The sequence below is a fragment of the Streptopelia decaocto genome (genome assembly GCF_964273445.1).
Source record: "Streptopelia decaocto genome assembly, chromosome: 16".
Classification (NCBI taxonomy): Eukaryota; Metazoa; Chordata; class Aves; order Columbiformes; family Columbidae; genus Streptopelia; species Streptopelia decaocto.
The window spans coordinates 1,744,463-1,816,551 of NC_138671.1; positions in this window are offsets into that span (position 1 = coordinate 1,744,463).

The following is a 72,089-nucleotide window of genomic DNA, read 5'->3' on the forward strand; positions in this document are numbered from 1 at the left end:
GTACCTCTTGCTATGCAACCAGAGTGTTGATAGTTCTCTTTGTTGTCCCTTTTCAGCCCCCCCACAAGTGACATCTGAAGAACTAACCAATGACTCATGTTGGCAATGGTCCCTCTCTCCTGGAGTATTGCAGCAACAAGGTACTGGAGATTCAGGTGGCTTTAACATTATTCAGTCGAGTTTCTTCTGATAGCTATTACCCCTAACAAGTTTCCCCCCAATAACAAGTTGCTTTTGACCTCAACACACCTGGAGATTTCACCCTTATATTTCACCTCTGACCTAGTCCAATATAGTTGACATTTTGCAATTATCAGCAATTTGTTAGCTTTATTTTTGTTAGCACCCAATTATGCAAATACTAGACTTCTAATAGAACTGCTCTTCTTGGGCTGCAAATGTGTAGGAAAGTGTTTCATGCAGGAATGACTGTGATAGCCCAGCTCTGTTTGGCAGAAGCAGGAAATGAGAATTCAGAGAATACTTATCCCATGCGATCTCTGTTGGGGTGGTAGGACATTTAATACTGTTTTCATTAACTCTGATGAGAACCCAGAGCCCAGATGGAGCTGGCTTTCATGAGGCAGGACTTCTTCACATTTAACTTCCCTGTACTCATAAGCTTCCTGCCCTGGCTATAGACCCTGAGCACCTCTGCAGTAACAAAGGAAGCTCAGGATCTGAGATAATGTCAAGTATCAACTAAGAAAACGCATTTTCTAAAAACAAAGAGAATGAACTTGATCTGGAGCAGGTTCACCGTGTAAAAGGAGAAATCCCAAATTTCTGAATGCAGACCGCGAGCTGTCCCAGGAGCTGAGCAGAGCTGCACCCTGGACACGGCTCTATTGGCTTTTGTGCTTGAATACGCCATTTTGTCTTTTTTCTTTATCAGGTCCTTGCAGCTTACTACACTGAAAATAGAACAGCTGATCCTGTCGCATCCTGCCGTCTATATATCAAAAGGGTTTTTAACCCTCAACATTTCACATGCACCAAAGAGGGATACAAAAAGCGCTGGAAAAAGGGCACGCTGGGACCCGTTTCCCTGCCTTTCCTCACCCACGGCAGCGCTCAGCTCTGTTTGACGTGTCAAGTTCAGGGTTCTCCTGACAGCAACCGAGTCCCTTCCCAGTCTCGTGACATCATCCACTTCCCCGTCAAAAGATTAAGGCACATTTTCAACTGCTTCGGGCTATTTTTAGACAGCACTAGAGCCGTGTGGGGAGGAAAGCAGCTCGTGTACTTTCTTCATCGTGTAATCATCTCTGTGTCTAGAGAAACCACTCAGCTTTGAATGTCACTTCACAGAATCACCCGGGGTGAAGCTGGATTAGCCGCATCAGTCGCAGATGTCCAAATCACCTCCCTGCTGTGGTTGTTGTGGGAGCAAACGCAGAGCCACAGGACGCGGGAAGACGCAGGACATGGGCTCTTATCTTGGCCATTCGGAGACGCTCACTTTCAAGTGTCCTGAAAACAGGAAGAAAAGCATCGGGGTCAGAAAACAGATGCAACTGCTTTGCTGAAATGGGCTGAGGCCAAGAGCAGCGTGCGGAGGGCTGGGAGCCTGGCCTGAGCTCTGAAGGGTGCAGGGGATGAGGGAATGCACATGCTTGTCTTCCTCTCTGAATGTCACTGTACGAATAGCTTCTCGAAAAATAGGGTCCTAAATAGGCTAAGTCTTTAAATATGGTGTCTTACAATATGATGGACACAGGAACAGCACAAATGACTTTCCCAGCCCTCAGCTGGACACTGAAATTGGGTACGCTGTCTTGTTCTCTCCTTAGTCTCCAGGAACACAATAGAATTTGTATTTTCACCAGGTTGCATCTGAAAGCTCAACACTAGTCACCAGGCAACAAGGGGAAAGAAGAGCATTAAAACAAAGCACAAACCCAGACAAAACAAAGCACAGAATGCCAAACTAACACAATAAAGACATCACTTTTTTTTTTTTTCCCTCTTATAGAATGAAGCACTAGAATATGTAAAGACCAAAAAGGCAACTCGAGCCAGCCCCTCCCAGGATCACCCTTGATGATCTGCCCCCTTTGCCAAATGTTGAATTTGCTTCCAGCCACGCTTGGCAACCCTCCGCCCCTGCATATGGCCATTTGGAGGCATAATGGTTCTAGCATGTCACGCTCATGGGCATTTGGCCCACGGAGCACTCTGGTTCCCAACCTATAAGTACATGAAATATAAGACTAAGTAAAATCTGAGACATTGTGGAAACCGATGAGGGCTTGAATGAGCTCCCGGAATAAAACTGGAGCCCCTCCCCACCCAGAGCAGTATTTTTAGGAAGTCGATTGAGAAATGTTTTCCTTGCTCCATTTCCATGTTTACTGGGATACAACATTGTTACACTCGATTGCATCAGAAAACATGGGAACAGCTCTACAAATTGATCCGACCACAAGATCTCAGAGGCGTTCGCCCCTTGTCTCCAAGGAGTTTATCCAGCATAAACAATGTCACATAACTACACGGCAGCCCTGGGACAGTTAGTGTTTCTCCAATAAGCTTCATAAATATCAGAATATAGATACATCTGTTCGGTAATTTTGGATGGGTTTTATGATGGCATAATTCTCATAAGACATTGGACAAAGCCATTCATAAAATTATAGAATATATTGGACATTAAAGTGAAATTTGCTATATTTTAGGTGGATGTCCTACAACTGAGATAATGATGGGATCAAAAGAAGGGTAAAATACACTGTTCCCCTCCCAGGGCTTGAAGTGTCTGAGCCACTTCAGGAGATGAAACACTAGTTTAGTGTTTCCTAATGGTTATTAAGAACTTAAATTCTTCTGAGGTTCCTAGCTCAGATATTTGTGCCAGAATAGAATTCAAGGTAATTGATGAGCATGATGATGGGAAAGATGGCCCAGATTGTTTTAGTTTGAAATATGCAACTCTTCAATAATAGAAACTATAAAAATGTACAGCATTGATTTGCAGACATTTGAGTTGCCTTTGCATGTAATCAATTAGAAACCATTTCAGTTTCCTGGGAAAATGGTTCTGTCTTTGCCAAAAGATCATTTTTGACATATAGGTAAACTACCCCTATAATAAAATATCCTCCAACTCCCACCCCACTCTCTCTGTTTCTTATCTCGTTTTCCCCTTAGTTTCTATTCCTCAGTACAAAACCTGGCTGAAAAGGGAATTCTCTTTCTAGAGAAAAGCCAGCTTCATTATAAAATAACGATGGTGATTATTCTGACATGGGCAAACAATGAATAAAATGGCAACAACAAACCTAATAGAAATTAATTTGTATGCAGGGATTTCCAAGCACTGTTAAGGCTTTTTTTTTTTGTTTTAAAGATTTATTTGATTTCAGTTTTTGTCTTCAATAGAGAGCAAGAAAACCCTTGTGAGGCTCAGCGTGGGCAGCCAGGCAGCTGTCACGTCCATTTCCCCATTGGTGAATTGCATTTTTTTGGCAAAACTGCAGTATTCTCCAGGACAAATTTTGATTTTCCAAAGAGCCTTTTTCTATCAGAAAATTATTCTGATGGAAGATTGCCCAGCAGACCTATTCAGCGTGTGCGGTAACATTAAATAGGCAGTTAGAGTCTTTCAGGTAGGCTTGTTGTAAGGCTGCTTTTGCCATTAGAGTGAGCGAGCCTTCCCCATCGTGCCCAAGTAAAGCTGAGAATCAAGAGGCTTAGGAATAGAAATTCATTGCCTACTAAAAGAGGAAATTTGGTCCTCATTGTGAAGTCCATTAGATTTAAAACTGCAAAAAAAAGGTGGTTCATTCAAAACTAGGATGGACCACACAGTAAAAAACGGGATCATAGCATCTGTTTGTTTCTGCTTTGTAACCCAGGACCCGAAATCACTTGATGCATACGCTCCTTGTAGCTGAGTCAATATTCTTATCAGCATCCTCCGCATTTTAGGGCTGAGGAAACCGAGCCAGAGATGAAGTGTCGGGGCCAAAGCTGCAGTGGATCAGCCCCAACATTGTGACCAGAACCCCCAAATCCCGCCCCCTCCTCCCTGCTGACCCCCCCCCGGCCTGGGAGCCGCTGGCTCATCTGGGGCAGCCGGACCCTCCCCAGAGTGTCTCCACCAGACCCATGGCTGAGCAGCCACAGGCTCTGGCAGCAGCTTTCAACTGTTCCTAGAGGCTGGCGCACAGGGATAATTAGAGAATATAACACATATATTAAAAGAACTTGTTCCCTCCTCCACCCTGTACGTGGCAGAGTGTCTGTATAGAGATTAACTTTTTCACCTGAACTAGAACAAAGTGTTTTGCTATCCTCTTGCTCTCTTCTCTTTCCCTCCCCCTAGCTGTCCTCCGCCCCTTTTGCTTGCCCTTATTTTAATCTACAAAGCAGTAATGGGTCTGCAGGCATCCTGCCAGGGTACAGCTCGCATCCACCTGGCAAATGTCGGGATTCTTCTCCTGGCTCCAATTAAAAACCAAGATGAAAATGAGGAGCCAGGTCAGTTTGGAGCCAAGGCATCCGCCCAGGGTGTCCAGACTTTAAAGGAACTAAATTTATGGGAACTAAACACTTCCATCACCCTCTTTCTCCAGAAGATGTTTTCATCACCCTTGACATCAGAGTAAAAATGTTCTGAAAGGCTGAAATTGTGAATATAGATAGTATTATTTTATTTTGCTTAATAAATAAAATGGAAATTGTATGAGGAAATACACTGAGGCCAAGTGCATTTTAATGCATTAACAATTTTTCCTTCTGGTCTAACAGCTATGTGGGAAGTGTTAAGAGGGGCTTCAGAACACAAAGTCTCTGGGGCTCTCCAGTGAAGCAGCAAACCATCCATCAGTTCCTCCCTGCTAATTGTCTTCCCCTCAATATACCAATTATAATTTAATTGTCCACTTTGCAAGTTTCACCAAGTAACCTGGTAGTTGTTATTCACATACTAAATGCTTCTTCAAATCCAACATAAATCCCCCAGCAAGTGCTCAGAGCAGCGGGTGTGTGAGGAACACTTTTACACTTTTTCCAGTCATTTGTGCAGCTCTAATTTTAATCCGCAGAGCCGAGCGTGCGATCAGCTCTGCCTGGAGGCACCGCTGCCCCTCCAAACCGGCTTCTCCCCCGGACTGGTCCAGCGCTGGTCCCCACTCTGGCATTGTGCCTTCTGATCTCAGTGCTGCCATTTGGCAGCCTCCCTCATCCTCCTCTCTTCTTCCCCTCTCAGCCCCCCAAACCAGGGTGAGAGATGGAAGAACAGAGCCGTGAACACATCTCAGTGACCTGGCACGCTCTGGTAAATGAAACTTTACTCACGCAGGTTAGGTAAAGTCCTGACAAACTTCATTTACATTTCAATAAAAGTAAGATGGGAATTCATCCCACTGACTGACATGGGAACAGCTATAAAAGCAGTATGAATAAAGCAGCACTTCTTCAAATTGCAAACTCCTTGGGGCAGGGAAACATGCCAAATTCTGCCATTGCTGAGTGACTTGGATCCCTTGGCAGGGATGTGAACGGGGGCAACCCAGATCTTCTATCTACCACATGCAATTCTGGTCCAGCCTGAGGTAGGTGCCTCATTACCATCTCAATTCGAACCCTGGGTAATCATATCTAGCAGCAGAATACCAATGCGTGAATTACTGATTAATGATGATAGGGTTCTTGGAAACAATTTTTTTTAGCCAAGCATCACACTTGCAAATGACTCACTGGAAGTCAGTAAACACTGGTCATCAGCCAGTAGTTACAATGCAAAGGAAGCGGCGACTGACTGCAGCGGGTTGTTCTCTCCACTCTGGGGGAATTAGAGATACCCCTTGGAATGCAATTACAAAACCCAGGCTGCCCGTGGGACCAGCTCGTGGGATGTCAAAGCTACTGGTGAGCAACACAAGGCACGACTCCGGCAGCCGGGACCGAGCGGTTGCTGGGTGCAGATCACTTTGCTTTGTGCGATGTTTGAGACCAGCAAGTGGAGAGGAAGGTGAGTGTGGCACCGTGTCCAGGGCTGAGCAAACCACCACCAGAAATCACACCTGAGCAGATAAATACAGATGGATTCACAGGATTTCTGTCCTCCCCCTTGTCACAGCTCTTTGCCAAGTATTTGGAGTTGTAACCTTGTTCCGCAGTGTCATGCATTCTAGAGTGCGTGTTTTTGCTACAAACCCACCCTTCCAACACAGAATCACCATTCCAGCAATTTGAAAACATCTCCTGCGTATTCCCTATGTCCAAAGCTACATTATCAGACTTCATTCCCTCCTGAAGAATTAGTGACAATACCTTCTAGCAATGACAGTTTTATCTTAACCACTTGTCTCTATGTGGCTGTGCCCTTCATTTTAACAGAATAATGTAACCTTATGAATTCACTGTCATTATGCCAGTTCCCTCAAGCCAGAATCCAACTGCTGGGATTGGTTAGAGATGCTGATAAAGAATCTGAATAAAAAAATCATACAGGCATAATTATTTAATTGTTTCACTGTTAGAGTGATCGAATACTACAGATTTTTGTTGCAAGTGAAAGCTGTCCTCTTGTACATCTTATGGCTCTGAGTGCTTACGAACTGAATTTTAGAATTCAGTTCAAAATTTAGGGACATTTTTATGTGTTTATCCTCTCTGTGGGGTTTGCTGCCTGTAGTATTCACAGCGAAGAACTAATGTCACCCACCTTCTGAAATTCTCTTCAATGCTTTTTTCCTATCTCACACTGCAAACGGCTCCACCCTCAATGTGGGGATGAGGGAGGTGGGAGGATGTAGGGGGAGAGTGACTCACTGTGTGTCCAGACTGCCAGATCTGAGCAACGAAGGTGTCAGACATCACCTAATGGTGGAAATCAGGGAACCTAGATAAGATAAGCACAAAGGGACTTGGTAACTATGAAGGTTGCAACAGCCTAGAAGTCAAAAATTAAGATGATATAAGGACCCAAAATTAAAAAAAAACAAAACAAAACTTGACCATGTTGAGCAAACTAGCAAAACACGACAGAGCTACCAGGTGATACCCTGGAAATTCTGCATTGCTCACTTAATTCTGCTCATGGAACCTTTCCCAGTTCCTTTCCTTACTGGCTTGGAGCAATTGTTCCTTATCTGGTTGGCACTTTGTTTTATCCATTTTGTAAAAGAATTACAGAATAGGTGAAAAAAATGTCGGCTATTTAGAGCCTCCCCAAGTCACAGGCATCACAGGCAGCTGCCGCTGAGAGAGGAAGACAGGACAGGACTGCGAGGGGATGACTGTTGACGTCATGAAGCAAATATCCCAATATAGGATGCCAAAACCAAGCTCCTGACCACTTGTGGTCATTCGAGATCCCAGGGCGCATTTTGCAAGAGTATGGGTGTTAGCTCTGGTACACTGTCCAAATCCAATCTTGGCTATTTATATGCAGCCTCCCTAAAATACTGCTTGGAGTTGCAACTGGAAAAGTTAATTTTTGCTTTTCTGTCTGGAACCGCGCGATGATTCAGGTCCAATGGTGGCACGCGGAATGCCAGCGGAACCGTGTCCCCATGGCTGGTAAGCCCTGGGAAGACAGTTTCCTTTATTGTCTTGCATCAGCACTTCAACACCCCCAGACTGAAAGATACTTAAAAAGAAATCAAGAAGAGACTGATTTCAATTCCAGCCTGTTTTCAGGAAGCACAAATGTATTAACCATGCTTAATAGCCATGGCTCACTAACTTCATATGGGTTGTTTTTCCCCACAATGCTCCAAATTAGACATCACCCCTAGACACCGGGGGTTCTAGATTCAAACTCTGCAGCTCTGTGTTCCTCTACTGCAGGTCTGACCACCTGGTTTGCATGACCAGGAATCGAAGCACAAGCAATATCCTGGACATCTGTTAATGAATTTGCTCTCTCCTCGTCACCTGTCATTAATTTTGAGCAGAAACAACAGTCTGGTTAGGGGTAACGTTAAAGAGGGTTTTGATAGAGGAGATGAACAATTGTCAAAATTAAAGGTGAACTCCAGCGTCCACCAACATCTCTTGTGCCAAGGCTTTCAGCTTCTAGGATTTTCCACTGGTTTTAGCACAGCAAAAGGAGCCCTCAGCATTGTGCTTTTTGCCATCATTAACTCTAAGATTTTCCATGGTGCAGAATTTAATACTGCATCACATAGATGCGATTCTTAGGGACATGGTTTAGAGGTGGACTTGGCAGTGCTTGGTTAATGGTTGGACTCAATGATCTTAAAGGTCTTTTCCAACCAAAATGATTTTATGATTCTATCACAGGAAGCAGAATCATGGGAAAAATCATACTTTCTTTATCTTTCAGAAACAATCAACAGATAAAAGTTAAAAATGGGAGCTATTCAAATAACCAAAGGCTATAGTTTAATATAGCCAAGCCAGCTTACTGTGAGACATGATACAATTCTGCTCAGATCTGGAAAAGAGATACAAGGAGAAATGTGTATCAGCCAAAGTTAATATTTGCACAAAATTGTGAGTCACATAAACTGGGATTTCCTCTTCTAGCCACTTATGGCGTATCAACTGAGTCTCAATCAGATCTGATGCAATAACTTTCATCTGATAGTGAAAAATGTTCAGCTCAGGTAAGAGAGACTTGATTTTGGGCCTGGATTCTTCCTCTGTATCTGGCTTGTGAAATGTGGAAGAAATAATCTTGTCATCCAGGATTCCATCACATGCTATTGCTCAACTGTTTTCATGATGTACCCACTTCCTTCCTGATCCTCAGTTATCCTCCAGGCACTTCAGAGCAATTTCAATTTCCTCCATGCTTAATTTTGCCAAGTTAGTCAACAGCTTCTAGCTGTCATAGAGGTGAAGAAATGCATCAGAGGATCCATCTAACGATGTTGTGGAAACTGCCTGGAGATGTTAAAAACGTTTAAGAATAGGGCAGGCAAAAATCAAAGTCCAGGTGTCGTTCATCCCGGCTCAGTGCGGGAAGTCCAGCTACACGATCTATTTAGTTTCCTTCTGGCTCCAAACTTATTTGATTTCATTATCACTGAATGTGTTCTATTCAGATTCCAGCAGCCCACCACAAGTCACTGAGCTTCCCCTGTTCCTCAGGCAGTTAATGGGATGCTTCAAAATAAAAGGGCTTTTTATTCAGCCACATATGTAGAAGGGGATAATAAATAAACAATTAACATTCAAAGAAAATCACTGCTGTAAGAGAAGAACACGTTTCAAATAAAAACACAACAGCTCCACTTTACTGGGGATGTTAGCTGCAAGACAGCTGCATGAAATGAAAATAAGCTGAATCACTTTTTATTTTCTTCTCGATAGACTGGAAGACATGCTTCACTAGGCGGAGCTGATTTCCCCTGCGAGGAAGCCAGGCCTTCATGGGAAAGTGCTGGGCACGGTTCAATTTGCCTGCCGCCCCCTCCGAGCCGCTCGCCAGAGCCCGTGCCAAGCAGTAGTACAGGGCTCTCCAGAAACAACACGCAGCAGGAACACCGGGAAGGACCACACGACAACACCCTGTGCGGCTCTGGAAAAACTGATGGGCAACAAGGTGACTGATGAGCGTCAGCGATGAGCAGGAAAAGAAACAGGTCATGGCAGCGGAGAAATTCATCCTTTTCTACCTCTGTCCTCTGTGAGAGGGTGGAATGTAAGAAGTGCCTTTTCCAGCGGATCGCTCAGTCACTTTCTCACACTTTGTGGGATGAAAGTCACAAGGCAACACCTGTTGTTATCAGGACATTGATAAGAAATTAGCTTCGGTCAACACAAGGGATGCAAATCTGGCCTCCACAGTTCTGAAATTTAGGGTCTAAAGATAAGTATCACCATAAAATAAGATTAAAAGCCTGCGTGTGAGACACTGAGGAAGCAGCTTCATTTCTCCGTCTCGAGTCTGACTGCATGCTCCCCTGTTCATTAATATTTTAGATCTCCAGGGTAGGCGCTATTCTCCAGAAACACGGAGTATTTTAGTGCTCAGATTGCTGCTCTTGGCACTGTATAAACAGTAGGTCAGATTTTATAAAAGCATATTATGCATTTAAACATGTCAATATGGAGAGAGTGGGATTTATTACAAGCACCTAGAGAAGTTCCAGGCCTGACTCCCATTAGCTCCCAGTGGTGACTCACAACCTGGTTTTATGAACTGTCTCCAAAAATCCCGTTGGGATCTTATCTGCATCTTTAAGTACATTTTATTGATGTGACCTGCTGTTCCTGTACAACCCTTAGAACAATGGGGCAATTCCTCTGGGGGTTTTTAGGATCAACACTAATAATAAAGGGACAGCCTTACCATGGCACTCGGTGCCCAGACACAGACCTTGCGATCTGTATTCAAACATACACCGACTTCTGGTGTTGTGTTCACATTCTTGTAAAAATCCACTGGGCTCTTACTATTTCATTAGCTGTCTAGACTGTCCAGCAGGTAAATACAGAGGACTTTAAAATGGGAATGAATACACAGAGCAAAAAGAAAAAAAAAATAGCCAGAGGAAAATACCTAAGATACTGCTTCTGCTGCCCTGACCCTCTAAAGCATTTGGTCAGATATTTAAAGGCATGACATGGTTTTGTTCGGTGTGAGAAAGTGCGGGATGCTTTGAAGGGCTGGTTAGGGATGAAGTTACTGAAACAGCTCCATAAAAACCAATGAGCTAGAGAGCTCGCAGCTACGAACAGAAGCGGCAGCCGCACAGAGCCACAGCGCTGGTTCTCCTCCCGGCGGCCGCCTCCCGCCCGGTTCTCCCTCAGGAGCCCTGGGGCCGCCACTACCCCGGCGCCGCCATTAACGGGGCCGCGGCGCCTCTCCTGAGGGAAGCGAAACCCCGGAAGCTCATTGGCTGATGCGTCACGTCGCGGAGCAAGGACCAATGGGAGGCCGGCTCCCTGTTGCCGCGGCAACGGCGGGGCCTGCGGCGGCCTGGGCTGCGGGGCCTGCGCTGCATCGTTCCCTTCCACAGCATTTAAATTGCTCGCTCTTTAACAAATTCAGCAGTTCGCACACAAAAAAAAAATCTAGGGGGAGCTTCTGGCTGAAAGCTGTAGAGAAGCACAGTCATAAATATGTATATGTGTTTATGCATATATACATTTACACATATGAATATCCATATGACTACAGCAGCTACTGGGGCAACTTCTCCTTTAATAAATAAAATGTTATGAAGGGAGGGTGGTCAGCTTGTTTGGAAGAACAACACTGAACGGGTGCGACTCAGCTTTCCCTGGCTTTTTAACAGCTATGAACTGCTTGGTATTTTTGGCTCAGCTCTATTATTATAATTTTTTTTTTTTCCTTTTAAAAAACATGAGGCAGTAGGCTTCCTCCCAAGACACACTCAGGTGGGGCCGCTTCTGACTGCTGACTTTCCCCTGGGGCACCTCATTTTGTTAAAAAAGAAGAAGGACGACTGTCCCATGAGACACTCTCAAGCTCAGGTCTCCCCTGTCTCCCTGCCCGTGGCGTAGCACCTCAAAATGTTTTAAAAAGGCTGCAGATGGAAAGGCACTGACATTTATCACTTGTAAATGAGGGCCCTACCATCATCTCAAAGAGTTCCCTCTGTAATCCTATTCCAGGGCACTTTTCTGCTTGCTTTATACCAGGAGTCTCGGTGAAAATGAACTGCATTCGGTTGTATTGCCGCAGGATTCGAGTGACTCCCTGAGTGTGGCTGTTAAGCCCAGGACATTTTGATGTGATTGTTTTAATTAGCACATGTTGTCCAAAGCTCTTTGTGTCACCACAAGGAATTGTTTTACTGATGCTGGGCATTTTTCATACAAGAGTTTTGTTTTATGACTTGTTCCATCTAAAAGCTACACTGGGGCAGCCTGTCAGGTTTTAGCTTGCTTTGGAATCAGACAAAACAGTTTTGCCTGAATAAAAATGATAAGACCATTTGAGGTCAGTGCATCATCAGTGAGTGGGCCCAGTTTCTGCTGCAGTCGGTGCTTTTTCATTGAGAACTAGTGCTGACAGCGTACTAAAACATAGATACCCCAATAGACTTTTTGGATCCACTTTCTCCCTTTTGATTACACAGAAACTGTGTAGCCTGAAAAGCTGCTTTCTCAAAGTACCTTCCTAACTGAGGTGTTTAAATATAGAGTCCCCCCGTCCCCTTGAATGGTTGCCCAAGGCTGCCCAACAGGCCGCTGCTGGAAACAAGCTCAGGTCCTCAGTTCCCAGTTACTTCAAAATGAAAATAACTTGTCCTGCCATTGGGCTGAGGGGAGAGAGAGAGAATAAGAGTGAGGAGGAGAGAAAGCACCAGCAGCTTCTCATTCATGGGGGGGATGCAGGTGCTGCCAAGTATCATTATGAAAATTCTTCCTTTTCATACGATATTAAACTCTCCTCTTGGCAGGTCCCCTGATGCAGTCAGTGTTTTTAGTGAAAATACATGAGGTACTGAATTCTTTAACCTCAGTTCATTTCTCATTATATTATTCTGTTAATAGTCCTGGGAAATACACAAAAACTCCCAAGCTGTGTGTGTGCCCCAGCAGGGATCTCTGACTTGGTGTGTAGGGTGGCTCTTGGAAGTCAGTCTGCTGGGGAAGAGGAAAAAACATCTTTCAAAGGGAAAAGGGATCAGGAAGAGCTGATTTTTCTATATTGAATTAGGCACTGAAGTCAAGGCCGGGATTTGGACCTCCTGTTCCTAAATATGTCTCCCATGCAACTACCTCTTTACATTTCAGGGATTTGAGGTTTGAAACTTTACAGGAGTGCTCGTTATCTGCTCTGGATTTGATTCAGTTCCTCCTCAAATGCAAGATTTTCTTTACTCCTTGTAGTTGGCAAGGAGGTTGACATGGCTTAAGTTTGGAGTTTGCTCCTAAGAAGTTACTGCCCATTAGGTGGGACCACGAGAAGTGAGAAAGTAGGTGTTTCTGGTCTGTCACAAATATAAATTAAAGTGACGTGAAAGGAGGCGTGGAAATCTAACAGACTTCCAAAACCCTCCATATGGGGGTGAACAAAACTAACGTGAAGGTGTTTCAAATATACCTGCTTTACCGTGCTGTTGCACTGGCCCAGGCTCACAGTCAACTATTGTGTCTGAAGTCATCAATGAAAACTGTTCAACTGCAATAAATTTCTTGCTTATGATCATGAGCATGGCTGCAAGAGTCTGGATGGTGATTTATGGTGTTGCAGCTATAAATTTTATTCCTATCTCCTGGCCTGGGTGTATTTCATCTAGAAAGCAATATTTGATTAATAAAGTATCATTTTTTTTTTCAAAAAGCCAGTTATCATAACTGTTCTACTACATGAGCCAAAGGAGTAGAAAAAATCATGTAAATCTCATGCTGAATACTGTAGTGCTTGCAGGTGAATGGTCTGTAAGACAAAACTTTCGATGAGAAATTCTTAGTCCATAATTTCAATTGACAAATAACAATAAAAATATTATGATGGCCAATGCCCAGAAAGACAGAGAATGAAATTCTGTTCAATCAATAACGTGCCAGACATTCTGTGCCTGTTTTCAAGCAGCCGTGTCCTTGGCGAACGAATGTCTCTGCTCATGTAGACCATGATGTATGGTGATCAGAGTACCTGATTTATCGTGCAGTGACACATACCCAAGTGAGAATGAAGCGTCTGTTGAGTTGGAACTCTGCTGGGTGGACTGAAAAGTTCATATTGTAAATGCATCAGACAGATAAAGGTTGAGAGAGTTGCCCATTGCTCAGAAGTGTAAAAGATGAAGAAAATATGCAAAATGATTTGCTAAGTGTTAGGCAAGCATGTGGCAGAGATGGGAAATGATCCCTGGTGTTACATGTTTGGTCTCCATGTCTTCATCACCGCTCTATCTTCTCAAACCTCTGCTAAATTTGCATGTTGTTTTCAGATTGTCACCCAGCTGTGTCCTAATCCTGCAAGGCTTCAAGTGTTCCCATGCATCCAAGCTAAAAAAGCCAGTCTCGCACAGAAGTGCCTTGGGGCATTGCTGAGGAACACGTTACCTGGGTCCTGACTCCGACAGAATCAATAATACAGGAGCGTCTCTCCCGATTTCTGCTCCCACTGCCTCTTGCGAATAGTTGATTTGAACCACTACAAACCCAACAGAAGTTTTAAGGCTCGCTCTTTCTGCTTTTTGTGTCTCCTCATTTTCCTTTTAGTTTAGAGCATGACGTCTGTAGGTTGGGATTTAAGGCCATTCATGCCTGTACTCGCAGCACTTCAAGGCCACCTCTATTTGTCTGTATCTACAGAAGAAGAAAAAAGTTCAATTTTCCAAAAATTCCTCCCACTTCCTTTTCCCTGCCTGTGCCTCTAACCACTGCTGTATATGCAGTTAATTGAAATGGTGTTTGTTTTATCTTGAATAACCTTGTAATTGATTGAGGTGGTGGACAGCAAGACTCCAGAGTCATTTACATACCTGTGCATGGAGCAGTAATTTCTAGGACGCTTTCCACTGCTTTTTTTTTCGTTTTTCCCCTAAAGAACTATACTCCCCTGTATGTGTGCGTCTGCATGTATCTAAAGCTCTCTCTCTAGATATTCACATTCATGTAGATCTCCCCACAGTCCATTCACTCTGGCTGCAACTGTCCATTTGCTGCTGGTTGGGATCTTATGTTACCTGGGGTGGTAAGAGTCCTGGCACTCGTCCCTCCGAAAGAAAAACAGCCCGATTGGGGAGTGCTTGCTTCGTACAAGGCCTCGATTGTGTGCGAGTGCCGAAAAAGTAACAAATGCAGTTTAATTACGTTGGATGTTTGGTGGCTGGTTTGCAAATCTTTTATTTGTTTTGAGAAGTGCCCCAGCAGCAGCACTAAATTTTGTGTGCATTTGGGGAGCCTAATATACCGCTAATGCTGTGGGAGGGAAGACGGTCTAATTAACTGGGCTGCTGTCAGGCTAATAAACTAATGGAGACCTTAAACAAATAAAAAAATAAAGGAAGTAGACATGATGGGGGAAAAATAAAGTGACTAGACATGAAGTCTTACGACGTGCATTTCCACCTTCCATGAAAAGATGTCCTTGGGCACCCAGAATTTTGTGGATGAAGTTTTATGTATCGTAATTCAAGTCCCCCTTTTCGGAGGCAAAGGTTTAGCAGATCTATCCAGGAATGAGTAACGAGAGAGGAGCTTTTCCCATCCTGCCCAGAAACCAATTCCAGCTCATCAGAGTTGTTCATTTTGGAAAAGAGTCAGATTCACATTCATGGGACGGAGGGGAGTGGAAAGCAATCCATGTTTAAATCTTCTCTTTGCCAGCCCGAGATGTTACATAAGGTTGAGGAAAATGTTTTATTATCCCAACTAAGCCTGAAGTGTCAGATACTGACAGCATTTCAGAGACAGGATACTGGGCTTGATGGTCCAATAGTCTGACTCAGGCTGACAGATTTTCTATTCCGCCCTCTCGGATTATTAGTTGTTCTTTTTTGGTCCATTAGGTATGAGGTGATTTTAAACTAAAAAGGTTAAAGAAGCACACACATTACTCTGGGACTGGGCTGAAAGAAACCTCCCAGTTCTGGTTATTACAGAGCACTAGACAAATATAAATCTTTTCTCAGCTGATTTCTCTAAGTGTCAAGCTGCCACGGTCTCGTCAGCTGAGATGTCACCCTGCTAATTGGCAGTACCTGTGGTCAAGCTCATTTATTCCGCCTTGTCTTGTCCAAGTCCTTTGCACATGTTTCAGATGCTGCCATGTTCTTACATGAAACTTTATGGTAGCATGTGCCCATGTTTTACTGAAGTTTTCTACTCTTGTATTCCCCGAGGTGGTTAGTGGCTGCTCTACCTGCCTTTTCCAAGGCTTATCTCAACTGTAGAGTTTTCAAGGGGCTTTCAAATGTTTCTGAACAGTCAATTATCTGATCCAGTGGTTAACGAAATACACGGTGCTCCCTGTTCTTCTTCAGGAAAATATTTACAAATCAATATCTGTGTCACTTGGCCACCTTCCATATCAGACACAGAGAAGTTCACGGTAACTAAGTTGAGGGAGCTATTGCCAGATCAGGAGCTGAAAAACCCTAAAGAAAACCCTAAAGAAAAGAAGATTTGTGTTTGGAGATCTACAGAAAGCAGTGGGTGGTCCCGGCCCGCGTGGGACACGTGTGACAGGGATGATGTGATGCCTCAGCTCTGGAGCGGAGCCACACTCAGCTCCGCTCTTCTACATCTGCTTCCAGGAGCATTCAAACATTTGGAGGATGAAATACCAGCCCAGAGGCCAGTGAGGTTTCTTCATTGGGTTTGACGGCATCTCATGAGCGTGACTGCAAATCAAAGAAGCAGAAAGATTTCATGATCTCAGAACAAATAAAATAAAACCACATTTTAAGTACTTATTTTCTTTTTGGAGATCTCTGCATTGACCAGTAGTTCCCTTTAAACTTGGAAAGTTTTGAAAGAGCATGAGGTTGTTGGTTACATTCTTATAGCCCTGCTCATACATTCTCCAGGGTGTTGCAGACAGATTTTGTAGCACGTTACAGTCGTGGCCACACTCTGCCCTAAATTACATCCCCTGCAACCTTCCTGGAGCCCAGATTCCCGCAGCAGCGGGGGCTCCCGGCCTCTCCTGCCGTCTGGCCTGGGGGGCAGTGGCCGTGCAGAGAGCTACCCAAAAGATTTTGGAGGAAGTATTTTCTGAAGAGAAATCAAAATCAATATTTTCCAGGAAGAAGGTTGATCTTGTGTGTTTATTGTCATTCCTATGGCACTTCAGGCTATTTTTTGATTAATAAGTCTGAATTAATTATTTTGGCTGTGGTTGCTTTTAGTTAATGCTGTGCTATAAGATGCTAAAATACTGCACGGATGACTGAGGCAAAGACGTCTCTAGAACAGAGGAGAAGCAAAACTTTCCATGTCACTCAAAACAAAAGCTTTAATCTTTCTCAAACGCAACCTCTGAATATTTTCTTCCCTCAAAAGCTGAGCTGTTCCAACCTCACATCCCACCATGAGAGACCGGCAAGAGCTGGGTCTGTGTGCACCACTCATTGCACAGTGTCCTTTGCCATAATTACGTTATTGCTCATTATTGCTTCTGAGGAGCTATTTGGGTTGTAGCCTGGGGTCACTGCTCCCATCTCTGCTGCTCCACCCGTGCTGAATTCCCCAGGAGATGGGGCATCTGACACTTTTTCATCCCTCCATGTGCTCAGCTGAAATACAGGAGCCTGGATCGAGGGCAATGGGCTCGGGTCAGTATTTTTGATCTCATTAAGAGAGTTCTAGCCATGAGGATTGCTTGGGACCGGGCATTTCCTCACACTGCAGCAATGTACACGCTGCGTGATTCCCCCAAAAGACACGATGAATATTCAAACTACACCGAGTTGGGATCTCTATTGTAATCCACAAGCGAAAAAAAACCAAACCAAACCAAACAAAAAATCACCACCACCCACAAAAATCTTCAGCGAAGATGATTTTCATTTTTCTGATTTACAAATCGTAAGGGAAATTTTAAAACTCATTTTAACCAGGGGATTTGAGATTGGTTACATTATGCTGGACCGTGGTGATGGAAAGACTTGCATTGTTAAGAACGCCCATGGGAAGAATTGTTTGTTATGAATATTGTATTTCATTAACAAATCATTCCGAAGCCAATCTCAGTCTCCACATTGCTTCAAAACTCTTGATTCCAAATATTCTTCACTTGTGTGGTGTGGTTAACCAGATGGATCTGGACACAGGATCAGATGAGAAGATACCGTTAAGCAGTAAAATAATGGGCAATGAATAACAAATACCCTTCCATGATCTGACACGGCCACCATGTTGAAGTCCAATTGCTTTCTTCTGTCCCTTGTCAGTAACTTAGTGCTTTTATCAGCATTTTTAGAACATCTGCAACATTTAGTTAACTCTGCTTTTTAGTGCAACATATCCCTGCAACATAAATTGACCTGAATTGTAGCAACAAGCTGTTCAGAAGCTGGTTTGGGCCTGGTGGGCCGTAGTGCGCTCTGGCCTTTGCCGCAGGATACTGCAGATTGATTTATCGTGACTTTGTTACACATCATCTTTCTTTTCTCCTGAGCTTTTTTTTCTGGATCTGGGGTAAGCAAAGGGAAAAAAGAGCCTGAGCAAGGCCTGGCTTGAAGGGCAGCTTGAGCTGAGCTGAACAGCCTGCTCATTTGAGGAGGGGTTGTGTGTGTGGGTCTGAAGAAAGAAATACAGCAACCAACTACAAGAGATCTCAGTGTGTTAGAATAAAATACATAAACTCCAATGCAACTGGCAAGCCTAAGTTCCAGGCTCACTTTCTCTGGGTGTTTTTTGATTTTTTCAGGAGAAAAATGAATATTTTGCACTGTGTGTCTCAGCTCTCTTGCAATCAGTGGATATACTCTGCTTTGAGGCACCCTCAGATACAACATTATCTACGTGATAGATTCAGGGCAGTTGGCAAAAAGTTGCTAAAAAATGTATTTAGAGCTTTTCTTCTTCCTTTTTTAAAAAAAAATAATATTTAAACATGTAAAAAATGAATTGTGCACAGATCCAGGGTGGAGTTTCCAGTCTGAAAATAAAGATCAACATTTGGTATTGCAGTTAGCCACAGATAAAATTCAAATTTGTAACACTTCATTTAGCAGAGTATTAACCCCTTGGGAAGCGAATGGGAGACCTTCAGTGAACAAAACTCCTCAGTGTAGAGCAGGTAAAAATACATCGCCACGAGTTTTGCCCCTCCGTGTACAATGGTGTGAAGGTGACCAGCCCAGCTCCAATACGTTTGTTTAACTTGCTCGGAATTAATCAGAGCACTCTGGGATTAATAATTACTTAATCAAATAATCGCTTCGTGACTCCAACACTATCTTTTTTTTCTTCCAGCAGGCTGGAAATAAGACCTGTGAATATGTAAATTGGAACTGATTAGAGGATTAGGTTTCACTCTTTTTTTTATTATTTGGAATAAAAACAGCCTGCAGATCCCTCGAAGCCAAGCCATGTCTCTGAATTACAACACTAGCGCCTGTCGGCTGTGATAATTTCACTTCATTAACTTCCAGATATAAATAGAGAAAGTTTCTTATTTTTTTTCCATGCACCACCTTTAATAAGCACGGCCTGAAAACACAGGGGTTATTGATCCCCACAGCTATTGGGTCTGTGCGAGCGCAGTGTAACACTGAAAGAAGACCAGACACCTTCTACCTGTTCGCTTGTGCAGCCAGGGACAATTCATAGCTGTTGAATCCATTTTAAAGCTTTTGCAGGAACTGCCAAAAAAGCGTTGCAAGAGCAGAAGTGTCAGCTACACCATTCATAGCGCTGCAAAACAAATATATTCGATAGACCCGTGACAATGGAAAGTGTCAGCGGGACTCAGCCAGGATTTCAAGCTTAGATGTCTCACGTTGAGCACCTATGTATGGTGACCCCAAATAACGTGGCTGACAGTGCTGAGCAACCTTATTTCCCACTGATCTGCAGGGAAGGCACGTGCTGAACATCCCCAAAAATCTTCCTGTTTAGACTCTCTCTTTTGTTGTGATTTTAAAAAGTCACGTCCACAGGCCAGAATGTGCCCCACAGTAGAGTTTTTAATCACAGTTGCATCTTATCATATCTACTAAGTAGAAGAGGTTTCGCACCTTACACTCTTAGACATGCTTGTCTGTAAATTCAGCTGTGGAATCCTTCTGCAGAGCAGGGAACTCACAACCTCATCAGGAAAGTGAACTGTTCCCTTTCTTTGTGGCTTATAGATTGGTACTAGGATGTAAAAGGCTAAAAGTACTTTCCTGAAGCTCAGAAAAGAATTCTGTGGCAGAACAGAAGCATTATTTTCTCAGAATTGAAGTATTTTATTATTTCTTTCCATAAATTTTTCTTTTCCCCCTGTAAATGATACTTGGGAAGGGTGACAGGTTTGGGAAAGAAAGGTGCTAATAGAGCAGTGGGGAACATGGACTAGTTGTGCAAAGGGGACTCTTACATGAGAGAATGAAAGTGTTCCGGTGAGATCTCTTAGTTTACACAAAAGGAGAAAAGCAATACGGTAAACCAGCACCCATGTCTGTAAAGCCATGAGCAGTTACAATTAATACATACTGCTAATAATGACAATTTTCAGCCTGAACCAAACAGGAATTGATCCTGGTTCTGAGATGACGCAGTGGAATAACTAAGCTCCAACACAGGTGCTCTGAGATTGGATTTATTTCCATGGCCTGCTGAAGGGCAGGAATAATCCTACCGGACGCAACCTGCACGTTCAATCTCATCCCAGCCTGGAGCTCAACAATATACACTGGGAACGTTGTGGAGCCTCAGAATGTCTACGCCCATCACTGTGTGGGCAACGGCGTGGGACAGAGGACATCCCGCCTCCCTGTTTTGTTGGAATATTGCAGGGGCTGAAACAGTCACAAGTCTGCAGTGATCTGTGCTTCTGTATATGCAAAAATCAAAGAGCGTGGTGTCCTCCTGCGGAGAGACAGGAACGGCTTGGGAAGGAGAAATGGAGTGAAACACTTGGCTGGGTGCTCGTATTATGTAAATTGAAGCTTGAAAGCTTTAACCATTTTGTTAATAATGTCACACACGTGGGGCTCGTTAAGTATTACTGGCTACTATAGTGATTCTTATGGAATTAGGAGGCCTTGCAACTCTAGAGTAGAAATTTAGCTGCTGCAGCTAATTCTTATAAGCGCCTTGTGGGTTGTGTGTGTTTTGCAGACATTTTCTGAAGAGCTCGGATGGTGATTTCCTGGAAAACTGCAATGCTGCTCAGAGAAACCTTGGGCTTTTGAGAGGCTTCCCAGGTACTTTAAGGCAAGGTGTGCTTGAAATTGAAGTCTAGGAATTAGAGAACACAAACTTCATTTGTTCAGGAGCAACTGGAAAACGTGAATGCGTTTCCACGGAGATGGGGTTATTTCCTTTCCCACAATTCGAATCTTTTCCACAGGTCCTGGTCACCCTCATGTTTTGTCGAGGAGAATTTTTGGGGTTTTGATCTCAAGAGTTGGCTGAGCTCCAGGCAGAACAATGAAAAAGGAATAAATCACTTTAATAGATATAACAAGAAGCAAAAAAAGAAGGCAGAGAAATGGAGGGGCTGAAATCTGGCAGTCTCAGCACATCCATCAACCACAGAATACTCTTCTTGAGCTACAGGAGAGCACACCAACTGAATAAAGTGTAGACCTGCTATGGTGTTATGTTCTGATGCCTGAGATGCCATTCAGATTTATATACAAAACCCATATTTGATATTTTCTCGAAATTGTGATGCTAAGGAATGTTCCGTGTGCCTTAACTACGATCACATAACATTAAGCTTACAAAACTTGGAGTTACCTCATCCAACTCAGGGCTGTGTGGATGCGGATCCAGCCCAGCTACAAAAACCTCGGCCACCTGGACCATTTCTATTGTGCCTGGGGAAGGACAAGTATTTCCAGAGAGTGACTCAGCCCCATCTTAGGTATTGACCTCTGAAGATGGTGGCAAAGGTCATACAATCATAGAATGGTTTGGGTTGGAAGGGACCTTTAAAGATCGTCTACTCAACCATGTTGTCCAAGATGGAAAACTCCTGTAGGAATCAGATGAAACCTGAGGATAAAATAGCTTCCCGAACTTGGTGCAAGTAGAAAATGCATGTGTATGGGATCTCATAAAGCCAAGTAGATCCCAAAGCAATGGAGATCCTCCTCCTCCGATGGCCGTTGTCTGTTACATTGCCGATAGAGTGGGCTGTCCAGGCATGTCTTAGTAAGTGCTGTGTGCTATTTACTCATCGTCTACAAAACCCGAGTGGGTCTGGCTGCTTTGACCACTCGCACCTTCTGGAGATACCAGTGTGGGTCTGTAGCAGGTGCCTGGAAAGCTGGTTTGGTTGTTATATTATGTTCATACCGTGCCCCTTTTAGCAAATCTAAAATGGATTTGTAATAATTTTTAGCAATCTATCAGGGACCAGAAGTTACAGAGTTTGTATGGAGAATATTTTTTATTGAAGACTTTTTTTTGTTTTTCATCTCTGCTCTAAAAGTCCAGTACACACAACCTTTCTCCTCAAAAGCTGATAAATGGTTTAGCCATTATTTAAAGTTCGGGAAAAGGCAGCTACAGAAATAACATTTTAATGTATTCCAGATTAGACTTCATGCTATATTTGTAATAAAGACTTGTTTCCAACACTGGTTGGCAGATCACTCATACGGACAATTATCCAAATAGCTATTAGGATACGATTGCGCTCATTTCCAGGCAATGCAAGATTGCCAGAACTCGGCTTGGCTGGCAGTTGGAGTTTGGTTTGACTTTTTGGAGAAAACCACAAGAATTTGTCAGTCGTCTTGGCCGTAAGGGAGTCTTCTTGTCTCGAGGCCATTCTTTTCCCCTTCAAATGCAGAAGGCAAAACATGTTCATGTTTGGTTTGAGTTCCTTTTTATTTATTTCGTTATTTCTCACCTTAGTGGCATCAGGAGAAGGAAACTCAGGTGTGACGAGGTGAGGAGGTGAGACCTTCCCCATCATTCATAGAGAAGAGGAGAGTCAGTATGAGACGAGCACATGTATTTCAGAGGGTGAAAACCAAAAGAAAATCAGAAGTCACGGATTTCTTGTACTGGGGGAAGGGAGCTTAAGGAAGGGAATACTTAATGCCAAGCTAAATCAGCGTTAGTTGGGAATGGAGGCTCCCTCTCTTTATGCATTATGCTAATGTGTCATTTGGCAGATCTGAATCACGCTGGTGAGTTTAGTCAAGAGCTCGGCTCGAAGAACATCAACCAACTCCCTCCGAAGGAAAACGATCCCTTCGTGCCAGGGAACATGTTCTGCGGGGAGGTGATGTCATTGTTTAAGTCACAGAGGCAGTGGTCGGGAACCTTCTTCGTATTGAAAGATCGGCAGGTCCACAATGGCCCATGAAACTTCAAGTAACTCCAACCATTCCTTTTGCTTGAGCTTAGAACAGAAACAGGTCGATTATTTATCGCCAGTGTAGCGTGGGTGCTGCTCAGAGCAGCACGCAGAGCCTGGGGAGTTGTGTCTCCAAGACCTATAATAATTCATTGCAAGACCTTAACTAAGGCACTTCAGTGGTGGTTTTTGGTGTTCTTCCCTTTGTAAGATGGAGATAATGAGTCTGGAACCAAATTGTAAGCATTGCATTGTTTGAAATGAAATTTGTGAAAGATAATGTGCTCCTTTTGACAACGGGGGCCTTGACGAAGGATCCAAAGCTCCTTCCCTCTTCTGTATTTCTGTAATCAGATCAAAGGCAGATAAACACATCACATTAGCTGCTAGGAGGTGCCAGCATTTCTGAAACATATTTTTCCAAACTCTTTGTTTCTCAAGTATTTCTAAAGCATCTTTTTTTTTGGTTCCTTTTTCTCATTTGCTTGTCATGAGGATCAACACGGACTGTACTGCAGCCGAACAGTGAAAGTGCTTCAGACACAGCAGCTGCGAAACACAGTGGCAGTAAGGAAAGGGAAAACATCTAAGGACAGGAATATCAGAGAATAGAACATATTGGTAAGAAAGAATCTCAAGATATTCTCTGAGCTCCAGTTGGGTCTCCCTGTGAAGACTTTTCCATGGGGCGAATACAGTGAGATTTACCGTGTAGAAACCCCTTGGTGCTGGCCGTGCTCCAGCACAACGGCTGCACCAAAGGGGCTGAGGCGTATCCTACCAGCCGAGCAGAAAATTGCTTCAAGGCTAATGGCAGCAACACCTCCGCGGAGCAACCCCTGCCATTAGCAATACGGCAGCACCCATGCCCAATGGGCCTATTGTGTCCCGTGCATGATTTTGCTCTTTGGCGCGAAGGGGAAACGTGCGTGTGAGTGCGAATGAGCGCGGGGGGGAAATCCCCGTCCGGCACGCTCGTGATGAATGGGCTGCAGTTGGCATGAAGTGGAACCCGCGCCAAGATGAGGCCCTCGTGTTCCTTCCAGCCCCCCACCCGCCTTCTCCCAAACACCGCATTATATTTTTAGCATTTTTATTTTCTTGGAAAAATATATAAACTGCAGTTATAAAATGTGTTTGAGCAAATGAAATGGAGCTAGCAGGTGTACAAAACGGCCTAAAATGCTTCCCATGGCTGCAGTTAGAAAAAAAAAGAAAAAAATGGGTAAACTTAACCAGTTCCATAGTGCGGAAAGGCTCCAGGTAGAGTATATAAATGTCATTTTTTCACACTGCGCAGTCACTTTCATTTTTTACTCCTGCAATGAGTCTTGGTTTGGATCTTTATTTCTCGCTCAGATTCGAGGGGTTAATTCTCCCATTGCCACCTCTGAGGCAATAACACACCGCAGGTACCCTCTTTCCAATTCTGAGGCCCCAGCACTCCGTGTGGAAAGCTGGTCTGCAAAGCAGTGACTTTATTCTGTTAATTACTATTTGCGACTTTATCCTGTTAATTACTCTCTTTGTTATCTCCACGTTGAATCTGGAGAAGACTTTGGTCCAGTCTGGACATTATTTATGTTCAGGATTTAATTTTTAGTAGAATAGGGTTGCATTTACAAGCTTAATAAAAACTGAAGGACTGCTGGCAGTCCACGTAAAAATATAAGCACAGATATATAGATTTGGATCAATGTATGTATACATATAGAGAAGACGTCTGCCCAAAATAATTTATAACCAAAATATACCAGTAGCCAAGAGACAGGAGGCTGTGCAAAGAAAATAACTCATTCTAAGTAGAGCTGGGAATAGACTTTAGTATTGTGCTGCCTGGTTTGGTGGAAATCCTATCGGAAAGGGGCTGTTTGTGAGGTTGAGTGAATGGATTCTGACTTCTCTTTACCCTCTGGGTGCTCAGAGGAGTTGGTACCTTGGATTTTGGATAAGGCCCATCACTGGTTCTTTATACCAATCCTGAACAATTGGAACACAGAGAGGAAAGAGGTTGGCTTTCATTTGACGATGAAAAGTGACATTTTAATGTGTCACATTCACATTTCCGATCTTTCTGAAACAGTTGGGTTCTCTAAGTAATTTTTTTAATGCATAAATTTAAAGCGATATCAAAATTTATTAGAACGTATTTTCCCATCTCTGCTCATTTGTTTAATCCTAAGACATCCTATTTAACTCTGACAATAGAAATATTATATCAATTATTTTTTACAGGAATAAAATTCACAACCATGCTATTAATTACTAAATAAATATAATTGCTATTGTTTTGACTAATTCAAACTTTTCAACTGAATGCCAAATTTCAGCTGTGCATCTCAAAGTATCTTCTTAATTAATCTGGCCTTGAGCAGTTGTCTGAAATGTTTGGTTCAAATCTTCAGTCCAATTTACTTGGTTGAACACCCCCCGTTCCTCTGGTATGTTAATTTATAAGTGCACTTCTCCAGCCCCACTCATTGTGCTGATATGCGTATTAACGTGCAAGGCCGACAAATGTGTATGGATAGATTATTCCCAGTTGTGTGCCCAATTTTCTTTTAATGGGTCGTTTTCTTCTGAATGGGTAATTCATTCCACCTTTGCTCTACAAAACTAGAGACCTGGTTTAAATCTCATATCTACGAGATGGCTGCAAGTGTGATCTGAGTTTGCAGAATGGTGAGGATTCGTTTGGAAAGCAAAGAGGAAAAGGAATAGAAAAAGGAGAGGGTTCATTGTCTGAGGTATAAGGTTTCTGGCTGTGCAAGAGCAACTGCAGAATGAGACAAAGACAAATGTCAGTAAATGAAAACATTTTGGAATGCAGAGGACTGTTGAAAAGCTTTGGAGATGTCTTCTCATCTAGTGTAACATTATCATTGTTCCAGCTTCTCCAGGTTTTTTGGTATCCCCATCTCTGAACAGAATTACAAACCTAATTACCAGAAATGAGTTTTTAAAGCCTGAAAGCGATCCAGCTCCCTGTACTAACAGTGATGGACTCGCAGGAAAACTATTTTAAACTCCTGATCCATATGCGGTCTGAAGTTTAACATGATTTGCAGTTATGAGGACTGGAGCTCTATATTCCAGCCTGTCCATAGGCACAGACAAGTGAAATCTTTTCAAACAAACAGGGTGGAAATTCTTGGCTTCTCCAGGAACCAGCCCTATTTCCAGCAGATCGTGGTTTGGATTCCCAGCCTTCCCCTTGGCATTCCAGTTTTCCCCCTGCTTGCCACAGCTAGATTGTATTTGCTGTTTCTGGACCGAAATGCTGAACAAGATCCCGGTGCCTCAGGTAGGCGACGTTTCACCATGGAGGGAGAAATCCCTGTCTGAAGTCAGGGAATGGAACCTCCTCGTTAACAACTGGCAAACCTACAGGAAAGGAACTGAGCTGCCGTCAGTAGGTAGCATATTAATGGCTGGTGTTTAATTTCTTATAGGTAAAAACATAAGAATATGGTGGTCCTCACATTAGTGGTCTAACTACAGAAAAATCTGTGTAGAAAGGCAGCGCCGTTTCCTTCCATCTGCCATTGAGGGCCTTGCAGATCTGCCAGAAAAGGGAAAATTAACCTTCTGTGGAAATCCAGCAAAAGGCCTTTTCCCCTTTAAATCGTTAGAGGAGAACTTAATGATGCATTGGCCTGCAGAGTGTGTTGCAGCCGGATGCACACGGGCATTCGGGATGTTTGACTGGTGGATTTTAGACACTGATGCTCCATATTTCCTCCTGGGACTAGACTGACTGTAGATACCAATAACTCCATTTCTCTCTACCATTTCTGAACTGGGAAAGGTTAGAGGCTGTTGCGATCAGTACTAATATCTATTGCTAACTCAGCTCTGCTGAACCCAGTATGTGCTGGTTTCTCTGTGCATAACTGGCAAAAATAGCATCGAGGAGGAAAAGAAGACTCGGCCTTGTGCAGGAACAGATAAAGACGACTGGAGTCTGGCTGACAAAAAGCTCAGGGAGGCATAAATGAAGGGGTTATGGTGATGCTCAAAATGATAGCGACAAAATAAAAGAGAAAAGCTTGTGTTTTCTAAGACACTTTTAAATGCAAAGACTCACCTATAGCAAACAGATGCATGGTACAGGATTTTCATTGGCTGGAGACCAGATTAGTGACAATGCTATACGTGAAACTCGTTCATTTGACCAATGTTATGCTTCATTTTCATCAGTGCTGTCCATGGAATATTAGATATTCTGGCAGTTATTTAATAAGGCAAATGCACACAAGGAGCCCTTTAAGGTAAGAAGTAAAATAATCTCTATTTTCTCTTCAGGAGGTTTTGGCAAATGGGAAAAGATGGAGAAAAGGGAATAAAAAGTGTATGTGAAACAAAAGTTTTAACAGTGTGTCTAACCAATTGGTATAATTAAGTTTTACTTCAGCCCTCAGGAAACCCCAGGGAAGTTTGTGGCATCCCGGTTCGTGTGCATGTTAAGTAGGGGATCATGTAACCTCCATGCGAAGTTGGAAAAGGTTGGTTTTTACAGAGTTCCAGCGCTCGTTCGCAGCAGCGTCGGTCGGAGGCAGCTCTGGCTGCAGCCCTGTTGATCCAGAGCTGTCTCTGCCTGCGCAGAGCTGAGTCTGGACTCACCCAGGTTCTCCAAGCTGGAAGTGGAGGCAATGGAAACAAATGGAGAAGATGAGCTAAACCAAATGGGTCGAAGTGCCAGAGTCTCGTCCCGAGCACACACGGCCCTGTGACCGTGTGACAGCTGTGCCCTAAGAAATCAATACAATGAGCAGTAATGCCTTACAGTTGTTATTAATGGTGTCTCCTCATGAAAAAGCAGTAATGGGAGTAACCTCTTCAACAAGGGCAATGTTGTCCAGTAAGCAGATCTTAGTTCCTTCCAAACATACTTAGCTGCCCAATATACCCAATTCTGCTCACCCTCAATAGGCTTAATTGCTTAAGTTTCTTACAATACAGGAGTTAGTCTCATATCTTCACGAAGTCTTCTTTGAATACTTAAAGCTATCAGTTTACACTGGCATTATTTCTTGCATTCGGTACCAGGGTAAATCCTCAGCTGCTGAAATCAGTCCTGTTCTACTGCAGTGGAATTACATACAATTTGTATTGGAACTTCTTCCCAAATAAAAACTTGCTTTTCCATTCCAAATGAAATGGAAAGCATGAGAAGGCTTTGCGCATCAGCTGATTCATAACAACTTCAGTAGTGTTCCCGAGAAGATCTCAATTGTGCTCTCTCATTGTGTAGGTGGAGATATAAAGAGTGAGGAGGAAGGACATTGCAACTCATTTTAACATATAAACCACTAATAAGATTCCAAGTTACAAATTCTAAACCTTACCTTTTCTTCCCTTCTTTAGCCCTCCAAGCAGTCCCAAATACGAGAGACAAACATTCCGATGGTATTTCGAGAGCGCTGAGGTGGGAGATATAGATTTACGAAGGCCTTACAGTGAGGATTTTTTTTTAGCCCCCCAAACAATGCTGGTATAGAACATGTCCTCACAAAATATTCAACCCTTGCACATTTCCATTTTGGGCTTGCAACCAGGTGTGTCTGAGCTCCGTGCAGCGGGGTTTTACCCAGCGTGATTCCTGGAACGTAAATGCAGCTTGTGCCCATGTGTTTTCCCCAGCAGCTTCAGTTCCTGAACAAGCAGTTCTTTCCTTGCACGTAAGTCACCTACATGCTGGAAAAAACCCACAAGGAACATGCAAACAGCTGCCATGCATAATGTCCTCCAACACAGGCAGGCATCTTCTCCTAGGTGTCTCTCTTGGGTTTCTTGGCTTGGCTGTCTCAAAGGCTGGGATTGTGCACACTGACTTACATGGACTCTGATATTTTGACAAAGCAATGGGAGCAGGAGGAGTAAAGGCTATGGCACCCTCTAAGCTCACTGTTGTGTGATCTAAATCAACAAATATTAAGTGGGAGCAAACAGGACATTTGCTTCAACCCCCCCCCCGGCCCCCTCATCAGTGTTCTGGTCCAGAGCAGCCAACACAGCCCAAGTCCACAATGGTTATATCTTTAGCTTGGGTGCCGCAGCACATTCCTCTGGTATGGAACATCCCAGGCTTGCTCTCACGGGTGATTTTCTGCTGCAACAGCACTTTCACAGCTGTTTACTGAGAATGGCACAGATCTGGCGTTTAATAAATTAGCTCTTCTGTAAAAAAGCTGTGAGAAGCTGCTCTGCTGGGGCTCCCCTGGGGTGAGTCAGACACCTGCCGGGGTGGCTTCATCATTATGATCTTGCCTCTTGGAAAGGCTTTGAACTGGAGGCCTCTTCAAGCCCTACCTCGTAGCATTCTAAACATCTTGATTTTCATCTCCATTGCATCAAATGTTGGGCTTTATTTCCTTCCCAGGCCATCAGTCTACTCACGTCTTCTGCAAAACAGCATCTCTCTCTCATGCAAAGCATTAAAACCACCCCACTCATCACAGAAGGGTTAAAAACACGATTGGTGGGCAAAGACCCCCCCTTTTTGCTGCAAGGTTGGTTGAAATTGCGAATAGAGACTGACAGCTTGCCTGAGTGTTTGTGGTTCCATTTGAAACCACAAGACCCAGAAGCACATGGTTTCGATTCAGTGTCTTTCTCCAGCTAACACGAACCATTTGTTCAAGCAGCCTGGCTATCTGGTGGAGAACAGTTTTGCACCAGGATCAGCCTTGATTCACCCCAGACGGCCAAATACATTCACATGGAAACCCAAGGCAAAAAAAAAAAAAGGAAAAAATTCCCAAACAAAGGCTTGCATTTACTTTTTCTTGTTTATTTTTGCAGCTTGTAAAGGAGCTACTAATATCCTGGTTAAAAAAAAATAATAAAAAAAAGAAAATCTGAAATGCCAATCAAAAGCAGTGCCAAATTAGGTAGTGTTTACTTCAAAAATACATTTTTCATTGCTTTTCTAAAGGCGAATTCCTGTAAAATGGTAATATCAAGGAGGGCATGGAAGGAAGAGACTTAAGTGACTCAAAAACATAGTTAGACCGATCTTTTCAAATGTGGCTGTGTAAAGTGAAGCACGTAACAAGGCTAAAGTTTAGTCACTGAGCTCTCACACATAACGCACTTCAATAGATACTGAACGGCTTGTCATCGAGCACCCCTGGCTGGAATGAGCTGATGCTGCTACAGAGAGCAGGACAGGCCACAGCGGGGAATGGCACATGCAGAAACTCTGCAGAAGAGCATCTCGTGCAGCCTGCTTACCCACCAAAGTCACTGCCTGTGCGTCAGCACAGAGCACAGAGCTCTCCCCTCTCCTGCTCGCAGCAACGTGCACAACTTGCTCCGATAAACCAGCTTTTGATTATACGCTCGCACCCCAACTCAAACCAGGCTCACTTCAAAGACCAGCAGCACAGAAGCGAGAGGTAATTTGATGAATTATTGTGGTGAGGCAATAAACCGAGTGTTCAGTTACCCCAAATCACAGGTATTAGGGCTGAAATGAATTCTCCTAAAACAATTTCCCATAATTTAGCCCCCGGGATTATTTGGTTTATCTTTCTCCTTCTTGATATAAAACTCGTTCCAAGATATTACGTTACAATACAGGGAACCACCTACTGTACTCGGAGGTGAAGTGCCTTGGAATCAAAAAGAAAGAAAGAGAGAATGCTTCTCTGCTGTGTCTCTATCTCCTAGTTAGCAATAAGTGACCATAAAATCTGTGTATGTGTGAAACCACAATATATTCCCCTGTTCCGTCATTAAAAGCTCCTCACAACAGAACCGTGATCAGAGGTGGGAGTGCGTTCACCGGCGGGGAGGAGCATGCGATTATATACCCTGGGTTTGCTTCCAAGAAAATATTCTATTTCTGGGAATTCAAAATAACATACATTTTATTTTAGTATTATGGGAATATTGAAAAGACTTCTAATGTTACTGCTTTTTTCAGCTACTATATAATCACAGTATAATTTTTATTAACAAAACGACTTCATAAATTCAGGGACGTGCAGCAGCCGTTGCAAAGTGACCATGAGGCTTTGAGGGCTGAGATACGCTGTAGGTTTATCAGCAAAACTGCCCGGGCCATTTTAAAGCTGGATAGAAATACAGGTTTAACGTTAACGTCTGTTGTTTAAGACTGAACTCTTAAATTATGAAATATACATCAGACTCCGAGCAAGGAATGGGACAGTAGCATTTAGAATATGTTTGCTTTTATACCTGTTTCCTTTCTTTGGGGAGCAGTGGGTGCTGGTTGGGCATTGGGACTGCTGCTGCCTTTGAGCTTCTCTGGTTACAACGGGGTTTATTTCAGGGATCAATCCCAATCTGCTGGAAAGGGAACGTGTGTCCCGGCCATGTGCCATGTGCTCGAGCCGTGAATTATCCGCTCCAGCCCCATGAAGAGGCAAGGAGGCCCCGGCGAGGACTCGGGCCGTGCTGGGCGGTTGGGTCTGGCTTAAGACAAGGGAAACTCCTGCAGCTGTGGGGTTCCCTTTCTGCAGTGTCACCTGGTGAGGCCGCACTGACAGCGTTGTGCTTCCATAGGTCATTATTTCACTCTGGATTTACAGTACAAAGAAGGCATCATAACGCACCAAGAGCCTTATAACATGACAGTATATATATTTTTTTAAACATAGGAAGCATAAGAAACGCAAACTGGTTAATTCCTAGAGCGTTCTGGTTCCATTTAGTGTGTTTTGCTTGCAAACGTGGCTTCAAATGTCTGGGATTATCAGACTCCTTTTGATGAATGATATTATGACAAGTTACTTCTACTGTTTTTTCTATTGGGAGAAATCATGTTTATGGAAACATAGAAGGGAGGAAAAGATAGCTTCAGGTTTAGGTTTTACTTTCCTATAAATAAAGCCTTCTGAACTGTTTCTCATTTGGAAATGGAATCATTTTCTGTTAACAAAAATAATAAAAAAATCAGGATGATATTTTACTAAAATAAGATTAAAACAAAAAAATATTAAATTAATAAAATGAAATAATATCACTTCTACCAGCATGGGAAACTTTTACTCTTAAAAAGCTGAAAGACTTCAGTGTTATAGGTCTCAAGAGAGCATGGAAAAGTTTCCCTAATTTTAATGAAAGTGCAACTACCCCCTGTGGATAAGAATAAAGAGCCTCGTCTACGACTTACAGCATTTGTTCATATGAATACAATTAGTTCACTTCTTTGTGCGATCGAGTGGTACCCAACAGAAACAAGCCCAATAATTATTTACAAACCATATGATTCTGGCTGTGGCTTTTGTTATCGTGCATGTGGTGCGGTTATTTACACCAGTGCACGCCAGTTACAGCCCAGTTCAGAAGGCGCTTGAATAAGGAGCGTACGGGATGGGAGCTGATGCGGTTGGCACCGAGGGGACCACGGTGCCGTGGTCCTGCCCAGCCCTGTGATATTTCCCCATTGGACCAGGTCAGACACCTAAGAAGCTGATGGAAGCAATTGAGAAGCAAACAAAGCATGGACTCAATGCCATTAATAGTTTTTTTACCTTAGATGACTGCAGGCTCGATTCCCATTCAGGTTAAGGCTCCTGTTAGCATGTTACTGGAGCATCGTGCAGCAGGTGACCATCAAAGGTCCCTTCCAATCCAAACTATTATATTATTTTATATATATATATATATATATATATATATAACTCTTATATATATATATATATATAAAATACAACTCTTTATGTCCCTGCAGGCATCGGTCTGTTTTTCACGTCACACCATTTGCCTCTGTGGCAAGGCAGACTTTGGACTCCAACCTGAAATACGGAAGATTCAGCCCTGTGTGATCATCAGTGTGCTGTTTTATATCAGTACTGCACAACACAACGTCTTTGCTTGAAGGGGAGATGTCCGTGAATTCCAAAGGGGAAATATTTGCAGGAGCAAAGAAGAGACGAGCTGGAGGGTTTAATGTTTCTCACAAGCTCGAGTGCCGTGGACATTGTGCACTGTGCGGTGATGCAGGAGCAGGAGGAGGGTGCGGGGGGTGCCCGTGACCTCAGACACACGTTTGAGTCCAGGTTACAGCTGAACTGGAATCCTGAGGTTTTACTGGCCGGGAACCAGTTTGAAACCCACTCGAGCCACCCGAGTATTTTATAACATCGTAAAGACGGCATTGTTTAAAACATTTCAAAAATTCTCCACTCAATCTGGCAGCCTTCCAAAAGCGTCTTAAATGAGCCAAAACTATCAGCAGCCACCCACCTTCCTGTCCATTATCCTCTGATTAATGACATTCCACCAACAGGGTCCGACATTCAGAATCTCCCTGCTGCAGGACCTCTGCGTAAATATGATCTCTGAGACCTGTAAATTGTCTGTATAGTTTGCAGCTGTGTTCTATATGGAGGTGTCTCTTTGTCGTGCGGTGACCGTGCCGGAGGGGTTCTCAGGAGGGGGAGAGAGACCAGGCCTTGCAGCATCTTGTAAAACCTTAATTAGACGCAGGAAAGCAGGAGAAATCAAATCACACTGGAGGTACGATACTGTTTCTGTGATTGTTTTTGTGCTCCTTATCCACTCACCTTGTACCTTCTGAGTCAAAACAGCCATAAGAAATAACCAACAGCCAACCTCTTCAGCTGGAATTAACTATCAAATAGATTTAGCTCCATTAGGAAAAAGAACGTCAATGTTTATTTCCTGTTATGGATGCAACATATAGATGGTAATTAGTTACAAGAACAATGTTATTTAGGCATCTTGATCCTACTAGTTGAAATCTTGAATTAGGATTTTTCATCCATATGACATTTTCTTTGCCCCCCCCCCACTGTAACTTTGTATTACCTGACTGCCTGTGAAGGGGAAATTCAGAGTAAAACCATGAAGAAAAGACACATTAATTTACAGTCAGAAGTTCACACTTCCGAAATGTCTTAGAGCTTCTGCATTGCCCTGGGCACGTGACAGAAGATGAGCAGAACATCTGGTTTGTGATTCCATCAAGAGCTGGGCAGTGAAACACCTTTAAAACTTGCATCTGAGGGGCCTCAGCTCTCACACAGAGGAGCATTTCTTCATGTCCATTTATTTTCTTAAGCATTGATTTTTTTGCCAAGTAGGTACAAAAGAGGAATGTGGTGGGATGCTGCACAATTCCCTCGGGACATTCAGGTTTTATGTCCTGTGCATCTCTACACTCACCTCCGCTCTGAATTTGGTGTTACATGTTTACAGACAGACATTTTGGGGTGCACGGGTACCAATCTTCCTTCGTCTCATGTCAGTATATAGAAAAGGTCTATCTAGAGGCACATCATATGATTTTTAAGAACACTTTATTTCCATGAGGAGCTACAGAGTACGTTTTCACTCAGCAGTGACTCATCTTTCTAGCTCTTTTTTTTTCTCTTGCTACTTCATCCAAGAAACTCTAAGTCAGCTCTGCCACGTCCCAAGTGTAGCAGGGATTCCTCACAGCCCTTGATGCAAACAGAACTAGTAATTCTCCTCAGAAATAGCAAGAAGCTGCTATTTGCGGGCTGGTGCTTTACGCAATGATGACCTTGGCTGAGGCAGCCCAAGTGGAAAGGGCCGCAGCGCATGAAGTCAGAGCCGCTGCGGTAAATACAGGTGGTGCCAGGAAGGCAGAGTTTCAACAGCCCTGGCTCTGGAGCGCAGCTGGGCAGGGGCACCGCAGGAGCTGGAGCTTCTTAGGCTGGGAACCTCATGGCACTATGTCATAGAGAGACAGGCCAGTTTGGGATCTCAGCTTGTTGGGTTTATTTTTATATATATATATATGTATTTTAATATGTAGACCCTCCTAATGTTCTACACAGCCATAAAAAAAAAAAGAACGATAATAAAAACTGATGGGCTACAGAGATAGACTGGAAGCAAAATGGCAGTTAATTGCGAATGGCCCAGGCTAATGTGATTTCAGAGGATTTCAGGTGTCAGTGGAGAGAAAAAAATTAATGGAGAGACCATTTCAGCACTTCACCTTGGCATTGAGAAATTGTCGAGTGAGACATTATAGACCACGATCGAGACTCACACGCAGCATTTTAGATGGCAAGAGTCAAACCAGGTGCATACCTAGAGCCCATAAGACCCAATCACGTGTGTCAAGGTTTCTACTGGCGATCTTAAAGTAAAACAAAACAGCTCGGCTTCATGAAACAGCCTCAGCGGCCTCGTGGCAGCTTGCTCGGACCACTGGGTGGTGAGGCTGACCTGTCTTTTTCTCCCTATAAATCGCTAGATAGCATCGTGAGTAGCCAGCACCCATCAAATTGCCTTAGTTGACCAAAAGACATTGCAAAATCAGCCTTGTGGAACACTCTCTGACTTTTTCTGCATCTGTTTACTGCGTGGCTTCTTCACTGAACAGGCTGCATTCTCGTTATCATATGAAATCATGTTTTATTGGAAGAAATATTGTCTAAGAAACACACTCTAGGTGTATGAGCTTACTGTTTCTCCCTGGGTCCTCAGCGTTCTTTCATCAGGACAGTTTTGTTGAAATGATATTACCTCTCTGGGGCGTATTTCACAGGAGCTTTACAGTGATGATGAATAAAACAACTGTGGCGAGACTGCAATAAATTAATTGCACCATTTTATATGAGTAAGAGACTGAGACTGAAACACAAATCTGACTATGACTTGGGATTCGTGGTTGAAAGACCGGTATGAAAAAGAGAAGAGATGTCATGGCAGGAGTGGGAAGGGGTTTTGGGGAAAAAGGCAAAACCAACCCCAGCACATTGTGGTTAATAATAAGCAATTTGCAGTCTCCCTTTCCATTCAGCCATGTACATGAAAGATTGGAATTTCTAATTTAACAATTGCATTTTGTGTTTTATGAGATGCAGAAAGTTTTTATGAATCTGTGTCTCTGCCTTTTATTGGCTGGAAACTCATTGTCTCGCTGCATTACAGGAGCCCTCCAAAAATCAAAGGCTTCCTGGGGAGCCAGGAGGGGACGCGGATCTCTGCAGGTTCTGTTCTGTCTCAAGGAGATCTCAGTTCCAGCTCTGCTACCTACACCGACAAATTCAGCCCTTCAGGTGCGCTACAGCTCCCCGTGTTGCTCTGTTAAACACCAAATTACTCTTAGCCTGTAGTGGGAAGGCTGAGTTTTGTCCAGTTTAATAGAATATATAACAAACGACCCAGTGGGCTGCAATCAGAAACGTGCACAGAAGTTGTCTGAGCCCATGGGATGAGACACAGCACGTGTTGAAGCGCAGAGCCAGGGGGTTGTGCAGGATCATCTCCCTGCTGTGACGTGTCACTCAAGGAAAGCAGCCCAACGCAGAATGGGAGTAAAGGTGCAAATCAAAGGTGAGCGTTGCTTAAACACCAACATCCACCATGTTTATCGGCACAATGAAGTATTCTGTTGGAGGTGCAGCCCCGTGTTTCCACGATGACGCGTGCTCAGACTGCAGGGCAGTGCTGGTTGCACCCACCTGTCCCCAGGGCTGGTCTCGTTCCTCGCGGTGCCGGCACTGGTTGATCTGGATTGGCCTCCACCCCTCCCCGACACGGAAGGACCGGGAGGGAACGTGGGGAGGAAACCCAGAGCAAAGCACTTGTTTGATAATCCCAACTTTATTTACAAAGGGAGAGAAGGCGACTTGTCAGGCACCATTGCATTGCTGAAAGAAAACTGCAGACTTAACAAGAGCTGCTGTCAGCTTGGGCAAGGGAGCTTTTTGCAGTGGGAAGTCCCTGGACATGCCGTGACATGAAGTCCTGATTATATCTGTGCTGCTGCTGTTTTGCAGTTTGCTTCTGTTGTTTTCCTGTGGTGCGAGAAAGCTTTTTGGACATCCCAGTAAGACGCTTTACTTTTATATGCCCCTTTTCTGGGATTCTTTTAGGCTAACATGCTCTGCTGTTGCTGCCTCTCAGCTACTTCAGAAGAGGTAAGAAAGCAGCTTCCCCTTTGCTGTCAAGAATGCAGGAAGGACACAGGGTAGAAGGGGAGAGGAAGGAGATGTTTAGTGTATGGTGGTGTGTACCAAGATCTGCTGTGGGGTTGTGCTGTTGGGAGAAGGGCTGGTCCTCCTGTGCTTGGCTGTTGGGGACAGCGACAGGGACTTACGCGTCCCACCGGTGGGTTTGGTTCGTGTCCCACCTCCGGCCACCCACAGCCCCATCTGCCCCAGCAGATCTCCCACAAGGATTTGGTGCTGCGCCTTGCAAAGCAAGCTGCCCACTGCTTACACCGGAGGGTCCCATCCTGCTCCGGGATCTGCCCAAGGATGGAGGAGGCAGCGAACGGTCCCTCCTGCCATCCCAGCTCAGGGTCACCGTGGGGGAAGGTGACACAGGTGGTGGTGGGACAGAGAACCCAGGGCAGGTACCAGCCCAGCCCCCAAAAGTGTGAAGTGCCTTTAAGGATTACAGTAAATCGTTTCATCATTTTGGGCAATAATTATGCTGGTTTTCCAGACAGATTTCAGAGAGTAACTGGCCTGGTAAATCCTGTGGGGCAAGAACTATGTTACAGCTGTACCACAGCATAAATTTAATTGATTAATTACTATTGCTATGAGATGACTAACAAGATTTCTCTACTCTCCTTTCTTCATACTTAAAAAGGCAATTTCTACATTAAATTTTCAAGGGAAAATGTGTTCCAAACCATATCATTTTTAATAGTGACATAGACATCTGCTACATTAACACATAAAACATCCTGAAGACAGATATAAGTCCTGATTATTCACAAATATAATTGCTGATTATTCCCCGATTTTCCGAACAGGGGTTAAAGACAATTCTGCTATATTTAAGTTGTTTTGCCTATTAGTGCACTGTGACAATCCAGCTTTTTAATCTGAATATAGCTGCTATTTTAGATATTTTTAATTTTGTGTTTAAAGCCCTGACATTTCACAGTTATCAAGTGAACAGGTGAAACTTTCCTGCAGGATTTGAGCCGTAGTTCTCAGAGTCGGATACCGTTCAGTGTCTGAGTTGAACGGTAAGAGTCGCTGCCCTCAGCTTCCAATGGAAAACAACACCAAAGACAACCCAAAAAAACCAAACAAGAAATGTGGGCACTGAAAGGGTAGAAAAAGTCAGGATTTCTTGAACGTTTTTGGTTTTTAAAGACTTCCTGAACGGACTGGCAAATGCTTTTTCCAGCATTTCATCCCAGGACAGGCTGGGCTGTAGGATTTGGGGCAGGGAGTTATGAAGTGTGCGGCGTGGTGACGATGGGCAGGTCACAGCTTCTGGTGGCAACGCCAGCGCATGGCCTGGGGGCCAAAGCCAGAAAAGACCTAAAGAGCTTCTCCGTTCACCCACAGCCCGGGAGAGGGGTTGGTGCCAGCACAGCGTGCAGGTGGTACCTGATTTATCACCTCTGGTGGCTTTGCAGGGCACAGGCAACACCTTTTCTCTGCGGTAGCCAAGCGTTAGGAGAGCGTTTGGATGTTGGCTCAGGACCCACCGGTAGGAAGACGACAAAGTTTCTGCTGGGGAAGCCGCGAAAGTCGTAGGGAAAGTCGTACGGACTGTGGTGGGAGAAGTGAGGGAAACCAGCATCCTGCCCTGCTCAGAACGTTCCAAATCTGAGTTTTAGTCAGTATTTTGAGGGAGAGTTTTCCTTTCGTTGCTTTGCGTGGTTTATACACTTTGTGAACGTGTGGTCCGGTGAGATGGGACTTCATGCAGGTGGTCAAGTCCGGCAACTGTGGCCAGGTCTGATCCACCCCAGCCCTCCTGCTTTCCTGGGCTGCTCAGAGTCCCTTTCCCTCTGGAGAATATATCTCTGTCTATATAAAACCGTTGTGTAAAGAAAGCTGATTCCTCCTCTGTTTGCAAACGACATCCTAACCTTCCTTCTCTTCCACAGCGGGAACCCCTTCCTGTAAACACAAGGCAGCCCTGTCGAAACATTGGTAATAAGATTTTAACTATTTTCTTTGGACATTTCACTCCTCGCCCTCTTCTTTGTGGATAGTGGTTGAAGTGATAATTAGTAAACTCTGGTACCCATCCAAAAATGCGCCAGCGCTGAAATCGTACACAGATACACAAGAGGCGCGTGTGCGCAGATTGTCAGCACCCCAATTGCTGCCCTTGGCAGGAACAAAAACTAATGGTGCAGACCCCCTGCCAGAGGCTGTAAACATGCAGTTATAAAAGAGTATGTTAAATGGTAACGAGCTCACATTTATACAGCGCTTTTCAGCCAGAAGAACCCGACTGCTTTGCAAACTGCTGGGCGGTTCGGAAAGTCACTGCAGGGCTGCTAATGGGCAGCCACCTTGGGACAATTTAGGACAGGAAGTGAAAAATGAAGGAAAACTCAAAGATCCCCCAAAATAGCTTGTTTACAAGAAACTCAGACTAAAAAAGTGTCGAAGCTGCAGAATGTGCAATGGATTATTTACAGAATGTGCAGTGGCTTATTTATGTGACAGAGAAACTCCAGCGGAGATCAAAATAACATTGTAGGAGCAAAAAGTATATAACAAATGAGGACATTTTTTCCAGCCCAAGTGGGATGTGCTGACTTTACTACACTGCATGTCAATGCAAAGGTTCATTTAAAGGAGTGTGCAAGGACAGTTTCCATTTGTAATGCTAATTCAGTCATAAATTCTCCAACACAAGACACGAGTCCAGCTCTGGGCCGTTCACTCATGGAAAATGTTCCCGAGGCTCCGAATAACTGAAGCTTTGGTTGGGGTCACAGAAGGAGAAGTAAGAAGAACCTTATTTAATTGGTTGAACTAAAACTGACAAAACGTGAACTTTATTTTTCAATCTGTGGGTGCTGCAGTTTGGATGAATTAAGGCACAATTTTCCTACGTGGGCCAACTCACCTTATCTTACTCCATCCCTCCTGATGGGCCCCGACAATTTAGCTTTCAATGAAATGTTTAAGCTTTCAGTAAAGACAAAGACCTTTAATGTTTTCCAGGATATATTTTTTTTAACAAAACTCAGATTTTCTCCAGAAAACAAGGCATGTTCTGTGAATATTTTCCTTTTCTGAAAACCCCATGTTTCCGTCAAAGACCAGTCCCGGTCGGTCAGTGGGACGGGAGCCAAGAGAGTGCCGAAGAGAGTAAGCTATGGGATAAGTAATTAGCCCAGAATTTGCTCTGAATTGTCCTTAAATTGGTTCTATACTACGTGCTTCGGGGTAGTCTAATCAAGTATTTATTTAATCATTGACTCTACTTTAAATACATTTTATGGAACTAGATGGAATTTCATAGAAAGTCATTTTTCCTTCTCTAATACTGTTATAAATCTATAGGAACATCTTGATCTCCAGTGACACCCTGGAGAAAAGGTTCTTGATTTCTCTTTATCACTGGGATCCATGGCTTTATTGGCAAACCCCTGTGCTCCCTCCTGCTCGTCCCCCTGCTCCTTTTTTGTGTCGGGGGAAACTTAAACACAGAAAAGCAAAACAGAGAAGCAAAGCAAAGCACACTCAGCATTAATTTGGCAACAGGGAAACTCACTAAAACAGATTTTATTGTTTAGAACTGAGACTGAAGTTTTCCTTCTATAAAAAAACAAACCTCTGTGACATTTGTTGGAAATGTTGCTAGCAAATGGCTCATGTATTCCATTGCGCGGGAGATGCAATTAGATTTCTGCAGGTTTGTAAAACAAACTATAGTCGAGTGCTGTCATGGAACCAATGCTCTGATTTCCAGTTGGATAACTGAGCTTTTCATTAGGGCTCCAGCGGTGCAACTGTTCTGCAATTCCTAAAGCTGCCTAAGGGATTTGAATGTCAAATCCTGATTGAAATTGTTGTGAACTGCGCATACTCGAAAAGGATCTGAAACTTTGGCCTATATATTCTCTTTGTGTGAGAAGGAAGGATTTGCTTAGTGGAGAAAAGCTTTACAGGAGGTCTGAAAGATTCCTGGCTGAGATCCTCTGCTGCTGGAACTCAGTGGACTTTACCCCATGAGACTGGATCATTTGTAGCCACAAAGTGTAAAAGCCACCGTCATGTTTTCTTCCTAGCAAAGGAAGAGCCTTGTGGAGGCCACATAGTCCAGACCTTCATACCAAGGGGTTCTTCACCTTCCCTCTGGAGCATCTGGCACAGCAGTATTGTGCTTTCTGCTTTGGAGAGGTTCTCGGTGTGATCCAGTCTCAGGCCTGATCACAGATGAGGTGTTTCTGATAACTACAGAGAGTCCTTCAGCAATACAGCACCTCCAAAACTTGCAGAGAGTGAGAAAAATGTTTCAATAGTCAATTTACATTTCAAACGGAAAAGCCATTGCAATTTTTTCTGCCACTTTGGAAGTTATCAATATGGACTGTTTCAACTATTTCAGCACTCCCACCGCCCTGGCTGCAAATGGCTTTGTTAGAAATTGCTCAGAATCTATCGCTTTGCGAAGTTTTGATTTCAGGTAACAGAAGGACTCCCAAAGCCAAATGAAGGGTGTGTAGCTGATGTAAGTGACGTCCCGTGCTCATTTCAAACAAGTCTTTGCTTTCCTTCACCCCTTCCCCAAATCCCGTCGTGACTTATTCTCCTGCTAACTCTGAAATTCCTCCGGGGCTCTGATTTCCCCAGGGCTCTTCGATAAGGAGGGGACCCTCACGATGAAGCTGGTGAACGTACGTGCCATCGACACCCTGTTCTCCGATGTCGCCGAGGCGTTCAACGAGCAGCACGGGGATCACGCTGAGATGCTGCGGGCTGCCCGAGGGCTGCGGGAGGTTTGTGGCTGCGCCCCCACGGCCGCTCTCACCGCCTGCGTGGACACCCTGCGGCACGAGCACGGTACCCCCAGAGCCAACCTCATTGACACCAGCCTTAGAATAATCAGGACCATGTGAATTAGCTGATGCTACCGCATCACCAGACCCACGTCTGGAGCTGGTCAGAACCCCCATCATTGCTGCTTCACACGCTGTATGACACAGTATAGATAGATCTCAGATTTCTTGGGGATTCTGGCCATTTTTATAGCTTGTTTCTACTTTATGGTATGATATATCATTTCCGCCTGGGCTGACTGACCTTTAAAACACATTGAGAGATCTGGCTTTTCTAGTGGCACTAACTCCAGCCCTGCCCTGTGACATTGCCTTTGTGCAGAACCAGCCCCGAAACCTGGGGGGACCTGATCAGGAGAACAATGAGGTGTCTAATGGAGGATTAGGATGGATTTACTACGCGCTTTTCAGAAAAGACTCACCCAATACCCCATGCTTTTCGCTAAACGAACAAACAGAAAAGATAGTTCACATTTAGCCAGGTGGAAAGACTATTGATTTCACCGCAGGGAAGCCAGAGCAGCTGTATCAGGGATGATTTTGGCCCCGTGTGCTTCAGGAAGTCCTTGAGGAAGTTATATATGAGTCTATTGGGTTGCTACTGGCAAACACCTCTATTATACAGCACACGCACACAGAGCAGCGACAGTGATAAGGAAACTGGAAACAAGTTTATTTTTCTGGATGTTTTTCAGAGTCAGTCACCGGAGAGCTCTTGCGTCATGTGTTTAGTTTTGCAGAAACAAAAGTGTTTAGATATCTCTTTGTTGGACTCCAACCAGATGCAAGTCACAAGAGAAACGTTGCTTTGTCCTTTCAGGTGCCTCCAAGGTGCAGGTGCATGTGGAGGGCTATGGCTTTTCGCTCATTGTAAACGAGAAGCAAGTGCCTGAGAAACTGAAGCGGGTCCAGCGGCACATGGGGGAGCTGAGTCGTTCCACAAAGCGCGTCCTTGCGAGAACAACGACGCTCCGGGAAATGATCTGCTCGATGCTTCAGAGCCAGAATGAGCTGGAAGAGAGGATCAAAACCGCAAACCCGGAGTATCTGGACCAGGTACGGCTAGAAAGTAACCTGAGAGAGAACATGCAAAAACTCAGCCTGGCCAAGGAGCTCTCCGAGCAGTACGATGGAGCAGCCAGGAGCGTGTTGAGGGAAATGGCCAAGCTGGCTGGCTCGGTGCTGGAGGGGCCTCCTGAAACAGGGGCTGAATAGGTGCTGATAACCTGCCCACACATAGTTGTCAGGATACTGTGTTTTGAGGCAAAGGCAGTGACACAGGAGGGGCAGTTGGTGGAGATAAACACACACTAAGATTTTGGGAAAGAATGAAATAAATCGGTAAATCAGGTCCGTTAGCCTCCCACCCAGTGCCATCAGGCTCCTACTACCAACCACCTGCACGAAATGGCAGAAATAAAGCTTTTCTTCAGATACTCCGCAAAACTTGGGGTGATTGCTGTGAAATAATGCCAGGTCTGGAAAACCGTGTGCTGTGACACAGCCTTTGGAGAGCAGCTGGATAACCCTGACGCGCTTCGGGTGCCCAGCGCAACAGCCCCGTCGGAGCAGGGTCTGTGCAATGGGGAGGGTCGCTGCTTTTGCCATGCTGGACCGGTCAGAAAACTTATTGAATTCATCACATTTTTTAAGGGTGAGGGAAAGAATAGAAACCACGAGTGAAATCCTACCCAGCACCACAAATAACTACAAAGGGAGCTCAACCTCTGGGTTTTTAGGCTGTCTCTACTCTGTCCACTATTAGTGTTTTTCAGTCCTTTTTCTGTTTGCCTCAGCGTATCCCCAAAATACGTCAACAATTCCCAGGAGACTTTTCTGCCCTTAAATGGCCTTGTGCTTCCTTCAGGTCTCCGTCTGCTCACGTACCCGCGGGGCCATGGGCGGCATCTTTCTTTGCTCTGTCAGTCTCCCTGTAACTCCCCATTAGCCTCTGTCTTGCCAGAAATACAAACTATTCAGACATTGCCTTTAGTTTCCCCATTTGCAAGGCACATTTTGCATGAAGTTAGCAACTCAACAAAGACATTTGTAACTTCATTCATATTCTAAATGGAAAGGCCACTATATTCAAATCAGGTAAGAGCACTTGGTCTCCCCTTTTACTGCCTAGCCCAAGGGTTTCTCTCCGGACATATATTTATTTCTATTAATTTAGTTTGTTAAGGAATTTGGGTGAAACGTTCATTGTCACAGATGTTTCCTGGTAACAGGTTGAAAACTACAGCAATGCTTCTAATAGGTCCATGGTAAATAATTTCTCAAACTCATTGACAATTTTAGCAGCCAGGGTCTCCACTTTACGTCCAACTTTTTAGGGCACTAACTTTTCTAAAGCCTATTATCTCTGTCATTTTTGATGGAAAAAACAACTCAGGTCTTTTATCACAAGAAACAGTGGGTTCTTGTCTTCTGAGTGAGTCGCTTCTGTGGTCACTATATGGTCCTTGCCAGGACTGGGACCCAATGTCCCAGAACAGGGGTGAGTGGGTCACCCTGGGAAGGGGAATGTTTCCTATATACGGTGTTTCTGGTAACGCGGAAGCATATATAACATCATGTAGCTGTGAATCCTGGCAGCACTGACCTTATTTCCTACACATCTGAGGAGCTAATTGCACTACGACTCCAGTTCAGCTTTCCTGGGGTTCGCAGTGTGTTTAATGGAACATATGTAATCTATATTAGCCTTGCACGTCCGGGAAATCTTGTATGGACTTGGGTTGCTATTGTTACACTCAGACACACCACAAACCTCATAATGTCTGTGGTTGATCCAGTCCAGTGCACTCAGACGTGTACGTTTCCAAGTAGCCCTTAGACATTTTGAAATGCACAGAGCTCCTCTGCTGCCGTTTCTAAGGTGGGAGAGCTCGCTCACCTGCGGAGCCCACGACCCTGCGACGGCGCCGTCATCCCTCAGCCGTCCCGAGCCCAAACTGACCATCAGGCGGAGTTCTTCTAGCTATTGGGAACGTCAAAGTGCAGTGTTTATTCACCCCTTTGGGTTACTAGAAACAAAAATATGTTTTGTCAAATGTGTTTTGTGAATAGAAGGATTTAAATTCATTGTTTCATTTATGAAAAAATAATAATCAATGTTTAGGTTTTGTACTTGCAGACCAGCTCAGGACTGAGACAAGTTTTGCAGCCCTGAAGTCACTGGGAAGAACTGGCTGTGAGTTTTCATCTGAGCATCTCTGCTGAAAGCACATCGGTGTAGTTGCCTTTGTACATAAGTATTTCTTAATCAGAGTAAGCGTGGCAGATATCTACACCATGATAGAATTGGAGTCTGCTTTCTTCCTTAATGTCCATGAAATGCAGTAGCAAGGAGATCGATTTGGCAGCTAAATACTAGCCTGGAGTTTGGAAATTTGGATTCTTTTCTTTATTTCATTTTCTGCTTTCTGAGCAACACAAATAGTCCGTCTTCTCCCAGATTCCCCATCTGTAAAGTGACAATGTTTCATGGGAGCCTTGGGAAGAGAAATAGGCTAAAAGCTCAAGAGGTCCTCGGGTAGCATTGTAATGTAGGGGAGGATGTCCTCTGAACCTCAGGTGGCCAGACAGAAGGAGCTCTTGCGCCAACAGAGCCTCAGGAAGCTCCTTCAGTTCAAATAAACACTCCAGCACCAGTTGCTTAGACACCCTATTGAAAACCTGCAAAACAAGGGTGGAAACCTCGGGAGCCGCTCGCTGTGTCTGCTCAGGTTGGAAATCGGAAACTGTGTTTCACAGCCTTACGGCTCTTCTCCTCATGACCGTGACTCAGGGGAGCAGAGGCTCTAACGGGAAAACAATGAGAACGTGAAGCTGGGCAACCCTACCAAGAAATGGCTTTTAGTTTTGAGAAGGTGTTCAGGGGTGGACTTTGGCATAAACCTTGGACGTGCCACAAAGCCTCCCTGCTGAAAACCTACGCTGTTGTTTTCCTTATCACGTTTGCCTTGTATTTTTTAAGCGCTGCAGGGTGGCGTTGCTGGCCTGTGTCTGGGGCAGAAGGTGGGACCTCCATTGCTGCTCAGTCTTTCTAGGAAAAAGGCCACTGTATGAAAACACGTGGATCCTTAATTGGCCTCATTAAAGGATCTGGCCGTCTGGACCTCACTCATTCTAATTAGTCATCAATAGGGCAGTGATTTTTTTTTTGTAAACCACCTCTGTTCTCTTAGCTCTGCCTTTCCACTGAGTTTTTACCCAGAAATGCGTCTCCTTTGCTCTCAGCCGGGCGGGTGGATGTGTTCTCACTCAGCAGCCGTCCGCCCTGCTGTCCACGGGCCAAGAGCTTGTTTCTTGGCAGGGCCGCTCAACCCAGGCCCGTAATCCGCGGCAGTCTGGAAAGGATGGAGCTAAATATGGCAAAGAAACCAGGAGCATGTGATCACCCCACCCTTCGCTTGTAAGTCAGCCTGGTATCCACGCTTCCAAATGTCATTACTGCACAGAAAACCTTGGGTGACACATGGAGAAGGTTTCCAGTCATTGCTGAAGCACCTGTAAAGTTTTGGGGCTATTAACTGGCACCCCCTTGTTTCCAAGGAGTTTCCCTCTGGTCACTATTACTTGCGGCTCACACAAGGACAGGTCAGGAGAAGCAGAGGTAGATGAACCAAATGATTCCTGCTGCTTCATTTGGGCTTCCCAGATTCACACGTTCCATATACTCCTTTTGAGTCATCCCGTTTATACCCAGGTAGAATCACCAGGACACTTCTCTGAGATGGAGCCTCCCCAGATTTGCCCATCCTGAAACAGGAGAAGGCAAAACAATGATGGAAGCCACAAAAAGGTGGCTCTGGCTCAACAAGCGTAAATAAGAATGCTTTAGGCACAACATAGTTTGCAGTAGTGGATGGTGAGGGCTGGAGAAAAATGGCAAAAATCAGTTCCTTCAGCACTGATGATGCACCAGTGGATAAATCAGTTGTGGGTGGTATAAAAGCTGAGGAACCTCTAGGGCCATCTTCCCCAAACTATCGCATCATTCCCAAACCTATCGCATCATTCCCAAACCTATCGCAACTCTGTGCCTCTCTAAAAATCTCACCTCCCTTCTCCCCTCTCGAATGAAGTTCCTTGTACTTCTTGGGCACTCAGTATTCTGAAAATCATGTGTTTAGGGAATGCATCTGAAAATACTGATGTAATATATTCACAGTCCCCCAGTACGCAGGTGAAGCAAAACGTTTTGGGTGGTTAATAAGAGAACTAAACGCCATTGTCTTGTACAGCTCATCATGGGACTCAATGAGCCCAAGATGCAATGACCTGGTTGGGTCCAGAACAGTCTCCTAAAACCAGTGACAGCCCGACCCAAACGTGTGGTTTGGTGACATGAAAAGCTGGAGGAAGGCTGCTGAACCCAGGGAAAGCTGGCTTAGCCACCCTGTATGTTTTACAGTTAATCTTGTATCTGTGTTGAGGAAAAATACTCCTCAAAACTAGTTTTAGTGGGCCAGCAAAGGCCTTGGGTTGCTAGACACCTTATTAATAATATTCGTCTGCAGTAGGGGGATGCAGTTCTTTATAAAGATTTATTAATAGTCATTATTATTTTCACAGAAGCTTTAATGTGCAGTAAAAGACCTATAAAGACAAGCAAGCAAAGGAACTCATCGATTTCACGCTGATCTGCACTACAAAAATACCAGTCTTTTTAATTTTTTTTTTTCAAATACTAATAAAACAAAGAGCTTTCGGGAGCAGCAACAGCAGAAGGCGAATGTAAAGTGATATATTTGAGACCCAGGAGTATGGTGTAACTTACTCTTGCCTCTGCAGCTCGTTTATTGTGTTTGTCTGGTTGCCCCGGGAACCAGCTCACGCCGTTTCACTTATTTTATAATGTTCCTGTAAATGTTAGGTAGGGCCGGGATTTATTATACACTGTCAACACCTAAAATGGAACGCGCCGCTTAGTGTCATTTATTTGGCCAGATGCCTTTCCGTGCTCCCTTATAAAAAAAAAAAATATATATATATATATATAAAATCTTTCTTATACAGATGTATGTGTGTGCATGTCTGTATGTCTGCATGTGCACCTCTGTCCAAACAAACAGGGCGTGCGGGAGGAGCGGTGCTGGGTGGTGCGGCCGCGGCGCTGCAGGAAGGTCTGAGCTGCCGTTGGGTGGGATCGGTGACTCACGGTGTTTGCGTGAGGTGGATATTTAGGGGACGGGGAAAGGCATATTTACCAGGAGTGTTTATTAGCCCGAAAGCAGCAGCGTGATGCTGATGCTTCTGTCCCCAAAGGCCTCTGTTATTTCAGAGCGATGAATCATCAGAATTATTAGGGCTGGAGCGAGCTCCTCTCCTCTCCTCCACCGGCCCCTCAGCATGACGGAGCAGATTCGATTGCAGACTAGTGGGTGTGAGGCTTGTTTTTTAATATGTCTTTTTCTTTCTTCGCTTGGGTGGTTCCTCAGACTAATACATGGTGTTTAACCAGAGACTATTAACCTCTTAAACGCTCAAGAACAAACACAATCAGCATCCCAGCTCCTCCAAATTGTGTTTCTGGATCGCCTCATCTTTTTCTTGCTCCTGCTACAAACTGCAGCCGTATCTCTGCTTCCCAGTTCCCAGAGGGCGGGGGTCTCCCCCGCATCCCATTTTCCCGTATGCAGGAACACGGGTCTCCTCAGGTTCTCGTCTCCTCTCTGGTCACCCTTTGCAGTTCCAAGTGCCACATCTCCAGCAACTCTTCTTTCTCTTGCCCCTAAACAAGATGCAGTGATTCAGTATGACTGCAAATGCCTTTCTTGCCAATAAAAAACCCCGGACATTTGTACTCCTGATGTGATTTGCCTTCATCCTTACAAGGGGATTTGGATTCAGCAGTGAGTGGGGGCTGCTCCAGCTGAAAACAGGGGCTGAGTGAAGAGGTGAGGTGGGTCAATCGATGGGTAAAAATCCAAGAAAAGTGGCTTTGTTCCTCACCACACTTGGGGTTGATCCTGCCTCCCACTGACCAGAAATGTTCTCTCCTTGGCACGAAGCCTTTCGCCGCTAAACAGCTCCAAGGACACCAGCCAGCACCCAAAGCATCCAACACGTTGGGATTAGGCAGAGTCCTGAGGCTGGAGGTACAGAAGAGGGAGGATCTCCGAAAGGGTGAGGAATGCGAATGGAAAAAGGCAGAAACTGGGGCAGAGCGGCTGGAGAGAGCAGACTGCGTTGAGGGAAAACAGTCAGACGAGGAAAGTTGGACTTGATGGTCCAAGGCTGCATAGCGTGAATTTTTCTTTCAATTGGAATCAGTTAAGGATGGTGAATTTGCTTAGGAAATATTAGAGGTTAGGATTCTTATTTCCCATGTGATGCTGAGTAGTTTAAATCTTAATTCCTCACTTCTTCTGACTGTGAGGCAAAACTAAAGCGAAGCAGAATTCATTCATATCTGCGATGTGACCCGAGATCCTTGACTAAAGGCTTCATAACAATGGACTCTTGAGTACGGTTGGGACATGATTTGTGGGAGCGTATGCCAGTACAACAGGACTTTGCTGGTTTGTTTCGGGCAAGAAGATGCATAGATAATGGATTTTTCTCACTTCTTGTTTTTCTTTCCGATAGATACGTCACAAGAAAGCGTATGTTGTGCACAGAGGTCTGGTTTTTCCTGAGACTTCTGTGCATGCAAATCAGCTCTTGGAATAAGTAGCAGCAATAGCCCCTCCAGAGGCATTTACCTCAGCCACATTCAATATAAATATGCACATACCCTCACCTATCTCCATTTTAGGAAATATTTCCAAACGTAATAAGTGTGAGTTTCAACTTCTTCAAAAGAAAAATGCCACTGTTAAAGAAAAACTGAAATGACAAAATACCTTTTTAATGAGCCTAAACCAGAGTGGATATGTCAGTGACAAGAGGAACTTAATGAAATCACAGCTGCTCTGTTTAATTGCCTCCTAATTTGCTCTCAGGTGTTGGTAATTGGAACAATTTGCCTACAGAAACCTGTGAGGTCTCAGACACTAATTGATTTTGTCTTGCTTAATCAGCTCCACAGAAAACAGAGCCCATTTCGCTGACTGTTTTTAAGCTTAGCATGGTTATTGTGTGATACATGGGGCAGAAAATGGACCCACCTTCCTAACCAAGTCATCCATGGAGCAAACTCGGATCACGGGGCTGGGTCAGGTCCTTGCAAGGTAAGATGAAATGCTTCTGTTTGGTGCAATAGTCCTGAAAAAGACCTCAAATGAGATTGGACAACGTTGGTACGTGTACTAAATGTACAAAGGTGATATTTGAAGTTTATTCTAACTCAACCAGTCCTAAAATATGAGGTGTTTGCAAGCATTTTATTTTCTTGTTGTTGGAGGCCAGCTAGATTTTAATGGAAATATAGGTTATGCCTCACATGTGTAGTGAAAGAGAATAGATCATATAATGGGCAATTTAATTTTCTTTCGAAAAACAATTCAGGTTCTCAATGTTATGATTTAAGGAGGCTCTGTTATTCTAGTTCAGGATAATTTATTATGCTCTTATTATCTTGTATGGGAAAAAATCATGGAAGAAACATCTCACAAAATGCTGATGTACCTTGTGATAAGGTCACTAGTTGGGAACAGAAATCATTTTTGGTGCCTGATATCCCTGATATTCCTGACTGGTGCCTTTGCTGGACGTCAGGCCCAGGAGGAGAATCAGCCCTTTAAAGAAAGCAGATGCACGTTTGCTGCATCAAGAGCAAACGCCACCACCACGCGGTTCCATACGGGTCTAAATTTCCATTTGCCATTAACCACATTTTTTTCAAAGGAAGTAGATTGTAAGTCTCTAAAGATTTATAGTTTCATTCTAAAATATCTATCATTTTAAACGCAGCGCTGCTACTGACATCCACTGAGCTGCCCTCGATAGACTGGTAAAGTACTTAAAAAAAAAAAAAAAGACATTACAATATATCCAGATATGTTTCAAGAACTTTTGTTGGGCACGGACTAACTTGGAGACATATTTAATAAAAACTGCTATTTGCATTTCAGCTGTATACTTTCGCTCTTTATGTCCTTTTCCATTGCTCCGCATTGCCAAGGCTTTTGCATAAGTAGACATTTTCCCCACCGGAGCCCACGGGCTGCGTGTGACATCACCGCTTGTCCTCAGAAACACCGTCACCGAGCCGCAGAAGATCTGACCTCAGGTGTTGGGCTTTTTGCTAGAACCATTATTGAAAACACAGCGGTTGAGATTTACTGGCTGGTAAGAGTTTATAATGATCAGAGATTAAGGGTGGGACTTTGAAAACAGTATAAGCCTTGAGTGCAGACGAGTTTGTACTCCATTACCCAGCAGCTTTTCAAAGCTCCACCCTAAATCTGTATGAAATTATTCTAGCGGCAAGGGAAGTATATTTACCTAATGTCAAATATTAAACATTACTGCCCATTAAAATATAGGGCTTCATTATATTTGGCCTGGTGCAGATGTGCAGGAGAGAAGGAGTAATTATCTTTTCCCGAGCTATGTACCTAGGCAGAGGAGTTGTCACTAATTTTTGGTGTCTGCCTGTGGGTAACGAGCATCTACTTCTTGCAGCCCGTAAGGAAGCGAGTTACATCTTCAGACCACAATCTGCTTCTGAGAACCGCGTCCCTCAGAACACAAGTGAGCCGAGTTGACCATGCGAAAAACAAACCCCGTGCCTCCAAGCTTGTGGGCACTTTGGAAAGCCGAGGCCAAAATAACTCGCCCGCTGTCATGCAGCAAACTGCTGGGAACACAGAGCTCTTTATTCTGGCCCCTGCGGCACCATCGTCCCTCGGCCCATGTCCGCGAGGGTGCACCTCTTGCCTTTGTCCCATTTTGCCACGCAGTCAAAGCAAAACCCCCGAACGGCTCTTGGAAAACCCTGCGGTGCCCAGGTGACAAAAACAAAAACCACCACCAAGCCGTCCCAATATTTGCACTGGAGAACAGAGTGTGGGAACTTGGCGTCGCTCCATTTGCTGGGGACATTAGAGGCTAGGTGACAAATCTGGCCTGGGGATGGCAAGTGAGGCACCTTAGCTCTGGATTTTGCTGACAGAGCAAATCTTGTGAAAGCCGCAGAGAGAACAACCTGCCAAGGGCAGCTCCGGCCCCGCGGGGTCAGAGCACATTGTGCGCAGGGAGTCCCCGTGCAGCGAGACGTGAAAACCCCATGTGTCCCTGCTGCTTGTTAAGCTCGCGCAGTGACACAGAAACGCTTCTCTCTTCAACTCACTGGAAAACTGCAGCGAATTTAGCTGAAAGTGCAAATTGCTTTTGTAACGAGGGATGTTCTTGTATTTCTCGGCTTGGGCTTTCCTCCCATCTCTTTCTTCCCGACTGCTCTCTGCTTCTATCATGAGGCTTTTACCGAAGAAAGACAAACTTAGAGAGGGGAACGGAGAGTCCTGAGCTGTCTGCAATGCCCGACTCTCAACCGTGCTGCCCAAGAGTTTGCAAAATAGCCGAAAATCAGTCAGTTTGGGGGTAAAACATCAACTGAAGCTCCCAAAGTAAGGGCTAGAGAGAGCAAGCTTGTTATGCTGTTGGATGAAAGCTCTAATGAAGCATTGGAGACATGAAATTGTGAAAACATTGGTCTCGCTCCTTCCACCTCAATCTTCTGCACTTGTTGGAGTAACTTAAACTCCATGTGGCTGTTTAACCGTGCACTTAAAAAAGTGACGAGTGACAGTGTTTGAAGAAGCTGTTGGAAGCAAGAAAATGTCAGCGTAAGGCAAGAATGCCGTGGTCTGTATGAAGTGCAGAAACTACCAGATCCTTGCCTCAAAAACCCTCTCCTGCCCATAAATACTGTTTTCAATGCATTCTGCAGTAGAATGCCTCCCTCCGTGCTCATTGACACAAAACCTCCCATGAAGTTTGCTGACCAACATGGAAAACAGTCGTGTTTGCCTGAACGGACACTTGCTGAAAGAAGAAATTACAGGACATAGCGATACAGAAATAAGGACCCCATTAAGATTAATGGCCTTTAAGCTTCGCTGTCCTCAGTGAATAACCCCAGTTCATTGCCAAGAAGTGTCCTACTCAGCACCAGTGCAGTATTTTACATTGGATATGCTCAGGGAATGCTAAAACAACACTTAACCCAAGACCTGTAGAGTTTGGTTTCCAAGTATCCCAAAGCCATCTTCACTAAAGAAATCCTGGGGCTGGGGGTATTCTGGGGTCTCTTTGGTGATGCCTGTTTCACTACAGTGATAGTTACCCCTGAACTACAACATTTTTTCCCAGGAAAACTGCAAATATTGTAACATTATCATCTTCATAGACTTGGAAATGGCTTGAGGTTTGGCCTTCTCTGGCCATATATGATAGAGAGCAACAGAAGAGAGTGACTTTTTAACATATAATGGCTTTGGGCAGTACTAGTAGACAATATATAGGTGAAAAATGAATTAAAGGCATCAGTTGTGAACCCCTCAGCCTTTTGAGGTTTAAAATGAGATTACTACCATTGCTTTAATGAATATTTCTCCTTCCTCACTCCTCTATTTTTTCAGGGGAAAGGAGGAGGGAGATGGGGGATGGCGTATTACAGCAAAAGGGTGGCAATTAGATGATAACAGTCGGCAGCACGGGCGGCGTCTCGTTACTGCTCATTTTGGAGGTGCCAAAGCTACATGGGACATCGTCATTATTATGGCTTAGAGTTGGCTAAGGTCACCCCGGTTCATCTGGTTTATACATTGGTAGCCTTCTACTTATTACTTGCCAAACAAACCTTTTTATTTTTGCACACGTTTATGTTGATTTTGTGGTTTCTGAAATTGGATTCTGTCTCCTACGGGCCCGAGTTTCCACGGCAACTACGGACCTTATCTGCTGCTGCTGTTTGGCAGACGGACAACAAGGCCTTTCAGTTTACTTCTCCAATTTTTTTTAATATTATTTTCTTTAAAAACCTTTTTCTTCTTCATCGTGTTCTTTTTTTTTTCTTCCCTTTTTTATTATTTTTACTTTTCCCAACCCCTGTCATTTAAAAATCACATAATTAATTGAGCACATCCTGTGCCACACGGGGCTGCCATGACTTTGAAGTCCCAATAGATCATTTTATAGAGCCATGGGTACCATTTTTTTCCAGCGCAGCACCAGGCGCCAGTGCGAGGGCTTGTGGAATTTAGCATATCCTACTCCAGGTATGATAAAGAAACCTTGGCACCTTCTGTTTGTTTTTACTAATTTCCTTTCCAAACTGCCTTTTCAATATAGAGGAAAGACCTCAGGACTTAAAGTTTGTTATTTTCTCTCCAAAGTTAGTCCCTGTTCCCCCTGCCTCCCTCCCTCCCCTTCCTTTAAACCAGACTGAACTGCTTCTTCGCTTGCTGCTGGGTTTTCTTTCTTTCTTTTGCTTTTCTTCAGCAAAGTGTGGTCTGATTTAGCATCATGTAGCTTGGAGCTGTTACCGATCCTATAGCAGCAGTGAAACCAGCTGAGGGAAAAAGACCCTGACAGGCTCTATTAACCCTTAAAAACAATAAATGATCTCATCACCTTCTCAAATACAGAAGAAGAAATAATAATACAATAATTTACTTCAGCGAGGGAACATGTCTTTTGGGGATTGATAGTGAAATCTATCCCAAAAGGCACTGTTGCTGCTTTTCCACTGGGCTGAAAATAAACTGCAATGCCTCTCAGCGTTAAACAGGAGAACGTGCGTATATAGACATAGCTACAAACCTATTTACACGTAGGTATGTATGTGAAGAATTCCTGGCCAAGGAGTAGTTATATTCCACTAGATGTTATAGATACAAAAGGCTTTGGAAATCTTTCATTTGTGTCTAAAGGCACCATGGAGTTGTGAAACAGTAACATCATCGTTACTGAGTTATCCTGATGCTGTTCCTGCACACAGGGCTGTGTAAGAAGAATTAAGACTTTTGTGTACATTATGTACATTTATGTACATTAATGCAAGCAGCCAAGAAGTCATCAGTTACCTGAGCTGTGCAAGCAAGAGGTTTTCTGCTTAACTGCCTGACCCAAAGGACACATCAAGCAAATATTTGCCCCCAGTTAATTTTAAAATGACAAAAATAATTCCAGTTTCATTTTGAAAGTGCCTTTTAACATTATTTTCTTCCCCCCCCCAGTTAAAAATAGGACTCTTTGGGAAGAAAGAATCATGAATATCGAAGCATTTCTGTGTCAAAACCATTGCAACGACCCATGTTGGTAGCCTTGATGTTTTGTCTCATTTGTAATGGCAGAGCTACGGTGGAATGCAAGATTTGCAAACAGCTTCTGCCGACTGAAAACTACAGTGCTTGGCAAATAAACCATTTCCCTTCTTGTGAACGAGGCGCTGCAGGCCAGACCCCGAACTCCTGCGGCTCGGGAGAAGTTGTGCTGCTCGTTTAACAGGGACCGTGCTCCAAGAATTAGCACTGAAAGAAACATATTGAAGGAAGGTTCAGACTTGGAGAGCACCTCTATTCAACTTATACATTTATAGACGGGAGACTGATGGGTCAGTCAATTATTCTCTGGAATTTTGTGGACTCCAGGCAAGTCAGCTCAAGATATATGAACCTATCCATTTCAGTAATAAAACTCCATAAATCTGTCCTACATTTGGACTTAGAGCGCAACCTGAAAGTTGGCAAATTTCAAATCATTCGGGGTGACATTACAAGCAATTACTCAACAGCTACCTACCATGGTCTTAACGATACAGATATGAAAATTAAATCTCTATATGCACGTGTAAGTAGCGAGCTAATTAAAATAGCCATTGGGTTTTTATGATGATTTCTTTAACTACAGAACTCGTACAGTGAAAACCTACACCTTTTTTTTTCCTGCAAGATGAAAATCAGACAATGAAGTTGCAAAAGTGTATGAGACTGGTTTGGTTTAACTTGGGTCTTCTCAATTTACTTTCTCTGTCACTGCCCTCTGGATGTTTTCATGGAAGTAAAAGAAAATGCTCCTTTTTTGTATTAGAGCTGTGCATGTGGGTGAATCATTTGGCAATGTTAACAAGAAGTAGATTCAGTTTTATTTTGAAATGTTCACAATTATTTAAGTGAAAGAGAAAACCAACCAAATTGCAGAATGAGTTTACTACATTGGGAGGGTTTTACCTTTCATATGGTGTATCTAATTTTGCAGAATAACGAGGTTAAGTATGAGTTGCAAAGAGAACTTGTCCAAGGGAAGGCCAGGCTGGGGATGTTTATATTGCAGAAATGTAGATGCGATTCACACTTGGAACACTATGAACTCTTCAGTCTAAGACATGTTTTGTTTCAGGGTGATAACACCGTATCGTGCTCTACGACATGACTCCTCCTCTTGAGCTGCCCGGTTCCTTTCTCCGTTTCACCAGACCTACCAGTTAATTTTAACGGGTAGGTGGAAATTAAGGTCACCAGCCTGATGAAAGCTATACACAAAATAACTTTAGCAAAATGTGCCTTAGTCTGAATTCCAGCACATTCTCTGAGTGATGTCTCTTAGGTCAGAGTGGTGTTGCACCTTCCACCAACATTGTCTCTGTACAGCAACACACCATCTCGTTTTACTCCAAAGTAGCGTTTTTCAAGGCTGGAAGCATCCAGCCTTAATTTTCCCCATGGTCTGCGGCTGTGTAAAACAGCGATGTGAGTAATTGTTGCTATTTGTTAGCTCTTGCCTCAAACCACTCTGTGTATATATTCACAAATAAGTCCCTAATAATTAAATTCTTCAGGTTTTGATCTTGCTCACAGGAGCAGAGTAATTTTCGTTCCCTTATGGATTAGATTATCCTGAAAGGTTACGATTCAAGCCTCCCCTTTTTCTCCGATATGATTCTTCCAGACCTTGGGACTGATAGGGCCCTGCACAGCACCAGGTCTATGTTTTCTCTGTAAATACAGCCTACAAAATTTCAACAAGTCAGCCCTTGTGTGCCACACCGAGAGATTGATGACAAACCACATTATTTTTCCCCTCCATATAACTGCCCACAATTACAACGGTGCTCTCTCAAAACACTGGTTTGTTTTTGTCCGAGGAGCAAAGAGCACAAGCACAGGCTGATAACTCGGTGTAGAGCTGGCGGCAACACTGAGAAGCATTATTTGTGCAAAATGCCCTTTTCTTCCCTCTTTTTTCCAATCCACGATAAAATATCGGATCTGATTCTGCCACATGTGCTTATGCAAAGCCAGTAACTCATCAGCAAAGGTCACCTCAACACCAAAGCAAAGAGAGGAGGGGATCAAGACTTCGCAATGCGTGCTCGGTTCTCTGCTCCTGTGATGGGGAGGTCACACCTAAACCAAGGTGTCTGCTGAAATTAGGTTTATTAGTGTTTCCTTTAGATTAGGTTTCTAAGTTGTTTGCGGGTTGCTTCTTGTTCTTGTTTTAACCCAAATATCTATATTTTCTGTTGTTGTTGGGTTTGAAGACAGCTGACCTGCCGCAGCAATGCAACTCTGATCACTTGTAGAATGCCACTAATATACAAAGCCAGAAAGCTGAAAAATGGCAGGCCCATAGGATTTGCAACAATAAATAAAATGCTAAACAAAAGGCTCTGTCTTCTGAAAGAGAGAAGTGAGATTAGATTGTCACAGTCAACCTATCATCCCTTTCTGAACCTAATATCCAATTCTCTTATTTTTGTACTGACATTCCTTCCGCATTTGGGTTGTATCTCTTTAGACACAATAAAACGCTGGGAACACACTGATGGTTGGGTGCTCTGATGATATTTCCAGAAGTATCGCTGTCCTCCAGATAACTGAATTCCCAGACTCAGTTACAAACTTCCGAGCAAAGGCAGCACCTGAAAAGCAAGTCCTCCTGCTTTCAAGTTAAAAATGCTTAGAGCATCAAACATATGTCAAAATCACTAATTTGTCATGAAGCTGCTACGGGCTTATATCATCAATCATCTTGACACACTGTACTTGAAACGGTGCTGAAAAGATACAAGTCATTTACTCCAAAATGTTTTCTTTATCTGTGTGCACCCTTAAAAACTTCCATAAGAGCAGTGAAATGTGGGCGCTCCCTACTCATTGTTTACAAGGTGTGTTTAACTTTTGTAGGTTGTATATGAAATGAGAATGGCTGAGTCTTTCTTCATTCAGCGGCATTTTTACTCAAAACACGTTTCTGAGTGATAAAGAACTTACTTGTGTTGACTTTACCCCTTTAAACTTTACATATTTTCTGCTAATTCCAGTCTTATTTTAAAATTTATTTTAGATTTCTAGCTAAATTGTTCACAGATCATCCAGAGTACTGTAGATAAGAAGTAAATGACCGAATTATACAACTGTGATACATATTTTACCAATATTTACCCATCTCTGGAAAAAAATAAGATTCCAATGGGACAAAGTGAATCAATCCAATTTTTAGGGACCACATCTACAATTTCTGCAGTTTCTCATCCCTGTACAAAATCTTATGTGCGTTAATGTCATAGACTGTACCCCAAGGTTTCCCAATAACTTCTGTGAGACTATTGTGGCTTCTAAAGCTTAGGTAGCTTTAGCAAAGACAGACAAGGTCCTAAAAGAACAGTCTTAAATTATTCTGAAATTGTAAACTGTCTCTACAATGGTTATTTGAAGCTAAATGGTTCTGAAGTCTTAATCCTTTCTTGAAATTTCAGGCCCAGAGTAATAAAAATCTGGAAAATGAAATTGCGTCTTGAGATTTCAATCACAGATGAACTGAAACAGACTTCCAAATTCTATGTGATTTCCTTGAATCTCAAAGCAAATTGGAGAGTAAAACCTTGTAATTGATATGTTCATGTTCGTCGCCAATATTTAAGAATGTTTTAATTCTAGAGAAATACTAAAAATCCAGCATTTAGTTCTAGAAGCGTAATAAGCATTGTCAGCAGCTCAGTGTCGATGCAAATTCAGTTTCTTGTGCAGGGGGATGAGAAGCATTTCAAAGACATTTTGGCAGTGAAGCAGGATAAAGACTATTGGGCCGATGCCTCAGGTAGCTCTGAAAATCCCACCAGCTTTCCATGTGGTTCCTGACACCTCAGTGGAAAGTCTGTGCAGTTTAATCCTGGGAGCTCCAGCCCTGCGCTGGGGCCGGGTTGGAAATGGAGTTACCAGAAGTGGAAACCCTCTGTAGTGAACTCAGAAATCCTTTTGCTTCTGTAGCAAATGTGTATACATTTCATTTGTGGGGTTTTAATTGGTTTTGATTTGTTTCTTTCAGTAGCTGGTCAGTTCGGGATGTCCGGGTCCATAGGCGGTTTGGGGATCTTTTGTGAAGGTGATGGCTCTCAAGCTCCTTGCAGGAGTTGGGATACTGAGGGGATAATGAGGGGAAGAGCCGACATTGCATTTCTTTTCCTTAAAAGAGAAAGGCAGAAGGAGAGCAATAAAGCAAAAGGCATTTCCTAAAGGTAGCCATTAAATCATTCAACACGCCGGTCCCTCAAGAGCAGAGAGGTTCCTCTTTCCTTTCCAGAACGGGTTTTACTGACCATTTCTCATCCCGTGCTCAGTGTCTTCACCCGGCCCTCATCCAGCAGGACAGCACCGCGGCTCCTCCTGACATGGGCCTTGGCCCATAGATCACTTCCCAAAAACTTTTCAATGGGTCCCCAATGATGTCGACCGAGGGCTCTGTTTTGCTCGTGATAATGTGCTAATGCTCCGAGACCTGGCATCAATCTTCTCTACGCATCATAATTTGTCAAAGTCACAACATGGGGCTGGAAACTGAAAAAAAAAAAAAAAAAAAGAAAAATCCAACAAAAAAATAGTAGGAAGAGGTAGAAAACGTGTCTTTTTTTTTTCTTCCCTCCCATGTGATTTTCCCCTCCTCCACTCCCCCATCCCCTTTTCTCTTAATCTCTAAACCATCTGATTGTACAGAAATGGTAAAGAAAGGGTTTAGTTTCTTGCTTCTGTGTCTGCTTTTGTGTGTGTGTGTGTGTGTATGTGCTTGCTGGACATGTTTATAAATGGAAACTGAGAAGTCATGAAGAGAACCTTTGCCACCTTTGGTCAGGAAAACGCTTTGGGAGAAGATTGGTCAACTGGTGCTCGTTCCCAGTTAAGTCGTCATTTAGGCTGGTAAAATTAGATGGAAAAGCATGATCATATCAGAAGGGCCTAACGGCTGATGGGTTTTGTTTTTAATCATCTCTGAGGCCACAATCCCACAGACCACATCAAAATGTTCTCTAGAGCTTGTTTGAAGCAAAAAGAAAAAAGTCAGGAGAGAGAAAATCAAACTTAATTCTCCTCTCTTTTCCTTTTCGAAGTTCCAATTTCTTATTTTCAACATTTTTGCACCCACCGTCTCCTTGCCACGCTGTCATCCCACTCAGCTGCTGATAGAATAGCTCTATTCAAAACACCTCATGAAAATGAATTGACTTGGATGCTCAGCTGCTGTTTGTGCTCGGAAATGCCAAGACAGACGAAACGCGCGTTGCTAATACCGCTGTTAATGTCTGCTTAGCGGAGGCCTTGAGGTCCAGAAAGTGACTTGTGGTGGCATTTGAGTCCTTTTCCCTCCCTTGTCTTTTTATGGTGCATAATTGGTACACAAGAAACAAAATAAGGGTGCTTCTCTGGCAGCGTTTAAAGTCAATTCGCTCTACTGGGAAGAGCCAGATCTCTGGACCTGACATTTTATTCATTATCAACGCAGCCAGGTCTTAGCTAGAAACAGATGATGAAAGCTGGTATAAACTGACGGGAAAACTTAGATAAACTGATGGAGTGAAACCAGTGGAGTGCCACCAGAGATGCGCAGTTCTGCTGCTACTTTTCATTACGTTCTTATTAAATACATAGAAAAATGACAAGCCAGACTTCCAAGGAATTCTCCCCGGTGTGTTCACCGTGCGGCACTTTTAGCAACGCTGCTAAAATCAGCGTGAGCAGAAAAGCAAAGGTGAGATCGGTGCCACAGCCCCAGACAGACTTTGTGCAACTTGGAGTGGCAGAATCCAGCCTGCAATGCCTTGCAGAATAAGGCAGAATATATTCTACAAGATAATTGTATTTAAAGCATTAATGGATAGGCTTTGCAGTTAGTACCAGCGAGAGAGCCTGGAAACTCTTACAGGGTTAGAGTCAGCAGCTGTTAAACCTTTCCTTTGTTGCTTTCTGGCATTTGATATATAGCTCTTTAGCCATTAAACATTAGACTGATGGGTCTCTCTGCATTGAAGTGGTGCTGGCTGCGCTCCCCGGCCCCCAGCACAACCAGCGCACCCCAGGTAACTCTTCAAAAGCAAACTCTCCTAATCAGAGTGTGACGGGCGACACACAGCCCTGAATCCGGTGTTAACCTGCCACAGAAAACAAGCCGTGGGGTTGTTTCCATGAGGAATCTTGGAAGGCAGACAATGGGTGGAAGGGAAAGGATGGGGGGGAGTGCGGAGAGCAAACAGGATGGGATATGAAAGGGAAGGGTCTGTGGCCAAGGTTGGCTCTGAACAGAATGCTCGTGGGCTGGGTTTTGGGTTTCAGACCTCTGCTGACAATTTGCTACACTTGGTATCAGGAAGATTAGAAGGGAAATGTTTCTGGAGGGCTTTGAAGAGGAGAAGGAGCTACACAAGCCTATAATAACTTTCTTGGTTTTCTTAGATTTGAGCACAAGAACAGTGACAAACTTCACCTTGTAACCGGGCCTGATCCTGCTGTGCTTTCGAGGTTCTCTACGCTCCATTAAACTCCAAGAGCTGGTTTTGGGACTTGTGGAGCTCAAGTCCAGCATCACTGTTTGGGTACCACTGCTCTCCTTGCAAAAAGGACCCAAAGGGAGAGGAAAAACCAAGCAAGATGCAAACACAGGAGGTGTGTGGGGGGGTGGTGCTGCACCACCCCATCCTTCTCCTGAGGGGATCTCCACCAGCACTGGGAGCACTGGGATAGGGGAAGGGGCTGGGCTGACACCAGTTATCTTGTCTCCCCATCCCCACGCACATAGGAGCCACCCCACTGGAATGATGGGATTTATTCCACGGTGACACCAGTGGAAACTGGACTTGAATCAGTCCTCATCTGATGACTATTTAAGTAGCTTTTTATTAGCTATACTTTCTATAAACAGAGATTTAAAAAAAAATTCTACTGGAATTACCCAGAGGAAACTGTATCTTTGGAGGCCAAATAAAAGTTCATATAATAGGTCTTCTTTATATGAGAATAATGTCTTCAAACCAATTATATCAAGGAATATAATTACACGCTTACACAGTAAATTAAATACATTTTTAAACACAAATGAGATTGAATGTCAATTACAGCTTCCAAAAACATATTTAGTTAAAAGTAATTTCCGCTTAACAGATTCAACTTTTCAAGCAAATTTTATTAATATGGATAGCTATTATTGTCTAATGTACAAATTAGAAGGGATAGAGTTTTTGAGGTAGTGCAAAGCCAGCAGTTTGAAAGTGCTGAAGAATGTCAAACTCCAGGGAGAGCTGCAGTGAACCAACATATCTGTGCAAAGGAAAATCACTATTTTCAAAGATTGTTATCAAAATAGATGCTGACTAATGGCTTGTTTAGCCAAGAACAACATGTTTTCTTCTTACCGGGGTTCCTTATTTCACTGTGTATATTTGGCCTCCCTGTGTTGTTTCCCTCGCGAGTTCATCACACAGAGGTGGCAATACAATATTTGATGTGCAATGGCTCTGGTGTCAGGAAGGTGAAAGCACAGATAAATTGTTCAAAGATACTGGGCAAAGTTTTCAGACGGGAGCTGAAAGGGAAGAACGGCTTCTGTTTATTTGGTTTAGGTGCTTCTGTTTAAACGGGAAAATACAGCAAACTGAAAAACTGTGTTGAAAATGTCATGGTTATTAAAAAATAATTAAGCCAATTATAGAAAAGTCACCAAAATATTGCATTTTAAATATGGATACATACTCCTGAATATAGATTGAGTAATGTCCCTGACATTTCAAGTCAGACTTTCAGTGCCCATATTTTTCATTCTGGCATTGGATCCAGCTTGTAGCGTATGTTTTATCATAGCGCTGTAACTATTGACTCCAACTGATTATTTGCTTAAAGTTAAGCATGAGCTTAAGTCCTCAGCTGCATTGGCGCTTACGTGGACATTCCCACCAGTATAATATTCCGAGTCCCTCCTGTGATTACAGTATTCCCCACAATGGGAACCCCAATATTACTAAGGACTTTGGCACTCTTGGCCAATGTCAACAGAATGGGAGGTGCTATTTCATTAATTTCCCCTGACTAGGGACAAAAATAACTTCATATATTTCTTGGTTTTGTGTTTCAACCTCCAGGAGAACAATTTTCTTAAAAGGTAAAGAAGTTGGTTACGTTATACTGCAGTTGGTTACATTAGACTGTAATTTCACAAGGCATCAGTGATTCCAGAGACTGATTTTTTGACAAGGAAAAAAATGAGCACACATTTGCTAGCGTCAATAGTCACCTTTCCTCATGCATAAAGCATATGAACACATTTTTGGCTGTCAGCGTTTGAACAACAGAAAACGGGAAGGAAGAAACATAGACATGTTTTAAGTTTCTGACAAACGGTTTTGATGAACGGGGATCCCCACGCTGGCTCGAGAGTGAGGACAGAAAAATGGGTCCCCACGGTGCAGGGCAAGATCTCCTCTAATAACAGAACGAGTGAGCAAATCAGGGGAACCACAACTTTCCTACTGTGTGAGAGACCACAAATAACGGAAGACAAACAGATACCAGAAGGAGCGATTCATTTTCCATGCCCGTTAAGTCTTCCAGGTAGAACTGGGTGTCAATGTATTTATGATTCGGTCTCCTATATCTCTTCGGGTCGCCCCTAGAGCAGCCTGGAGCTGGATTTAGGGTTTCGGTCCGTTTTGCAGTGTACATCACCTGCTAAAATGAACTCTAGTAAATCAATCTGCAGCCATGTAAAGCAGGACTCCATTATAAATCTGCAGCAACACAAAGGGTTAAAAATCTCGGTATAATAAAGGCCACGTGCACAAATCCTGGAACTATTGCAACAAATGGCTCTCATTCTTTTTTTAAAATTTATTTATTGTTGCAATTTATTTTTAATACTGTACTATCAGTAATAACACAATCACATATTTGAAACTGGTATTAATAATTTTTGCAGCCACTAAACACCTGAAAACCCTCTTCTCCTCTTTATTGGCACCCTTGATTTTCATGAGTGTTATTAGTTAAAATAAAGGAGTGCAAGGAGATGCCGTGTTGCGAAAGACCAGGTGTCCATCTGTTTCAAAATAATTCTTCTCGTTATAGTTAAGCTTTGAATGCTTTCAAATCGTGTGGTGTTGAATAGAAGCAAATCCTTTATTCAGTGTGACAACATATGAGCAACTGTGCTGACAAAGCGCTAACGCAACCCTCCGAGAATCCTGCACTGCAACGACAGTGTGGACAATGGCCTATGTGCCTTTTCCATGGTGCGTATATACATATGTATATATATATATATGTGTGTGTGTGTATGTATTAAAAAGGAAGCCTGTGGCAGAGGGAAGAATTAAAACCAGGTCTCTGAATTCCCAAGTTAACCTTTACCACTGGATTATTTTCTCTCTCTTGTGTGGATGCTGCCTGTGCACACTGTATACAAATATGAAAGAGATTTACTGGAGAAATAACCCTAGGCACAATAATGCAAGTGTGCATGTGTGTACATATATATAAATATATATATTCTCAATATCAGCCCGAGAAAGCATTGCCTCATAAAAGGTCTCTGAACACTCAGTAAATTCTGGGCCAGATTTCAACTCATGTTCCTGAGATAAGGAGCAGAGGGAGGAGGAAGCAAAAGAGAGCAGCAATCCTTTTATCCGTCTGGCCGCATATGGTAGGTCTATTTCAGCAGATGTGAATAAAAATAGATATATTTACAGTTGCAGTTGGATACGGAATCGAGCAGAAGCGAACACAGAGCAGCCGTTTTCATCGATGCTAATACCATAATAGTCTGGATTACGCAGTGCGCTGTTGCAATAATAACATTCGTTTGCTGTCAGCACTCCTGTGTAAAAACAAATTAGCTGGATGATTAATGAATATCAAACCCAGCATGTGGATTCTCCTCTGCGATGCTTCGGCGCAGTGTGAAATGTGCTGCCGCGAGCGCTGTCTCTGCTGTTTGCGTTGCACATGTGGGTACCACTGAGAAAGGTACTTTCTAGCCACTGTATCTTTTCAGGCGTTTTTTAAAAAATAACAATATATAAGAAAAACCACTGAGAGTCCAGAAGGAGGTGCTGAGGTGAGAAAGGTCCCTTTACATTCAATCTGAGCTCTGCCAGAGGAGCATCCCCAAGGAAGCTTTACCGCAAACCCTCCAACAAGCAATCGGACAAGAAATTGAATTAGAGGGATGATGATCAGTACTGAGGGTCACTGGTACTTTGGGGCACGTAGTAACACTTTATATACTAGGTGGCCTTTTGGGCCATAATTTGGGCTCACTGCAAGTGAAGTGATTTTAGGCAGCGAAGCAGTTCTTATAGGACCGAGTTAATCAACGCCTCCACAGTAAAGAAGGGTGAGACGTGTACTGAGGTGCAGGTGCTACATCCAGTGACTCGATGTGTGCAGAATAAATTAATAAAGGATTACAATCAGTAAGTGAACATACGGATGCATGCAGTGGTTGAAGGCATTAATTCCAAGTTATTCCACATGTATAATATAGTTTTGTATTAAAACCTTAGCATTACAAGTTACAAAATAGCCAGCTGTGCAATACACTAAATACAAGCAGGGACAAAATGTTGGTTCTTCTAAGAGTCTCAGCTTGACAGTTACGTTCTCTCTTATATATATGTATTCATACAACTCTCAAAACCCCGTTCTCTTTCGTGACATCTCCACTGCAATTAATTAATGAACACACAGACACTTCAGACTATTGAGCGAAGTGCTCTGTGACACAAGGAGCTGGTGAAACCTTGTGCTGTGCAAAGGAGAATCAAGGGCTGTTGTCTGGGTGACAGCAGTTCTGGAGCTCAAGGGGTGACAGAGACATTTGTGCTGGGACATGGAGCAAACACACACATGCACAGACCGATGTGTGTTTTGCTTGTTAATGAAACATTCCAAAAAGGCCCAGGAGCGGTCACAGAAAGCATCTGCTCCTTCTCCTTTGACAATCGCCTCCTCCTCACCTTGACTGCATTTTCTTCTTTAAACTTCTACCTTTTTTACTGCTTCCTAGATCACAGACCTGAATGGAACCAGAGCCAAATCTGACCACAGAGAACTGGCATCTGTCATCAAAATACTCCTCCAGAGATCGGCTCTTTGTTTTTCTTGCCATACATACGTGGGCTGCAGCATTCTGGGCATTTTAAACCTTTTTCTTTTTGTTATTTTACTTGGGAATATTCACCCATCTCTTTCAGGGGTGTTTTAGACAATACTGCATAGAGCTTCCATGGTGAATAGGTAGATGCAGTAATTAATCAAGATTATAAACGACCAAGGTCCCCAATGTGCCCGGGTGCCCTACAAGGAGTCGACTCCGTCAGCCCTGGGTGGTTTTGCAATAAAAGGCAAAAGCGTAACTGGTTTTCCTGTGACCAGCAGCACTGAGCGTGTTCCTTACGGAGGGACTCCAGGCTTTTTAGCATTTATGGGGTTAACTGTGTTTTTTATGTTATATATACACACACATGCGCGTCAAGTAGTTATATAATATAAAAAGGCTCTTTTCTGCTATCCCCACAGCGTGCAATAGGACTCCACATATAGCACACCAAAAAAATAAAAAAATAAAAAAAAAAAGCCCAAACACTGCCAAAATCTACATTTTCATTTGGCAAACTAGTTAAATCTATTCATAATCTGGTGCCTGAATCAAGTTTCAGACCAGACTAGACTGCCTTGGCTCCTGGTTTTTGTTGCTCGACCTGTCTCTGACTGAATTTAGCTATGATGTTACATCTTTAGCTGTAGAAAATTTCTAATAATGGTAGCCTGTTTTATTTTGCCACTGGAGGGTACAAGTTCCAGCATTTCCGTACTGAGGTCCAATTGGAGCCAGTTTCGGACTTTTTTTTGGACAGAAACCTTCCTTGTTGCTTTTCACTGTTTTCTTTTTGCCTTTTTTTATTTTTGTTTGATTTTATTTTAATAATGTTCACTCTCACAGCTTTCGGAAGGCAGAATAAAAACACAGCAAATCCGCAGTGAAATGTGTGGTGTCGAAAATCCATGTTTACCAAGTCACCTGCCTCGGTGGCAGGAGCTCCCCCTTTGCCCCCCAGCAGCTGATGGGGATGATGATGGGGATGATGATGGGGATGATGATGGGGATGATGCTGAGGATGATGCTGAGGGTGATGCTGAGGGTGATGCTGAGGGTGATGCTCAGGGTGATGCTGAGTATGATGCTCAGCGTGATGCTGAGGATGGAGCCGGGGTTTCTGGACCATCTCTTGGGACTCGTCTCCTCCTTAGTCTTGAGGCTGTAGGTCACAATTTGATTCAGGTGGTGTGGAAACAAACATTAATTGGAACTATATTAATCCCCGCCTTTGGGCACGGGTGGCAAGACCAGCATTAGTAAGAGCCTGTTCTGAATCCAAAAGGAGATGCCCCATCAGCGGTCAGAAATGGATTTGAAATTTCAGTCCCTGTTCTTATCAATTTTAGCTCCACCAAAGCCATGAGATTGCTGTTACACCCCTCGGCATCTCGGTTGACATGCAGCTATAGCATCTAGAAGTCTTTTATTCCCAAGTGCAAGGAGGAAGGTTGGACCACGCCATGGATGGCTGGGGTGGAGGGACCCCCGGCGTGGGCAGCAGAGACCCCTGGGGACACCCCGCTGGCTCAGCGATGTCTCTCACTGTGGCTTTTGACTGACTTTTCCTTGAAATAATCCAGTTCAGATTTTCCGTGAGACCTGCTGCTTGCTGGAACAGGAAATCTTTATAGTTTTATATAACACTAATAGGCCACCAGAAAGTTTGGCTATAGGAATAACTCTACGCAGAGAATTACAGAATGTGGACAGAAGTCTCATTTTTGGTATAGAGAGATGAACCAGAGTGATTTAATGGGCTTTGGTAAATTAATCCAGGATCTCAGTTTGGACTCGACAATGACATGACCCTCACTAAAACCAGAAAGAGTAAAATCTCAGGATTTGTTTGGGAAACATTGTTTTTCATTTTAGTTTAAGCATTTTAAGGATAAGTGAGGCAAGAAGAGAGATTCTGAAGCAACCTACTTGTAAAGCTTTAGTTGTAAAAGCACCATGTGCTGAGGTCAAAGCAGATGTTGCTTTGGTGTTACGCCTTTGTTTTGAATCTGGAAATGAATATAAGGAGTCGATTTGAGTAAAAAGGTTTCACCTCTGGGTTTTCTCTCAATCAGAGTGTGTTCATTTACCACACGCTTATGCATAAATCCGCCTTAGAAGAACAGCAAGACCAGGGAATGCTGATGCTTAATAGGAGGATTATATGATTCTGGAGCATTTGTGTTAGAACTTGACTGACATAAAGTCCTCCAGGGGGAACATGGTGAAGGGCATAAGGAGGGTACATAGTTCAGGGCTAATTGGGACTGTTTGGAGCAAATGCAATAAAACCAGGGAGCCAGAAGGCTGTGCTGAGCTGGGGATGCTCCACCTCGCCAAGTCTGGGTGGGTTTGTGTTAAATTGGACGGCTGCACTTTTTTTTTTTTCCCCCTGCCCAACCCTCATCATTATATGCTTGCATAGAAAATTAAGTTACCACACCTTTAATGACCTTAATTTCCTAATTCTGACAGAGTTCCCATTGCCAGTGATTCACTCTCTGCTTTTCACACACTTCTTCTGTGTCAACTGGTGATTATTATTATTATTATTATTGTTGTTGTTGTTGTTGTTTAAACCAGGTATCTCTCCATGGCCAAACACGGGACTTATGATTTTCTTTTCTCTTTAGCTAGTTGAAACATAGTACATAATAAATTACGATCAATATTCTCTTAGAGAAGGGATTCCTCTGCAGTTTCCACTCTGTGGCGACCATAGTAAAAGCAAAACATTTCCTGCCTCGTCCTTTCTGACCCTTCATCTTCTCGACTCGCCTCGGGCCTCACCAGAAAGACGCCACTGAACAAGCAAACACGCTGCAGAACGTTGCTGCTTGGACACCAGTGCCAAAACGGTGCCTTCAGTTCAATGTATCTGCAATGTGTAAGGTTTGCATGAACGTCAGTGTGAGCTGAGACCTTCGTGGTTCAGCTCCGATGAATCCAACAGTGCTCGATGGAAATTTTTTCAGGTATTACAGAGGTTGTTCTTCAAAAATGTGAATTTGATTTAATTAAGTTAAGCCATTCTCAAAAGACTAGTTCTGCTCTACAGCATTGCTGAGAGGGTATATTGAATGATCCGCTCTCTTAAATTCTGTAAACTTAGAGTAATTTCATAGTGTCCTAATACCTGTAGAGCCTTACTGGCAGGTAATTGAATGTGTCTTCTAATCAGAGCATTTAAATGGTAACATGTGGCAAGCAATATAATGCCAAAACAGAAACCTCAGACAGGGAACAGTCACAAAATGACCATTCTGCATACTATTGATATAAAAAAAGGTGGGAAGGGGGATTATAAAAGTGTGAGGTATTAACACATAGGCTCCCATAACCTGGTCTGATTCTCCAGTGCTACAACTAGTTTATAAACCCTTTATAGCCCTCTGCTTCAGGGACCCATTATCAAATTTATTGTGGTATTTGTATGTGTGAATTAGCCACTAGTCTCCACTAGATCCATTCGTATTGACACGCTTGACATTTAGAGTTCAACCCAATGTGTTTCCTGCAGTCACATTTGAGTATCATTTACTCTCTTTTCCCATTCCTATTCTTCTTTTTGGGGAAGTCATCTGGGAGAACCTGGTGCTAGTGATGATCATCATTGTATTATAAGGAAAGTACAGAAATTACAGAGAATTTAACTGCAGCTACTTGGTAAATTTGCTTCTGAGGCTCCATTCTGGGAAACCACGTTGTCATTGATCTCTGAGCCTCCACTTCTAAAGTGCAATTGGAGTGTTTTGCAAGAACTAAAATCACCACTGGTACAGTGCATCAAACTCAATGAATTTTTGACTGATTATTTCTTTAATGATCCAGTGAGAGGGCTGTGAATAGTGTCTGCTTGCGCACACACCGTGTGCTGTTATTCCCTGCACAGCCCCGTAATTTGCTTTAAAGAGAAGAGCAGATTAACAAGAGGGGAACTGCGTTGTATGAGGAGTCCCCAGAGACATGATGTGCCCATGAGCCTTCTGATTTTTCATCCCTAATCGGATATTTCCATACAAGCATTTTTGTGGGGTAAGTATAAATGTGTATTTAATCTTTCTTGCCTGTGCTAGTTATTCCTGCAGCTCCCTGTGCCGCTGCACTGCCTGCTCAAAGTTAGGCAAGAGTTTAACAGACTGAAGACTAATTTGCACATGCACTATCACATCCATGTGATACACAGTGGAACCGTGCAGTGGAAATAAATAGATATTGCACCTTGAATAGGTACTGCATCCCTGTGAAACTATCACAATAGATGACAAGTTATCATAAAATGCAACCTGTTCCATTTGTTTTGCATTTTTTCAAAAGGTAGATTGTCAACTTCTGCTCTCAAACATTTTGCCAGAACCTCTCTGTTTTGATGGTCAAAATCCTTCTTTCAATTCCCAGCCAGAACGCATTTGCTGTCAATTCACACCTGGCAGTTCTTGTTCTCAAACCATCCTTCACTTCCAACAGCTTGCCTCCCACTCTGCAATTTAGTCCTAGCATATTTCCAGCAAACAGTCATAAATAAGGACTATTTGAATTGTGCTTTCAGACTCTAAAAAGTGGCAATGACAATTTATTCTTCTTTTAGTCAATAGGAAAAGAAACACAGGTTTAATGTGGGGCAGATTTTCCGCCCAGGGACTGCACAGTGGGTGATGCTCCGGACCCTTCTCTGTGCCTGGGGGCTCAGCCACGTGCCAGAAAACCACACTTACTCCATATCAACAGCAATGGGGGGAAGGGGACGGTGGGTTTAAACCATGACACAAGTCTGTCTGAACCAGGTTGTCTTGCCATTTCCATTCTGAACTTATCCAAAGAGTGCTTTCTAAGTTAAAAATGGATATTTGGTTTCTGGACAGGAAGTTTGCTTTCTTTCAACCTCGTTTTGGAGTTCTTTAAGATAAGACTAAATATTTACAAAGCTGGGGCTGAGATTGAAGTACATATAAAAACCACCAGTGTTGCTTAGGAAGAAAACAGACAAACAAACAAATTTAAAATACTAACCCTGCAGTAAACTCTCAGGGTAAAGAAATGGTGATGGGCTTACCCAAAAAAACCTGCTAATTAATAAATATATTCTGCTAAAGGGGATCGGGGAGTCTCCACCTAACTAACATACAGGATGAAATCTTTTCTCCTAATTTCCTCGATTCCAGAAAAAAAAATACTATTCTCTTACACCATGTTTTATTGACCAGAATTCAGCTGTCTTCATCTCTTGGTACTGGTCAGGCTGTTTGGTTGGATTCAAACCACCGCAGAGTGATGTGGCTTTGAGCTCGGTTACCTGGGCAGGGAGGAGGAGGCAAAGCCGCGTTTATCTCCTGGGGAGTCGAGCAGGCAGTTTAGTCATTTCATTCTGGTATTGCCAAAAGTCACTACTGAGCAAAGCAAATTGGACAAACCAACGCTCAGGAGGGTTAACTCCTATGTTTAGCTGAGGTTATAATCACTGCAGATGGGACACAACTTATTTCAGCGTATCACGCTGGATTCAGACCTGCACAATCTCCATCTTTGCATGGGAAAAGCTTTTAAAAGCCTCCAGTCTTATTATGCAGTGCTGGACATATCTTTTAGATATGAAACAATTTGGAAATACAGACCACTATCAGCTTTGTCAAGTACTAAGTTTAAGAAAACATGGGTAAGGTTAATACCTTTATTAATCCCTGGTGCCTACACGCTATTGTTGGTGGAAGCATGTCTTAATGTTATTACAAATTTGTCCCTTTTATCCCATTCCAAGTTACTTTTCTGTACCTCGTGCACAGTGTGAGGGTATCAATAGTTTCTAACATAAACAACTTGCTGACCGTTGGTGGTGTTTTTCCTGCCTTTAAGACAGCAGTTGTTTCCCCTCACCTCGGGGAGCCATCCCAGGAGCCCGAAACCCTTGGCAATGGCGGGCCCGTTTCCAAACACATCCCTTTTTGCTGCAGACAGTTTTAGTCAGCTACAGACTTGCAGAAGCAATTACCGCAAAATTGGCTCAGCCCGCCTAACGTGCCTCTCCAAATATTGTATCGAAACAATGATTTTCAGTGATTTAAACTGTTATTTAGTCCCCAAATAAAAGCCCTCATCATTCCCACGTATTCCCCCTGAGTGCGGCGCGGCGCGATGTGGGTTGTGATG